The 72089-nt window shown below is 33.1% G+C and overlaps 3 protein-coding genes and 1 long non-coding RNA gene across 4 annotated transcripts; 2 read left to right on the top strand and 2 right to left on the bottom strand.

The window, feature by feature from the left end:
- Positions 1-17952: 17952 nt before the first annotated feature.
- LOC132732324 (lon protease homolog 2, peroxisomal-like) lies at positions 17953-40295 on the bottom strand. The gene is made up of 17 exons (XM_060718725.1): positions 40116-40295; positions 36687-36780; positions 35627-35822; positions 33396-33511; positions 32684-32836; positions 29526-29704; positions 28458-28556; positions 27538-27798; positions 27023-27170; positions 26614-26693; positions 25318-25430; positions 23723-23842; positions 22779-23029; positions 22194-22406; positions 21629-21820; positions 20544-20654; positions 17953-18988 (listed from the first exon to the last, which is right to left on the bottom strand). The coding sequence occupies exons 1-17, from the start codon at positions 40220-40222 to the stop codon at positions 18884-18886; spliced, it is 2538 nt and encodes an 845-aa protein (XP_060574708.1). The 5' UTR covers positions 40223-40295; the 3' UTR covers positions 17953-18883.
- Positions 40296-42798: 2503 nt separating this feature from the next.
- LOC132732323 (F-box/LRR-repeat protein 2-like) lies at positions 42799-47863 on the top strand. The gene is made up of 2 exons (XM_060718724.1): positions 42799-42939; positions 44890-47863. The coding sequence occupies exons 1-2, from the start codon at positions 42913-42915 to the stop codon at positions 46771-46773; spliced, it is 1911 nt and encodes a 636-aa protein (XP_060574707.1). The 5' UTR covers positions 42799-42912; the 3' UTR covers positions 46774-47863.
- Positions 47864-47879: 16 nt separating this feature from the next.
- LOC132732322 (uncharacterized) lies at positions 47880-50679 on the top strand. Its single transcript, XR_009626011.1, has 2 exons — positions 47880-48944; positions 49077-50679. It is a non-coding gene; the product is annotated as an uncharacterized LOC132732322 (long non-coding RNA).
- A 7128-nt stretch (positions 50680-57807) lies between these two features.
- On the bottom strand, positions 57808-59735 carry LOC132732320 (purine nucleoside phosphorylase-like). Its single transcript, XM_060718716.1, has 3 exons — positions 59524-59735; positions 58967-59157; positions 57808-58136 (listed from the first exon to the last, which is right to left on the bottom strand). Exons 1-3 carry the CDS (start codon positions 59676-59678, stop codon positions 57934-57936), a joined length of 549 nt encoding a protein of 182 aa, XP_060574699.1. The 5' UTR covers positions 59679-59735; the 3' UTR covers positions 57808-57933.
- Positions 59736-72089: the final 12354 nt, after the last annotated feature.

The raw sequence follows: 72089 nt of genomic DNA, 5'->3' as shown, positions 1-72089 counted from the left end.
ATGTACACACTCAATCAAATCGAGTCTGCAATTTTTATGTAATTTTGTTGTAAATAGTGTTTCCGAAGAATCACTCTTCTTACAGATTTTCTGTTAGGCAACTGATCTAGCGTGTTAATCACACGCTTTGTTTATATAGAATCGTGTGGCAGCTTCAGCCTAAAGGATTCACTTACTCAGCACTGTTTTCTTTGTTGCAATGCACAATTTCTTTTTATATTAAAATAAGTTAGTTTAATATATCTGGAAGAGTTTAGGGTAATTCAAATATTTCTTTTGTCTTGTATCTTGGAAGACTTTTCTTCATTTAGCGAATGAATCATTCGGATTAGCGGTATAGTATACAGTCGTTGCCATGCTGTTCCTTTTAGTAACTGTTACACTAGAGTCTTGTTATGTTTATAGCTTATGTTTATATGCTACATTCGTTTGCTTTGCACTAACAAGTTCGGTGGTTCACGGATGTATTTCTTGCTCTTTCTAGGTTATTCTATACATTATTAAGATTCGTGGCTGAAATATTTTCCCTGTAGTATCTGAATTACTGTTATATATATTTTTAATTTCATCAAGTTTATATCCATGAACAACCAAATAATCTTTTAGTCGGATAGTTGGTTAACATGAACAGGATTTCATTATTAGCTCATTCTTATTGGGTTTTATAAAGATCGTTCTGTGCTTAGATCAGCTATAAAACAAACAACAACAAGAACATATTTCTAAAAAAATATTTAACAATAACGTAATATAATCAAAACACAGAAGGCGCTGAATTTGTTTGGGTCTCAGAATGTCAGAAAGGTGAAGGTTGTGAGATTATAAACCAATTTGTTTTTGTAAAGTGCCACCAATGCTTTTCAGTGTTTTAACTGTAGTAAATTGGCTAATTGCAACACTGATAGTCTATTCAATGTTTATTTGACTTAAATTTTTTTTAAAAAAAAAATGAGTTGCCTCAACTGGGATTTGAACTCCAGAACTCTCGAATAATAAGCGAGCGGGCTAACCCCTCGGCCAGAAGTTATATGTTATCGCTCTGAAGAAAACCATATTATTCTAAATTAGAGTTTGTAACTCAAATTATTTCGACGCTAAACCTGTTAACACAGATATAAATAATCATGGAGCTTACTGTAAGCATGTATATCTATAAAGAATGAAACAATATTAGAAATATTCGACCATTCGGGAACTACTTTGCTTGGAAATTAATGCGCCTGTCATTTGACAATCTTTACGCATTGATCTCCCCTGAATTTTTCGGCGTTAGTGTACATATTAAGGGAAGTAACCGCTTCAAAAAAGTGGACTACTTTAGGCATTTGCAATTAACAGCATTAGACTCTGAAATTTCGCTACCATTATTTGTTTGGTCTGACGACCCAAACAAATAAAAATCATATAAAATTTACATAATATTCAAAGATCGTAAATAAATTGACCTTTCCCAAGGAATTAAGATTTTGCGTTTCAACCCTCATATATCCTCAGTTATTTTTTATGGTTTTTTTTCCGCAACAACCCTTACCCCTGAAATTGTGAAATTTTAATGCGATTATCTGTCAAATTGTGAAAAAATAAACAATAATAAATCATCACCTATTTATTTATTCATACATTTAATAATTATGTTCACAGTTTAAGCTTTCTTCTTTTTATTCCCTCAAATATATCAATCAAATTCTTAAGATTGTCATTTTTCAGTTCATTATTTTGTTTGGTACTGAAAAACAAGCCTGCCAATTGTGAAATTTTTACACATTTTGTGATATTTTTTTTGTTTTTTGGAATTGTGAAGAGGCTTAATTTCGGGGTCAAAATCAACCAAAAAATCACTGATCCTTGGTCAACAATGAAACATTGCACAAATATTCTAGTGAAAAAAAAATATGTTAGTAACTAGATGTTCCATTTTTTTTCATTTTAAAAATCCAAATAAATGTGAAATATATGTATAAGTAAAACACCCATATTTAAAAGGGAATATATAAGCAAATAAAAACATAATTATTGAGTTAGGAAAAAACTCTGTATGTTTTACGATTTCAACCGCCTTTATATAATTTTGTATTTACCAATTAGATGTTTACGTTTAGTTAGTTTAAACATATTTTATTTTTCAGAATATATATACATGTTACAATTTACAATATACTACGGAAGAGTATACTGACCCCCCTTATATATTTTATATGCCTGTTTAAAATACGACGATACATATGGAAGCCTTGGAGGGTCACTTTTGAGTTTCGACTTATATATTTATTTTACTATTTTCTTATGACTTTTGATTTATGACTTTTGATTTATGACTTTTGATTTATGACTTATGGATTTTGTTCTTTCCCACGTGCTTGCCATTAAAATATAGTAGAATATGACAACGATTCCGACGAGGTAAGTTCATTGACCTAAGTTTCCTGGAGACTTATTTAAAAAACAAAATATGTGGGCTCATATGCAAGAACAGAATGTTATTCTTATATAAGCCTTTTAAATTGATTAAGAAAAGAAAATACTTTGCTTGCATTGCATTGCATTGGGTATCCATTTTTTATTTTGATTTCCGGAACAGGGATATATAATCTCAAATTGACATACAGCGAATGAATCAAACGCTTTATTTTTTATATGGGTTCCTGTTTTAAATCCAAACCAGTCTCACATTGTTGTTTGCTGCAGTTACAAGCGGTTTTCACCCGTAGTTCATTCTTTGTCCATCTAATATTGAATATAGACCAAATTATAGACCTTATTTTGACAAAGAAAGTTGTGGTTAAGAAGTTTCATGAAACATGGTATTTAAAAAACAATAAATCATACAGCTTTGAAACTTCACACACTTGCTCTGAGTTATAAATCTCTGAATTGCATTGTTATCAAATTATGCCTCTTTTTCGATTTTGAATTCATGGTTTAGAATTTTCATGAAAAATGGTTTCTCAAACACTATTTTAGCGATTCCTTTGAAACTTAGAACACATATTATGTGTTGACATCTAAGATCAATGACCAAGTTTCGTATGAGTGGCGCACAATTTGACATATCTATGCCCATTTTTAAAGCTAAAATGTTTTGTCAGATGGTTTATGAAATATGGTCCTATAAACCAGTTATGATATAATATTAAAACTTTATTCACTTGTTCAGTATCAATAACTTAGGTCACATACCAAGTGCATTGTATATAAACTTTTGTATACAGTTATGTATTAAGGGATTTTTTGTATTACATTTTGTATATATATGTATTTCATTTCAATTGAGATAACACATACTTTTAATATTTTCAGTTTAAATTCTAGTTAAGCTACCTGTAGAAATTAAGGACGTGCTGTCGAATGGTTTCAACTAAAAAGCAGTTGCAAGAGCATCAGCAATACATATTTGTCAAGTTTTCGGAGCCAGTTTAGAAGACTAAGAGGTTTCATGGCAAAACAGCGTTCGGTCCGAGTGGAAAGTAGTACAGTTTAGCAAATGCAAAATGTCCAAACACTAGTGATTTGGTTTTCTTCGTTATTGTCTATAGAAATATTCAGACATTTTGGAATACGAGCGTTACCTTTTCACACTTGTTTCAGACGCTCGATAATTTTCAAGTTTTAACCCCACCACTTATTGTGGACGCTTTATTGGAAACACGCAATGCCACGTTCCGCTAATTTAATTTATACTGTCCATACCTCCAATATGGTACAAAACTTCGGTGAGACAGAGAAAAGTGTGAAAAATCATGAATTCATAATTCTGGCTTTCATAATTTTCAGTATTTGCCCATTGTAAATTTTAAAACTTAAAAGAAAGGTATCGAAATCAAACTTTGCATGTTCATATAGCTTGGCGAGGCAGAAAGAAACATACTTCTTGCCATCATAGCTACATTTTAGAAAGGCCCCTTTTGTTGTTGATTTTTTTCTTCTTGTTTTTCATACTTAGATTTTGTTAAACTCATAATTATCTCAAAAACTGTTGGAGGCATCAACTTTACTGGCAGATATATCTCGGCGAGACAGAGTGCATTGTGTTGTTAACAAAACTTTTGATTATAATATTTAATCGTTCTTCTAAGTTAAACATTCCCTTTTTCGACATGCTGTGTGTGGGGGTTATGCTAATTACGAAAGACTATGATATTTCCATTACATATAAAGTCGGTTATTCTTCGAAAAAAAAACCGAACTTGTGGACGTTATTTAATATATATACATTATAGTACAATGTATACAGTTTCTTAAAGTTAACTAGGAATTTTTTAGCTAGAGACTGTGTTTGTTTTTTCTTTCTTTTGAACATTTAGAAATGAAGAAATAACGCTTTGACAATAATTTTTAAAATCTTGACTTCAATAATAATACAGTCACTCTAGCGGCGCTAGTTTACCTAAATTATATTATGTTTTTAAAAGCTTCGTTAGATAACTCATGATTTTCTTAGTTTTTCATCAGTAACGTATCAACGATGTGTTGTTTTGTAGAAATATTGCATGTATATATGTCTTCTGTGACGTAAATACTTGATGTTTTTGTTGATGGCAGTGTTTATTTTTAGCTGTTCCTTAGTGTTAGCTTATAAGTAAGGCATGTGTGCTATTTTAGAAAAAAAATGCTTACCTCTGTATTTCTTATCTCTGTTTTTAAATTAAATATAATGAAGCTCAAATTCAGTTTGTTTTGCCTATCTAATACATTTTGTTTTCTTATAAGACAACAATTTTGTTAAACAAATAAAGCACGGTTGTAGAATAAAAAATGTTTGTTGTTATCTGTTTAAACGCATTTATTCCAAACAATTATTGATAGCTCTGCCAACCTGTCACGGTCAAGACCGTGAGGTAAAAACCTTTGGTAGTGTGGTCTCTCGGTAGAGGTATATTTAGGTAGTCTGTTGAGGGAGTTGGCTGGTTCCACACAGTTTACTTCTATAGTGATTGCTATTCTATTTCTACTTTGCTCATTTCAACCTCTTACTTATAATTTTAATGGAACACTATCTCTACATAGATAAATAAATTGTCAACAAATGAGGAAAATGTCTTTTTATCATTCAGGACCAGATTTACAATGATAATGTAAATAAGTACAAGTTTGAAGTAGAAATCATCAAGAGTTTTCAAGTCATATTTGTGTCAAAACCGTTTTCTAAATTTAATTTTATACCTATAAATTTTCTTCCAACGGATAGAAAATTCCGTATTATGTTAGTGACAAATACGGAACCATATATGGAAATGCCGGATTATTTTTGACATTGGTTCCGATCTTAGCTGTGTCTTACGTAGCATTAGGAAACGGGAACCAAAATTATAAGAGGCGTCGCCGGTTTTGCATAAATTACGTATTCATCCGTCAGTCATAAATTTATTTTTTATTTTCTGAAATTTCTTATAGAAGTGTAGTTTAATGAAAATTATTTTTACTAATAACGAAAAGGTATATAATAAAAGTAAAATTATGTTGTAGTAGCTTTCTGAGGCTATGCATTTTTCTACTTGCAACATTGGAAAAATTGATATCTCACTCGACCTTCTGTCTCGCGAGATATCAATTTTCCACCGCTGCTTGTAGCAAAATACAAAGCCTTAAAAAGCTACTACTACAAAATATTCCGTACATATATCTCCTTTATTTTAATGTATTATAATGCGTAACGCTTGTACCCTCTTTAATAGTCAACACGGAAAAATAGCGTACCAGTCAACCGTGACTAAAATCAACAAGGAATTAAATAATCTATTTAAAGATGTAAAATGTTAATAAAAATTTGTAATAAAGCTACACATCCAGAAAATAGCTAAGAACTGTTTAATCTGAATAAAAAAATTCGTTATTTACCAAGAATAGTTTATTTACTTTAATACTTAATGCTGCAGACGGCACTTATAAATGAATGTTCCGAATTAAAACTTCTATACATATGATTTCACATTAACAATTGATGTTGATAATTCACGTAAAAACGATCAACTATGATAAAAACATATGAATGCAATAATTCTAATGCAAAAATGAGGCTGGTGGCTAAATGTACTTGTAAACATCATATGACTTCAACACCACTCTCGGCTGATGTGCTCCCTTGCGTTTGGTGATTGTATCACAAATTTGCTTATTTTGCATTAATCTAAAATCAAGTAAAATTAATGTTTATACCAAGGCAAAGAGTAACAGCAAATGGCAAAAGTTATAAGTCAAAAGATAAAAGTCATAAGTAAAAAGTGATAAATTATAAGTGAAAAGTCATAAGGCAAAACCTAAAAAAAAACACGAGAAAATAAGTCAGCATTTATTACAAAGATCAATTACTATTTTTGAAATAACAATCATATATATTCATTTTAGATACCATAATACATCCTATAAAGTATGGTTGCTATTTGTTGCGAATGAATAAGACGTTTGAATCTAATTACACATACTTGAAATTTCACGTATAACTTATATGTCACGGTACGAATCTATTCAGTAGATGATGTGCAATCTCGGTCGGGACAGAGCTAGCCCTGTAAGGGGTTCCGGGTTCGAATCCCGGTATGGCTGCATATCTTTCTCCCCCTGTGACATTTGGCACAGTGGAAAGTGTCCCTGCCAGTCACGCGGGAGACCGAGGTTCTATTCCTAGTCGGACAGCCGTTTTGTAACCAGGGCTTGATAGAAGAGATACAACCAGAAGTCGATTCATATAGTGCAGTTAATCTCGTAATACGTATGCCAAAAACAAAAAAGAAACACTGCAAGTATTTTACGTAAAAAGTTACAAAATTGCACATACATATATTGTGATGCAAAAACTTTACAAATTAATATTTACAGGCTGCTGAGTAAGGACCATTAACTTGTACAATAAATGTGTTTAGATTTGATTTTTTAAATAACTTTAGGAAGATTCCCACTACACGTACGCTTTTCGTAAAAAAATACATGCAAATACTGTTTAAGAAATGACCCGTTAAGGTATGACCATCCTAATGCATTACGTACCTCCATTTCAAGAGTATTTACATTAGTTGCATGAAATCAGAGGGTTGTGGGTTCGAATCCCATAGGAGCCAACTTTTTTTTCTTCATTTTTTCTTTTGACAGTATTTTTGTATTTTTCTAGCTATATTAAGATGGAAAAATATGCTCGTTTTCTATTATCATATTTTTTTACAGATATTAATTGCCTAATTAATGCTAAAAAAATCTAAGAGCAAATTACAATTATAACATTTTCAATGCTTTATATATTACAAACTAGCCGGTAAAAGCCGTCCATATTTCACAGAATGAATCAATATACTTCTAGAAAGATTTTAGCAAACTTTGATACAAGCCCTTTGACTAAATGTAATTTTAGTGATTTTTTAAATTTTGAATGATATGATAAAAATGTTCAAATTGGTGGGGTAGAGAAACATTTCCATGCATATTTCTATCGTGTCGAGAATAGTCATGCATTTAACATGCATAGTTTATTACTAGAATGTTATTATTTGCATCTAAACAAACAACACTTGCAAAACATGTTTAAATGAGATTACACGGATATTTTTTTAGACTTTCAATACATGTATTTCATTTTAAAAGCCTTTTTAATGTATATGTTCTGACTCATAATAATGCCAACAACTCCAAATCCGTACGGTAAATTTTGCTTAAATTTTGCATACAGGCGTCCTTTAGGTATACCATTACACAAAGTTGTCAATTTTACAATGCCTTATAGTGCAAATTAGAGTGGTTATAACTTAAACGATAATTTACAAATATATTGTAATTTGCTCAATATTTACAAACCAATATCTTAAAACAACCATATAATGAAGTGAAATCGTAGACTATCGTCTTTATGATTTTAAAACATCATTTTTTGAAACTTAGTATTAGTCGTTTCAAAGCGTATTTATATTAAATCTATTCTCAAAATTAAATCTTTCAAATCGGTACACAGTTGTAGTGCTGAATCAGCGTCTAATGGCATCTGTAGATATGGCTTCAGAAGGGGTGCTTATTCTATGAATTCCTCACATTGTCTTCTTTGGCGTGAAAACATGTTCTTTGCAAATATATACGTCTCTCAAGTTAACTGCATTGCCGAAGTCGTGAGTTTCATACAGACCAGGTACAAAAAACAGTGTATCAGGTTTACCACAAATAACAGAAGAACTTTTTTGTTGCCTTATTTCATGTGCAATCCGGTCTAACTCGGTTTGTATGAGGTCCATGAAGCAAAATTTTAAGTTCTCACATTGTATCGGATACAGATAATTAAATACACAAGTATCGCGTAAGTCTTTGGAAAAAAAATCCACCAATTGATTCCATTTTTTCTCGTAATGTACACCTCCACTTCTCAATGCGTTGGTTAGATGTGCTTTTTCCAGCTACAAGGCTTCGAGTACCAACTATCGGATCTGTAGAATCGTGTCTGAAGTATTGTTACAATAGTAAAGCAATGCAGTTTTCCGTACCAACATCACAACCTAGTAATTGGGTGAGGGGGACTTGATAATGTTCATTAAAGGTGTCTAAAAGTATCTTGCAATAAGGTGTGGGTCGTTATTTGAGTCCAAAACCTCTAACCATGTTATTTTTCTACTATACCCATTCACAGCACCATGGATATAAAATCCTTATGGTTTAAGTTTGTCTTAACCGTCCATATGTCATGGCGTAGTATACGCGTCGGCATAAGCGATGAGCTTTCCGCATCTCAATACCATCCGGATCAAGCGCTCTCATTATTTCCATGACGTCGTCTCCCTTGACGTACATGTGGTAATCCTGCATTAACCTACGCCATATTGTACGGTATTCTATGCGTTGTCCATTTGTTTGTATTTCTCTGTTTATAACATCAGACACAGTCTCAAAAGGAGTATATATTCCATTACGCCGTTTTAAATTTAAGCGTTTTAAAAAAAGTCTATTCACTGTACTAAATGACGTCGTAATGCCATGCTGTACCAGAAAGTACTCTATTATCAGCAGAGTTTTGTTTGTTATAGATGTTGAGGGTAGGTATCTTGGCACGGTAGCTTTGGTAATGCTGAACAGTATAATGATGAAGACACAGATCAACATCAAGGTTTTCATCCTCGTTACCTTTTGTCCAGTAGTTGTGTCTGAAATAAGAGTTTATCTTTTATCTAAATCTTTATACATTCATATTATATAAAATGGGTAAATCTCTAAGCTCCGTTTTTAAAGATAGATAGGTGCGAAAAAAATATTTTAAATGCTAGTAGGATATTTTGCTCTAACTGGTTCTATACCTACGTTTATTCTTAAGTGTTCTTTTCTATATATATATATTCTTTACCTGAGTTTTTAGCTTAGATGATGTTTTATATGTTTCCTAAAATAAGTTGATCGTTATGATAACACGCTTGCGGTACACGAGTATTATATAAAATATCATAATTTATCTGATATATATTATAATTATATAAATGGTATTGAAACTTTGAGTAACTTATACTATAAATATTTCTTACATCTTTTTCAATGATTATACATGTTTTTTTTTATATCAAAACGTGAAAAGGGCCATTTAATATTATAATAATAGATGCGACTTATTATACCAAGATAATCTTATTTAATTTATAAATTCATACATCTTTTTCCATGAGATTCATATGATAAAGGCTAAAGTGTACAACCACTGTATGTTAAGAAGAACATTCTGTTCTCTTAAATTTCCAAATATCATCGAAGAAACAATGCATATTTGTGATTTATGGTGTACAATAACAGATAAAACTCTGCAAGATCTATTTTAGATATCATATAACTTGTCAATTTTTTAAAGATATGTATTATACAAAGGTTTTTTTTCTTGAAGGCATAAAAAATATATAAGGGGGTCAGTATACACTTCCGTAGATATGTATTTAAATGCTTCAAGTAACATAGTATATGTTTCATCGAATACATTTAGAATGAATATATTATTGGTCCGAATTAACATGTATATAATTTATATATATGTATTAATATAAGCATACAATATAGAATAGTATTTGAAAAGAACACAGAAATATGAAAATGAAGTGGAGAAGGGGAAAAATTAATAAAGAGGTATCTCAAGTATAGAAATATAATGATTAAGTGTTTGGGTGTTAAATGAATCTTTGTTTACGTTTACAACATAATTATATGATACAACTTTACAAAAAGCCAGTTGAAATGGTAAAAATTATGGAAGAGTATACTGACCCCCCTTATATATTTTTTATGCCTTCAAGAAAAAAACCTTTGTATAATACATATCTTTAAAAAAGTGACAAGTTATATGATATCTAAAATAAATCTTGCACAGTTTTATCTGTTATAATACACCATTAATCACAAATATGCATTGTTTCTTCGATGATATTTGGAAATTTAAGAGAACAGAATGTTCTTCTTAATATACAGTAGTTGTACACTTAAGCCTTTATCATATGATCTCATGAAAAAAGATGTATGAATTTATAAATTAAATTAGTTTCCTTTGGTATAATAAGTCGCATCTATTATTATAATATTAAATGGCCATTTTTTCGTTTTGATATTAAAAAAAAAACATGTATAATCATTGAAAAAGATGTAAGAAATATTTATAGTATAAGTTACTCAAAGTTTCAATACCATTTATATAATAATAATATATATAAGTTAAATTATAATATTTTATATAATACTGGCAAGATACTCGTGTACGCAAGCGTGTTATCATAACGATCAACTTATGTTAGGAAACATATAAAACATCATCTAAGCTAAAAACTCAGGTAAAGAATATATATATTATATATGATTATATCATCTCTATATCTGTCAAACAAATAGTGCCTCAAAAACATACTGTTTTCAAATAAATAAAAGCGTTTACATCAAGAAAACGTCTGCTTCTTGAGGTAGAATTTCAATGAAAAGAAGAAAAAACATAATTCTTATAAATAAAAGTAAGGTCTTCAGAAAGACTTAAGTTTATAATACGTATCTTTAACAGTATAGTGGCCACAGAAGAGAAAGTATCAATATAAAATATATTGATAACGTTTAAAAAACATTACGAACTATGTTGTTATCATGTATGTCTTATTTTAAACAGGCATATAAAATATATAAGAGGGGTCAGTATACTCTTCCGTAAAAAATAGAAAATACACGTTTCAAATTAAATAGTCTTTTAATATGTTGGTAAAAACAATAGCACAATATACATGGAGAAAATACATAATATTACATTAGAAATTGAAAATTATACAGTTCATATAAACTTGTTTCTCAATTTATTCTTTGTCACAAGGTGCGGACTAAAATACCATTCACAATGCATTAATTAGATACCAAGTTTTCGTCCTATCGTCATTTGAAATGTTGATTGCACTTTTAACGAAATCAATTTGTTCAAGGAAGTCAATATTTTATAAAGTCATTATTTTCCTTGTTGTTCGCTGTTTATGTAATAATAGCGCCAAGAAATAAATGAGTATTCTCGGAAAACATGGGAAAGTCAAAGCGAATGATATGCGATTATGATTAATACTTTCTTAAAATAATTCTCAAAATAAACAAGCTGAAGGGCATAATTAATTGGAAATCTAAACTTAAAATAGGAATTTAAGGGCACATAGGGAAGTACTTTGCCGTTTTTGAACTTATATTTCCCGACATTCCTGCTGATAAAGATGTCTGGTAAGTTGGTAAGTTTGTTTATGTGTGTTTTATTGTAATATATAGAAAATAATTCTTATTTATCAACAATTAATTTATTAACACTAGTTATTCACTAGTGTTTACATGATGCGAATATACCATTTATGAATTGCTAGATATTATATATATTTTACATGTTCCGTGCTAATAAGGTAAGTGTGTCTTTAGTAGTTAAAACAAATAGAAAAGCGGTCAATTTGAGGAATAAATAAAGTTAAAACTAGTTTGATCAGGTGTCTATAATATTCTTTCTGCACTTATTCATCATTGCTTGGATTTTATCTGTCAGCATTCCTGCTATATCAAACTCCGTGTCTCAAGACATGTGTAAAAAATTAAAATATGCATGTATGTGATTAAGTTAATTAAAATAAATTGAAATGACCTTTAACGTTTTGAAAACGCAACACATACCAATTTGAATTGAATTGAATTTTGAAAAGTGAAAAAGGACGAAAAAATAAATAACATTGAAAATGGATGAATACATTGCTTTGATTCAATTCAACATCAACAGTCTATTTTTGACTTATTGTGTATATTCAACAGTCTATTTTTGACTTATTGTGTAGGCACTGAGACAATGGACAGTGTGACAAATAATAAATGTATAAAGTTCATCTTTAGGATATACAAACGTGGCAATTAATATTTTCATTATTTTCCTGTCTGGATTTATCTCTTGTATAAAGGCTATTTCGAAAATAATATGATCTTTCTCGTGTCTGGCAATTCCTTAACTATATTCCAAGTATATGGTAGTGTTCATCCGTGCTGTTGAAACTTTGACCGGAGCGAAAGCGACAGGAGAATGTTTTTAATTTCTGTAGAACAGCTACGGCCCGGATGAATACTAACATACTTAGTGTCCAGCTTTATTTGACCTCATCATTATTCACTTAATTATGTCACTATGCGGTTCCGTGAAATACAGTTGAATCCCTACTCAAGACTACCCCGGAATTAAGACCAACCCATTATTCAGACCATTTTTGTAAGAACGGAATTTTCTGTGCTTTGCGTCAATGAAAACATGATCGAGAATTAAGACCACATCGCTTATCCACTTTTTAAGACCATCAGATTCAGTCCCAATTCTTTGAAATGTTCTTTATTTGACCCCACTATTGAGACCACTGATTTAAAGGCAAAACCTGCCTAGATCTTAAACTTAAGCGATATTAACATTGTTAGTTTATTTTGACGGGTTTTGTTTTATAAAATCCCTATTCATTCTTCTGTTTCTTGGGAAGTAAAAGCCTTCAATTTCTCATTAGCTTTTAATAGTTTACAAATAAATAAATGATTATTTTCTCACAGAGATTACCAGCAATATAATTTAAATATTCCCTAATCATAAAAGATTTTTCCATACACTATCATGGATTCGTCAACAACTCACTGAATGATACATCTGCATGAAGACGCAGGTGAGGTGACTTTTAATTTCAACTGTTGCTTAATTTTTGACAGTACAAACTAATTGAGAACTCCAACTAATATGTAATGTACTGTAGTCTAGTATTACAAACAACATCATGCGGACGGACTGGCATTAACAAAGATCTCAGTGCAATAAAGTTCAATATACAATTTTGACCGCGAGTCATTCCAATATTAATAATGTGATTATTCTTATAATATTCCAGGCATCATGCCACACCTCCGGTCATTTGTCATGTACCAGAATAAAACTTGTTATATCAGGCATAAATCAGTTGTTGCACGGCTATTAAGCCTATCACTTCCACACAGCAACACAAAATGTGGCAGGTATTTTCTATGGTTAGAATACATAAACAACCTCATAATTAACAATATGAACTTCTCCTGTACCTGTAAACAATGATTCAGATTGTAAATATCTTAGTGGCATTAAGAAGTTGACTGACACAGCTAGAAAGACTATGTAGCATTAGTTGAAAAAGACTAAGAACTAAGAATAAATGAGTAAATTCAACAATGTGTAACGCCCATTCTCAATAAAATAAAGCATTTGAGGTTGACAAATATTAAAAATTTGATGTTGTCATTGTGCCATTTTTTATCGCTGAAGTAAATGTTTAGGGTATTTTGCAAGTTTGCCAGAAATATTTTGAACAAGAAACTATGATATAACAGGATGGCATTTATTTCGGTAATGACACTGTATTTCTTCGGTAACGTAGATTTCAGATCTAATGATGTAACATAATGGCTGCATATTAATAACAAATGTCTGTAAAATATATCAAAATCTGTAAATTCTCTATCTAGAGGGACTTTCTAACCCAGGAAAATTCAAAGAAGTTTGGTACCTTGCTAATTTTCAGTTAATTTCTTCAAAGTTAAATATTCGTAGAAAGCAAAAATAGTCAATTTTGAAAATGATTATTTTATGTCTTCATTCAAAGGATTTATATCATATATAATATATGAGAGGTCGAATGCATACACAATTTTTGTATTAGCAATTTTTTTCCTCAAAATATTCAACTTTCCACTTTCTTAATATTTGGAAAATTTAGTACTAAACAGTTCGATATTTATCCCCATATAGGATGTCACGTATGTTTCATTTTATTCAAATGCAAGTAAAGGTTGAGAAAACAATTTTATTTTTTGTAAAATAATTTATTTTTATGGATATTATTTTAACATTATTATATATAGAATGAAATACGGCCAGTAAGCTCTTTGCAGAAACGAATTAGTTGTTGCTGAGAACATCAATATCTTGTAATATATTTTTAACATTTCTGCTGGTACATCAACATATTATTAACATATCTTTCCTTTGTAAAAACAATTTTGTGTCTTCTTACATCTAATACAAGGTAACCGTTACTAACAGGCATGCTTATCCCAACTTTATCTTTAATTTTCAAAAATAGTTGAATTGTAAGTTGGAGTAACGTATGTTTCACACTCGCTTATTTATGAACTTTATCACGGAATTTAAACTTACATGTAAACTCGACTTTTTTTAGTTAGGAATCAAATGCACATCATTCTATTGTCATAAAAATGCGACTTTATGTTTTTATATATGCATGTGTAAACAATATAAAGTCTGTTTGATAAAAGTAACGTTTGTTTCACTGTGGTTACTTAAACAAGTAAAAACACGACCAAAGTTAACAAAATTTACTTACTAATGTCAAATAGAAGTTAATGTTGATGTTATACGTGCTTTCTGACTTCAATTACTCTTTTGATAAACTTACTTTAAAAAGTTGATAACGTATGTTTCTATAACGTATGTTTCATTTTTACATTGAAAGTGGGTTAAAAATGACGCAAGACCGTTTAAGCCGCCATAATTTGTGGTTAATATATCAGAATTACACACATGTTAATATTCTTTCTTGTTTGGATTCTTCTTTGAATGGATTGGCTCTTAAATAATGGTAACGTATGTTTCTTTTTAAAGTGCTGTTGAAAAGATTTGAATAAAAAATGAAAATTTCCGAAAGTAGAATAATATTTGAGAGGCTGCAAGCTTATTTTTACTTATAATTATATATATGCTGTATTATTAAGCATGCATCGATTCAATTATGTAATTTGGGTTTCACTTCTTATTGTTTTAGGTTTGTCACTATTTATTTATATGCATTTGGCGACATTTGATCATTCATTATACCAATGAGATTTTAACAGTCAAATATAATTTTTACAAATAATCAAAGTGCATATACACACAGCAATGACATATTGCACATGTTTCGTTTATTCTGGAACTTATTTTTCTGAAACACAATTTCAAAGTTGAAAATTCTAGGTGGCGACAGTAACGTATGTTACATTTTAAGGCATTAATGGTACTTGTTAAAGAAAAATAACAGATAGAAATGTAAAACTGAGAGTGTCCCTATTAGACAAAGTGGCAGCCACCTTTCTTACGACATTTTGACCTCAAGAAAAACCTTCGTATAAGAGCTACCCAGTGGAACATCAAATGCTGTGTTTTATTGAGAATGAGCGGTTAATGCCCACTCAACCATAATAGTTGTTTACCCAAGGCTGTGGTACTAATACAGGCAAAATTAAGAAAATATATTTGTATAAATGAACGGTCTGTCAGAATACCGTTTTTAACACAGCATGTTATAAAAGAATGGGAACCAGTTTACAACCGTAACAAGTGTTATTGTCCTTCCTCCATTAGATATGCATGGGTGAAAGTTGAAAATATCAGAAAACCTGAAAACTCTGAATTTACCATTATTATTATTGGTTTTATATAGTAAAAGAGTGCTTTCAGGGTTATAAAAAACCTGAACTTCAGGCACATGCCTGAAAACTTGCACCCATGGATATGTGTTTAATACGTGTTCTATTTGCAGACCATACAAAGAACTATACCAGTCTGATGATTAATTTATAGCTTACAATGTATAAATATCCGTTAACAATTATTAACTTCAGCATGTTTGACATACTGGAACAAAGGTATTTAAGAAGGTAAAGAAACACATTTTATTTGTCAGAACGTGTGTGACAAGATAATAAAAATCAATATAAAACTACACACCAATGTGATACATACATATACCCCCTTCACCATTTAGTACAATGATACAAGTTTTTTTTTATTTGTTACTGGATGCATTTCTTTTGCGTCAGAACTTTGTATATCTCAGAAAAAATCTTTTGTATGTTAATTTTTAACTTGAAAAAAATTACATCTCCCTTCTTTCAGTGTCAAATCTGCCAACTTGGTAACATTGACAGTTCACATGTAATATAAAGTGTGTCTAAGAATACCATTTGTAAATCAACTCATAGCCCCTCTGGTAAGACTAACAAGAGCCATATTACACACGCTTAATTTCCGACGGGAAGAAGTTACCTAAAGGTTATAGGAGCACTTTCGTACATTTTATTTGGTGAGAGGAAATCGTTAAAAGCTTTGTAGTTATGATGATGCTAAGTACAGTTTCAAGTAAGTGGAAAAGAAGCAATCAACGAAGACAAGGTAAGCATAACAAATAACGCCAATGCAATATATTTTTTTGTTTATATCAGCGTATTTAGTTTGAAGAAAATCACTGAAGAAAGTTTGGAGTTATGCTCCGAACAAACTTTTTCAAGTAAATCTGATAAAAGGAAATAACACTAAAATAAGCACGGTTGGGTTATTGTATTTGCACACTGCACTTTCTTTCAATATTCTCAGTGTTTGAATTTTGAAGTATATCCCTCACACATTTTTGGAGTTGTACTCAGGACAAAATTTGGACAGTTTGAATTTTGAAGATTATCCCTCAAATATTTTTGGAATTGTACTCAGGACAAAATTGGGACAGATCTATGCACAGAAATCATTTCTAATATCCCTTCTAAGGTTTAAGGTAGTACTATTTCAATATTATCCTGTAACAGAGAAACAATGTATCTTGCAAGATATTCTATGAACATTCTTACTAGTTATCTTGGTAAGTCAGCCAAACAACTTAATGAAAAAATACCAGAGATACTGATCAGAAACAATTTTTAAAATCATGTATTGTCCGCCCTTAAATCGATCAGCCAGCATTGTGATTGAGGCAGGTTATCAGTATGAATTTTGACATATTGACCAAAAAAACAATAGGGATATACTGGTCATGACTAGTAACAAGTCAGTTGTGCACTGACATCTTCCTGCCCCAAAAATCCATTGAGGTCATCTTCTGACCAAATGCATTTGTGAAGTTCGAAGGTCAAGGGTCTATGAATTGTCGAGTTATTGATAGGAAACTGTTTTGACATACTTAACCTTTGACCCCCTGAACCAAAAATCAATAGGAGTCATATACTGGCCAACCCAAAGCACCTATGTATTTTGAGAGCCAAGGGCCTATAGGTTGTCAAGTTGATCAGAAACCCCTTTTACCTACAAGGTCAATATGACCTTGACCTTTGACCCCTTAACCCCAAAATTAATAGGGGTCATCTACAGGCCATGACCAATTTACCAAAGTCTCATGAGTTTTTGAGTTATTAATTGGAAACCATTTTGACATTCAAGGTCTATTTGACCTTGACCTTTGACCTAAAGACCCCAAAAACGATACTGGTCATCCTCTGATCATGAACAATCCCCACACCAAAATTGAAGTTCCCAGGCCTAAGCATTCTTTAGATATTGATCAAAATTCATTTGGTATATGAACTGATTTACCAACGGACAGACAAATGCAAAGCAATATACCCCCACTTCTTTGAATGCAGGCATAATAAAAATATGTAAAAACATCTAACATTTAAAGTAATATATATCAAAACAATAGAAAATCGTTTTTTACATTTATTAACAGTTAATTATTATCATTTATAATCAAAATCTTCTAAGTACTGCTCCATTGTAAGAACTTAGAAATATCAAATTTAAAAAAAATGAATCAAAAATCAATGAAGCTACAATGATTATACTTTTTTGTAATGATATCCTTTCATTTAAAACAGAAAAAAACACAATTTACATTTTTATTCTCAACAGCCATTCAGTCTTAGAGTACAAATTTCCAATTTAACAAACATAATTAGACAAAGTATAAATCATAGACTCTTTAATTGTTTACACATTGAATATTTACATACCAAATACAAATACATAGTAATAAAAAATTGCACAATCAACAAATTTTAAATCAGTATTTCTCACTGATTGTTCATGCATAGTGCAAATCAAAACCTTAAACTGATTAGTGATAGTGACTACACATCGAGTAACTTAATATTCTTAATTAATTAAATACATAATTTATATAAAATGAAAATTTTAATGTTTTAATTTGATTACAAAATGCATAAATCAATTACCTCAATCAATCTACACAGAGCAGAAGTATAAAAAATACATATTTTGTCATCAATGCAATTGATGGTAATATTTAAAGTAAATTACTTTTATATTGTAAATATTGTAAACACAAACACACTTATCTTATCACAAATAATATATCTGCGTAATTTAAGGTATACTTTCATGTTTTATATACATGTAGTTTATCATGTTCGAGCTAATGAACACTCTACCTTGCAACTGTATCAGTATCATTTATTAACACAAAGATTTTGATAATTCAAGTTGGAAAATACACAAAATGAAAATGTATTTTATTAGCACTGATTGTGTTAAATTAAGTTTTCCAGATAAATTTTTTATCCTTTTGGTATAAATGATCACAGATGTGGCTTGAAATAATGACTGGTTCCCATGGACTCATAATTTGCTTGAAACAGCTGGTTCCAGGGATGGAAGGGTTTCTTCAAATGCGGCTCTCAACACGTCTTCTAGTTCCACAGCAAATATAAATGACAACTCACCCTGGAATATATAAAAATAATCTATAACCTGGTTTGAACTTTTCTTTAATTTTTACTGATAATATAAATATTATATAGATGAAACTAAAGGCAATTATTGTGCAAAAAATGATCAAATAATATGCACCAGAGCACCCTGTGGCAACTGTTCTTGGCAAAATGGTTGAAATACCTTCAGAAATTGTATTCACCTTCCTGCCCAGACAAGCCAATATTCACCAAAGTTTTCTATGGAAACTTTGATATTTTTCTTTGGAAAACTTGTAAAAGGTTTGTATTTAGTTGTTTTGAGTAACTCTGCATTTATCTTATTACAGATTTTTTTCTTATAAAACATTAGCAAAAGAATGTAGAACAAGAGCTGTCAGTAGGACAGCAACGCTCGACTATTCTTAGTGCTTGATAGTAAAAAAAATGCTTGATACAGTTACCTCCTCCTGTTTACAGGTTGGGGTCATGATGGTGAACAAGTGTGCAAAGTTTCAAAGCCATATGTCAATGGACTTTGAAAATATTTGAACTATTACAAAAACTTTAACGTAAATTCTAAGTCGAAAAAGGGGCATAATTCTGTCAAAATGCTTGATAGAGTTACCTCCTCCTGTTTACAGGTTGGGGTCATGATGTTATACAAATGTGCAAAGTTTCAAAGCCATATGTCAATGGACTTTGAAAATATTTGAACTATTGCAAAAACTTGGGTCATGATGGGGAACAAGTGTGCAAAGTTTCAAAGCCATATGTCTATGGACTTTGAAAATATTTGAACTATTACAAAAACTTTAACATAAATTCTAAGTCGAAAAAGGGGCATTATTCTGTCAAAATGCTTGATAGAGTTACCTTCTCCTGTCTACAGGTTGGGGTCATGATGGTGAACAAGTGTGCAAAGTTTCAAAGCCATATGTCAATGGACTTTGAAAATATTTGAACTATTACAAAAACTTTAACATAAGTGGTTACGCCGACGCCGACGCTCGGGTGACTGCAATAGCTCTACTTATTCTTATCGAATAGTCGAGCTAAAAAGTTAAACAAACAAATTAAACTTAAAATATAACTCATTCCAATTTAATGAAAAACTTAACTGTTTTTGTTTGTTGTCTGAAATATTGTTACAACAATGATATGCAGGTATACAGAATACTGAATGAATGTGCATTTAATACTAAATTTATTGGACGAGTAAAATAAAATCATATTATGCGAGTCTCTGGCTAGTTCAATAAATTTAGTATTGAATCTACATGATTATAATATTTTAATTATCACATACCAAAAATAAGAAACTGTTTATAGTTAAAAAAGAATCATTTTTTCATGGATGCGCATATATTGTAATGCTAACATTTAGCACATCTTTACGCTATGTTTGTGTTACGCAAATGACGTCACATCAAATATATATGCATGGCCTTGTAACAACATTTTTACAAAGTGGTGTGTGATAAAGTTATACAAAATATGTATCTAAAAGGTATGCAAATCAGGCCATCTATGATTAATTTAATTAGCATTAAGAAAGTTACAATGTTTGGAAAGGGAAAATAATTTACCTTAACATTGTTGGGAATTTCTTGTAAATCTTTCTCATTCCTCTTGGGTAGGATAATTCTCCTGATACCTGCTCTATGTGCAGCAAGCACTTTCTCTTTTATACCTCCAACCTGAACAATAAAAATATAAAACAAAGTCTGGCATGAACATTTCCAATCTTGTTTTAGTTAACATTTACCCTGCTGAAGGGGAAAGTGATTAGTCTTTGCCACCAGTATAGAGCCAGGCCAGCCTGCACATCCGTGCAGTCTGACCAGGCTCAAACTGTTGGCTGGGCAAATTCAAATTCTCACCTTGATATCCCCTAAAATTGATAATGGACTGTTCCAAAATGGAAACTGAATAAGTCCATTTAAGAAATTTAGCAGGTTAAGAGTTAAACGAGTTATTTAACAAATAATATCATTTATTTGTCAGGTGAATATGAATGAATAATAGTAATATTTAGAAGTAAGGTTAAAGATTTCACTAAACAAGGGTCTTTAAATTTGAGAAATGTAGCATCAACTTCATACAATCAAATCCTTTTAATAATCCTTCAAAATTTAACAGAACACATGACATATGTATTTGTTAAACTCCTTAGAGCATGCCCCTGAACAAGTTAACTTGTAACTAACATAAACATCACTTTAAGGTCAGCTATATCTCTGATATCAAACAAATCTCAAGAAATATTACTTTAAAATAACAGATCATTGGCTCACTTATTTTAACTGTGAAAGATGACCCCAAAATGAAAAGTGTTTCAACTCTTTAAATCAGGCAAACAGCATGAAAATATGATTTTCAATTTAATTCCTCTTATATTTCTTTTGAATGTTTTTTACGTTTAAATTGCCAAAGTTGATAAATGTAAAACAATTCAAATCTATGTTTTAAAGCTTTTGGACCTCAGTGGAGTCCCTTTACATTAGAGACCAAACATAAATATCCCGAGATCTAATGGTCTTTCCATCCATAAAGAATATATTCTTAATATTGCTTTAAACAAATTAACCCAAATCTTTTGAAAGGCCAAGTCTAAAATTCTTTTAGTCAAAATATCTTAAACTTATTCAAAGAAAAATAACTCTGCACTTACAGGCAGGACAATTCCTCTGAGAGTAATCTCCCCTGTCATAGCTGTATCTGAACGTACACAATGTTTGGTAAAGAGGGAAACCAGCACTGTTGCTATGGTAACACCAGCAGACGGTCCATCCTTGCCAACAGCCCCAGCTGGGAAATGTATATGTACGTCCATCTTAGATATCTCCTTCTCATCAAAGTGAAACTGTTAAAAAATGAAAAGATATACACAATTCTTTAAAATAATTCATCAATTTTTTTTAAAGTTCTGTTGCTTCTACATCTTGAAATAGTCAAATTAACATCAATACAATCAAGAGTAAGGCAATCAAGAGTAAGGGGAAACATGTCCTAATAAATGCAGAGAAAGACAAGCTGGTCGGAATTAATATTGGAATCTGACAAATGAAATGCCCCATACTGGACATATTCATATCCTTCATTATTAAAATTTAACATGAAAATACCAGATTGCATCTATATTTTATTAGTTATCACAGAAAATATATTTTTATAAATAAAAGAATCATTTAAATATAAAACTCTTTAGCAAAAATAATATAATGAAGTATAGATACCATTCTAGCGTGTGTTTTCACCCAGTTCATGGCAAGATTGGCAGACTCCTTCATAACATCTCCCAGCTGTCCGGTCAAAGTCAGCGTCCCCTCCCCCTTCATGCATGAAGCCTCTACAAACATTATTTCTCCACCCATTGGTGTCCAGGCCAGGCCTACAGCAACTCCTGGGTGAATCAGTCGTTGAGCAACTTCACTTTCATACATTGCTTGCTGAAATCAAGACCCATATATATACATACATGTACAACAATACATGCAGTTTGAAAACTGTTTTACAACAACCTCAGAGCTAATCCTCATGTGTTTTTTAAAGATTTCTATAAATTAATTTGTTCATTGGTAAGTTTTACAATATTCTCAGTATTCATAGACAGACTGTTACTTACTAGGTTTATATGTATGTGGATCCTGCATTAGTACTTAAAAGTTTTCATTAGGTAAACGCCAACATTTCAACATAAATCATTTTGAGAAAACAAGAGTCCAGGATAAATGGCTTTAGACATACAACAAATCAGATTTATTGTTATATCAACTGAAAAATGCACTGAAAATTGCTTAACAATAGATAAGATGTCTTACACCAAGTATGTCCTCTATTGCACTTTCATCAATTACAATCGGCATTTCCGGAGGATGAGCTAGAGCTGATGCATCGTGGGTAATGTCCTTTAGCTTATCATTCTTTATATCCTTCTCTGAGTATTGACTGTCCAGTTTGTCACGTTTTGTCTGGTACGAACTTTCAGCAACTCTTACTGCTACTGCTCGACACAACCCTGCAATCTTCCTCTCGAGGGTTCTTACTCCAGACTCCCTTGTGTATCTAGAAACTGATTGCAAATATTACTGTGAGAGAAAATACAATTGACACTGAATACACCAAACTTGAAAATGTTACAAAAAATGACACTCAATTAAAGCATGTACATGTATAAGGTTTCACTAAAGAACGATATCATTGTTACAAAAATTAAGGTTTTAGTTTTGGAACATTTGCCCCTACAGCTGACAAGTTTGAATCACATAAAAGTATTACAGTTTATATTATTGGAACAGCTTTTAATTGTACAGGTTACAGTTAAGAATATAATGATCAAACAAATCAAAGAAGATAGTGTACATAGTAAACAGATCATTCTGATCTCCTAATAAGTTACTTAAAGCTCATTTAAGCCTTGTTTGATTGGGTTTTTTTGTTGTTGTTTCTTTTTTGTTATATGCATATATTGACACACTTTTCATCATATCTCGACAGTTCATCAAACAAACAGGATAACTAACCAGCAGTTACAAATTTCCCAGCAAGCGACCAACAACTAATTCCTCATTTCTGAATCAGCAGTATGAGACAAATGACCATTAGACTCAATGTCAAGGTCAATTGCCATTAACTAATTTCCGTTGCCACAAGATCTTATCTGCCACCCCTTGATTACAAATCTAATGCTTGAACTTTTGAACTAGCACACAGACAGGTCAATATAAATAAATGGAACACTATGGTAAGCAAAATGAAGACTTACTTATGATTTTAATACTGTCATCAGGAATCTGGAGCTGTTCTAGTGTTAGTCCATGATCCTTTAACTGTTTGGGTATAAGATGTTGAACAGCAATGTTCACTTTCTCTTCCTGTGTGTAACCTGTCATTCATAAATCAAATAACTATAAATATTAGTTTATATAAATTTATTTTAGTTTGATTGTGTTAGAAGCAATAAGCTTATTAAAACATTTCAAATCCGTTCTTGGAACCAACCAGTACTAAGCAATCAATGTAGTTTCTTGCTCAAGAAAAACAACGGCTTGCCCCTGACAGGGTTTGAACCCACACGGTCAGTAATTCTTAGATAACTTAACAGACGTGTTACCTCTCGGCCATGCCGCTACTTCACTGTAAATATTGATGATTCATAATATACCAATTATCAAACCTGTAAATTTTAAATGTTCAATATCAAAGAAAGTGAATGTAAACTTCTATACGCAAAATAGTAAAGGATGTAAATTAAACATGGTAGCAATCAGTTTGGCTGAATGACCAACTTACAAAATTAGGACATCATTTCACTTTTGGTGTATAGCAAACAGTTTGAAGTGGGCTGATTAAAATACTGTAACCCAACAAATATTCGCGACCAATTAATATTCGCTTTATTCGCGGATGGCCACGAAGCGCGAATATTTGTTTGCGCGAATAAGTCAGCATGATTTCGCGAATAAATTGGAGAGAATTTTTTATTTTAGACGTTGTTCATGCAAAGCTACTCGACCGGATATATTCGAATTTTACGGGCACCTGTTAGGAAGTAATGAATTGTTATGAATATTGCCATAAAGCAATAAAAACACAAACTAGGTAAACTACTACTATTTTATAAATATCAAAAGAACTCTATGTCAATATAGCAATTAAAATAAACATCCACATTTTAATACAGTTTATGAAATACTAGTAGGCCTATTGTCAATCACGTTCCGTATAGGGTACTATACGGAGCATGTGTCAGTTTTAAGTTTCTTCATATTTACACTTCTATACTAAGTTTACAGTATGCATACAAAGTACTCGCACTTTTTTTTAGAAGTCCAGCTTTTTTCTAGAAATGAAGACGAACGATGCGTACATGTACATATATAGAGAAAATGTTTTGCTGAAGTGTGGTCACAATTCACTTACCAATACAATATAAGGCTAGCGTATTGTTAATTCCATTTAAGACACCAATAATGACCTTAATTATTGAAGATTAATAGTCGGCTAATGGATTTTACGGCCCCATTGGACTTTCAAATCCGCGAATATTTTTTTCGGAAATCAAGAAAACGCGCAAATTAATATTTGCGAATATGTACGACCTCGGCAAAACGCGAAAATTTGTATTCGGGAATATAAATTGGGTTACAGTAGTTGTTTAGTTGGAACTGGAAGATCTTATTTAAAACAGAATAATAGATTAATAAAACATTAGATATCAAGTACAAGTACATGTATTAAAATATTTTAATGTGGAATAGCTACATGAAGTATATAAGTAATACATCTAATGTTCATTAGGTGAAACCTATTTCAATCACACATTTACACAAACAAATATCCTCTATATACATGTACTACCTGGAACATGAATAACTTCCATCCTGTCTAGAAGGGCTGGTGGAATTGTGTTCATGTTGTTTGCTGTAGCTATAAATAGAACTTGGGAAAGGTCAAAGGGCACGTTTAGATAACTGAGACAAATAGTTAAGGAAAAATAAAACCAGACAAAGATAGGTATCTTTGACTCTTACATTTTTAAAACTGGAAATGTGTCCCCAGGACACAGATACCCCAACCATATGACCTTTTCTGTTCAGAAGCAGTAGTGTAGAATGTAAATTTACACTCATGTTGCTAAGATACTCAATTTATGTACTTCAAAAGCTGGTACCTTTATTCACCAAGACTAGTACATGTATAGCCTAATACAGTCGAACTTCATTCCCTTTAACTCGGAGGGCCTGTGCAAATTTGTTCGAGAGATATTGGTAGTTCGAGCCAATCGGGGTTGAACTATTATCACATAGGACATAGGCATAAATGTTTTCCAGCTTGCATCCGTCGAATGATAAATACCTCAATATAATTGTTTGTTGTTACATCAGTTCCTCGAAACGTCATTACTTTTAAATATTAAGAATTATTATCCCAGTGTTTTCAAATCAGTATTGATGGTACACTATGTAAATCTATATTCATGCATATTGTAAATGGTTGAGTACGATTGGGCAACCATTTTCCAAACTTGATGAACAATGTTTAAAATATATTTATATGTTTATTATTTTGGCTTTTGCACATTTCACTTATCTCACGAGTTATTTTCTTTTTATAGTTACTAAAGACGGCAAATAAACAATATTATCATAACAAACAAATTGGTTTCAACACCTCTAGTTTTGTATCAATAAACCTTAATTGCCTTTATCACAATCACGAGGTTTTAAAAGCATGTGTCGCCGTCTGTCACTTATTTAGAACATGTCGACCCTTAACTTTTGTTGTCTTTTTGTGTTTGACCGAAAAGTTGTGATTTTAACTATATTTCTGCTAAAGGGACCAGAGATCAGGTACGAGAGTTTGAGCGATCCCAGGTAGAACAATATATATTATATAGGAATTTTGACGGAACTGGTCAATGAGTTCAAGCAAAGGGAGGTATTTAAGCGATCTGAGTTCGAGCGAACAAAGTTCAACTGTATATGCAAATTAAGGACTTGTTTATTTATGCCTTTTCTACGTTAGTTTACTCAAGTAGGTTAGTTTCTATTGTATTTTATCCATATTTCACAGATTTCCATACTGACATACAAACAACATTTGTTTCAATAATTACCATTGGTATATAGTTATGTTACAATATAACAAGGATACTGATCAGTGAAAGTATTATTCTGTTCTGGATCTAGGACCTCAAGTAGGGCGGCTGCCGGATCACCATGTAAGCTTTTACCCTGTCAATCATAGTTCAAATATAAATATACTAATCAAATAATTACCTGTATACATATAAAAAATTAGTGAAATTATATATGTGGAAGAGCACGAATCAAATTAGCATTTTAACACTGATAAACATATCAATATAAAAGAGGACATCAAAGAAGCATGGCTGCCTGTCAAAAATCTTTATTACTTATAGAATAAACAGTTTAAGTTATATAATGCCAAGCTAACAACTCAGGTACTTAAACTGCAACTGATGATACTATGCCATATTGCAGTCAAAAGTTTTCTAGAAGTGTTGAATATGTAGAATTTTAGAATATGCAAGGGAGATTACCAGTTTGTCAACTTCATCCAAGAGGAAGACAGGGTTATTTGTCCCACTCACTTTAAGCCCCTGTATAATTCTACCAGGCATTGAACCAATATAAGTTCTCCTGTGACCTCGGATATCTGACTGGTCACATACACCTCCGAGGGAAATCCTAGAAACAGTATGAAAATAATACATTTACATCATAATAAAATAAACGAAATTTAATGTATGAACCATTTGCACTTAAATTAAGATAAGTGGCATGGCCAAGTGGTTAACCTGTAGGACTAGTAATCTAAGGATTGCTGATGGCATGGGTGAAAATCCTGTTGGGGCAAGCCATTGTTTCTTTGAACAAGAAACTTAACATTCATTCCTTAGAACTGGTTGGTTTTCCAGGAATGGATTCAAGAGTGTTTCAATAAGCTTATAGCTTCCAATACAATCAAACTAAAATAAATTTGTATAAACTAAATTACTTTCAAATCTGACTTAATCACAGAATGAAATAATGAAGTAACTACAAAATTAAATACCTGTGAAATTCCCTGCCAAGTGTATGAGCTATAGATTTTCCAACGCTTGTCTTCCCTACACCCGGTGGTCCAATGAAGCAAAGGATAGGACCTTTTAGCGACTTCCTAAGTTGTCGGACAGCTAAATATTCAAGCACTCTTTTCTTTAATTTCTCTAGTCCAAAATGGTCAGCATCCATGTCTTTTCTAGCCTGTTTCAAGTCAAGTGAATCCTTGGTGCTCTTAGACCATGGTAACTCAACCATTAGTTCCAAATAATTCCTGCATAACATAAATAAAATTTACATATACATATGAGCTGGGCAATGACAAAACCAACAGTGTGTTTGCAACCAGCATGGATCCAGACCAGCCTGCACATCCGCCCAGTCTGATCAGGATCCGTGATGTTCGCTATCAGTTTCTCTACTTGTAAAAGAGTTTGTAAGCCAACAGCAAGGATCCTGGTCAGACTGTGCGGATGTTGCTTTTGTCATGGCGCGGCTCAATTATTGTTTTAAGTAAGTAACAGTATTGTAATAAAGAAACAGTAACAGTAACTACTCATAGTAGTATAGTAACAGAAAAACTAGAGCTATGACTAGAGGTGATTCATACCTCACCCAACAACTTAAATATGTGAAATATGAGTAGTCTGAAACCAAACTTAAACTTTGCATGTGTTATTTGTGTGTTATTTGTGTACCAATGATTATTACAATCTGTTGCTTTGTAAAAGAGTTATCGTCTAGAAACAATAATTGTTTTTAAAAAAAAGAAGGGGCATAACTATGTAAAAATAATAGTAGTAAAAAGTACTTGTCTGAAGCCTTAGAAATTTACATTGCCAATCTCTAGTACATTCTACTTGTTTTGACAGAAAATAATGAATACATTTAATACAAATCAAATAGATTTAATTTTATTAAAATTCTAGTAACCTAATCATAGCTTGTTCAGGCATATGTTGAGGCATCTTTTTCAATCTTTTCAGCTCCTTTATTGCTGCCTTATGTGCATGGTCAGGCATTTCTGCTTGCCTGAAATATAAAATCATACTCCTTTGTAATAATAGCACTCATGAGTCCTTAAAATATTTATATACTTAAGTATTCTTCATAAAAGGCAAGTGTAATATTGATAAATAAAATATATGAGCCGCATCATGACAAAACCAACATAGTGTGTTTGCGACCAGCATGGATCCAGACCAGCCTGCGCTTCTGCGCAGTCTGATCAGGATCGATGCTGTTTGCTTAAAAACCCTATTACAAGTAGAGAAACTGATAGCGAACAGCATGGATCCTGATCAGACTGCGCAGGCTGGTCTGGATCCATGCTGGTCGCAAACCCACTATGTTGGTTTTGTCATGACACGGCTCATAATTATATATTTATATGTTTCACAAACTTATGACAGAAGAAACTCTAGTTATTAATTAGACAAGGACTTTGAATATCACTGTGACCTTGATTGAGTGACCTCAAGGTCACGAGGGGTCCTCTTCTGGTCATGGACAATGTAACTTCTTAGTTGTTTTGTGCATGACCTCAAGATCCAAAGGGGTCTTCCACTGGCCATATGCCTCCTGAATTAAAAACTTAGGCTCATCCCTTCTCAAGAAATTGATCAAACATTGATTTTATGAAAAGGGTCACTGCGACCTTTGACCTGATGACCTCAAAATCAATAGAGGTCCTCTACTGATCATGGGCAATGCACAAACTTAGTTACATATTCAATAGATTATTCATTTACAATTTATCTATAAGACAAGGACATACAGGCTATCCCATCACAGAATGCTTCCCAGTTTGTCAGAGGTGGCATAAAAAAAACTCTGAACTTTGAGAAAAAATCTTGAAAATGATAAGATTTAATCCATGTCATTTTCTGTGTGAAAAAATGGATTGTGAAATTAGAGATTATCTTTATAACAATGTGAGCTATCTGTCAATTATCTATATGTATACTAGTATATACTTTTTTAATTACAGAAGTGACCTACTTTATTTTAGCTTCAAGGTCATGTAGTTCATCATTATCCTCATTATCATCATCATCAATGTCCATCTTCATCTTACCACGGAATATACGTCTCATATTTCCTGGCCGCCCACCTTCCTTACGAGAGTCCTTGATTACCAATGCTCGATCCTTTTTAGCTTTCTGTAACAACTTCAGCCCCTGCAAAATATGCATACATTTTTTCATGTAGTTGTGCCCGGCAAATATAGCATTTTCCCATCTAATTTGGGTGTGCAAAAAAAGATTATACCATAGTAACTTCACAGTGCCTGTCATTCACAAAAGTGTAATCATTAAATTTTAAAAAAAGAAGAAAATTTTTTTAATTTGTATGAAAACATCCGCTATTTAATGCTAAAATATACTGTTAAATTTGGACTGCTACTTAAAGCAATGTTTGTCCCAAAGGCAGAGTTTCTCATGTAAACCGAAACTGTACTTTCGATGTCGCCACAATGAGGTTGCAGACATGTACACTAATAAAGCTCATTTTGATTGTCTGGACACCCAAGATAAAAACAGGATTCGATATATAACCCATTTATTAATGAAATGTAGCTATGTGACTATGTCTGTTTTTATGAAATTTATAAAATGCAGCTTTAAACATAGTTTCAATTCAATCATGAAATATACCCAAGGCATTTCATTATTTCACAATTCACATCTATATATAGAGGCTTATTTACCATAGACTAAACTCAGTGGCCTTGAACTTGAGTGTAGAGTATAGAACAAGATTTGTTTGTAAAAATTTCATGCATGCAAAAAAGCTTTTTTAAGGATTAAAACTCAATTACAGTAAATAATGTAATAAGAATGTATTGCAAGATAATGACACATTTCGTTTACTTTTATACCATAACTTGACTGGTTTCCTGTAAAAAAGATAACAACAATTTTCATGGTTTCATAAACTTTGCTAAATATGACCAGCATCATGACAAAACAAACTTAATGGGTTGGCGACCAGCATGGATCCAGACCAGCCTGCGCATCTGTGCAGTCTGATCAGGATCCATGCTGTTCGCTATCAGTTTCACTACTTGCTATAGGGTTTGTAAGCGAACAGCATGGATCCTGATCAGACTGCGTGGATGCGCAGGCTGGTCTGGATCCATGCTGGTCGCAAACCCATTATGTTGGTTTTGTCGTGACGTGGCTCATATCTTAAATGGACTGATCAATCTTTCAATCTGAACAATACCATACATCATCATTCTTAGGGAAAATTAAACAAGAGGGCCATGATGGCCCTGAGGTCGCTCACCTGTATATAGGCCCCCCCAACCCCCACCCCCCCAACATGCAGGGCCAATTTAACCCAAGGGCTTTTATTTGCACAAACTTGGTAGACACCCATAAGAAGATGTTTCATGCTAAACATCTAAGCTCTAGCTCATTGGGCTTTTTAAAAGAAGATTTTTTTTCAGTTTTTACTATACACATATAGTTAAAAACAATGACACCCCTGGGGCCGGGCCAGTTTTGACCCCAGGGCTTTTATTTGAACAAACTTTGTAGACACTTACTAGAAGTAATCATGTTTAATATCTAAACTCTAGCTATTTGGGTTTTTTCAAAGAAGATTTAAAGTTTTTGCTAAACACATATAAAGAAAATCAATGACCCCCGGGGCGGGGCCAATTTTGATCCCAGGTCTTTTATTTGAACAAACTTTGTAGACACTCACTAAAAGATGTTTCATGCTTAATATCTTAACTCTAGCTATTTGGGTTTTTTCAAAGAAGATTTTTTAAGTTTTTGCTTATTTACACATATAAGGAAAATCAATGACCCCCCGGGCAGTGCCAATTTTGACCCCAGGGCTTTTATTTGAACTTGGTAGACACTTATTAGAACATGTTTGATGCTCAATATCTTAGCCATAGCTCTTTGAGTTCTTTAAAAGAAGATTTTTTAAGTTTTTACCATATGCATATAGGGAAAATCAATGACCCCCGGGGCGGGGCCAATTTTGACCCCAGGGCTTTTATTTGAACAAACTTGGTAGACACCCATTAGAACATGTTTCATGCTAAATATCTTAGCTCTAGCTCTTTGGGTTCTTTAAAAGAAGATTTTTTAAGTTTTTACTATATGCATATAGGGAAAATCAATGACCCCCCGGGGCGGGGCCAATTTTTACCCCAGGGCTTTTATTTGAACAAACTTGGTAGACACTCGCTAGAAGATGTTTCATGCCAAATATCTAAGCTCTAGCTCTTTGAGTTCTTTAAAAGAAGATTTTTTAAGTTTTTACTATATACATATAGGGAAAATCAATGACCCCCCAGGGCGGGGCCAATTTTGACCCCAGGGCTTTTATTTGAACAAACTTGGTAGACACCCATTAGAACATGTTTCATGCTAAAAATCTTAGCTCTAGCTCTTTGGGTTCTTTAAAAGAAGATTTTTTAAGTTTTTACTATATGCATATAGGGAAAATCAATGACCCCCCGGGGCGGGGCCAATTTTTACCCCAGGGCTTTTATTTGAACAAACTTGGTAGACACCCATTAGAACATGTTTCATGCTAAATATCTTAGCTCTAGCTCTTTGGGTTCTTTAAAAGAAGATTTTTTAAGTTTTTACTATATGCATATAGGGAAAATCAATGACCCCCCGGGGCGGGGCCAATTTTGACCCCAGGGCTTTTATTTGAACAAACTTGGTAGACACTCACTAGAAGATGTTTCATGCCAAATATCTAAGCTCTAGCTCTTATGGTTTTTTAAAAGAAGATATTTAAAGTTTTTTCTTTCGGTTGCCATGGCAACCAGAGTTCTGCATGGAATTAAATTCTTTGAACAATTTTTAAAGGTGACCACCAAAGGAACATTCCTGTGAAGTTTGGATGAAATTGGCTTAGTGGTTTATGAGGAGATGTCATTTAAAGTAAAAGTTTACGGACGGACGGACGGACGGACGATGGACGGACGACGGACGGACGGACGCCGGACGAAAAGTGATCACAAAAGCTCACCCTGTCACTTTGTGACAGGTGAGCTAAAAATATACACTGACTGAATAATAAACAGTGCAGACGGCACAAATTGTGACTGATCTTGGTCTGCATTGGTCACATGTGTAAATACAGTTGCCCAAAGCAGGTTAAAGGTTAAGATTCAAACTTACTTCAATCTGCCTCATCAGTAAAGGTAGGGCTTTCTTAAATCTGTCGAGAAGATCTACAGCATCTAGCACTTGTATTTTCTCTGTGTACGAAGCTTTAACCATAGCTGCACAGATATCAGGCAGATGTTGGCTAGGTACACTCTCTAGCATTCTCTGTAATACAAAAAAAATTACATGTATCTACATAAATGTTGTTGAACATGTACAGCACTAGTCTGAAGTTCCTTCCCCTTATACTAGTCTGGAGTTCCTTCCCCTTATACTAGTCTGGAGTTCCTTCCCCTTATACTATGTTATAGTAAATGTAGGCAGGGAACCAGACTAGTACAGCACTAGCAACAATTATGGCAGACCAAAATAACCACAAATTTTGCATTTAGGCTAATACTGGACCTTTCACAATTTTTACCTCAAAAGAAATTTCTTACATATTTAATCCCTTCAATTATAATTCAATTTAAATTAAATCCTGCAGTTATTATCAAACACTTGAGTATTCTCAAACACTCATGTATTCTATCAAAAAAATGAATCACTTTAAGCAAATTTGACCAGTTTCAGCATCAGATATCTATAAGAAAATCATTGAGTAAATTGAGTTAACTAAAGACAAGATCTTTTCAAATAGTTTTGAATATATAAATGTATATTTTATATTTATAAATATGAAAGAAAGTGGAGAAATAGTTAATGAAGATTATACATGTACTACCTTTAGTTTAGATACGACTGGTATAGAGACATCAAGCATGTCAACTAGTTTGGATGCCTGCTCTCTAAAATTCTCAGCCAGATTTCCCAGCTCTCTATTACTGTTTAGATCATCTTCTACAACAATAACATAACCAGAATTACCATAAACATTTAACATAATCCTATTGTTTTTTGTTCTTTCGCTTTTTTATCTCTTTTTGGATTTAAGTCAAACTGCCCTGTGCATTTTTTCAGGTTTTATGTAATTAAGTAGAACCACTGAAATTCCACAAACAATACAGGCAATACAACCCTGACATGAAAGTTTCCAAAGCTTAAAAGTTCCAGGAGGGATTCGGGCCCATATCAGTCAGTAAGTGAATCTAACCACTCTGTAGCAGAGGTGCCAAAGCTCTTCATTCAATACAGACATAATAGATTAGAATGATAATGTTTGGGAATCATCACTAATATAATCTGTGTCTAATAAAACAACAAGAGCTGTCACAGACAATGCAGCAGTCCTGAGATTACTGGTATAATGGTGTTTGATTCCCAACTTCTAACCCAAATGTGGAAATTTACACTTTAAAGAAGCTGTGTAATTTTAAAGAAATTGACCTGATTTTGAAATAAATTTAAATTTAATAAATATATCACTGCACACAAGATCCATATTGAAATTGAAAGTTTTTGTTACAGACAGGGAGAAATTGACCATTTTCAATGTTTACTTAAAACTTGTATAACATTCTTGATTTATCAGTGGTAGTTAACTTTCCCTTAGTTGAATAATCAGTTTAAAGTCAAGGTCACAGGTAACAAAGCAGATTTTGTTTCATTTAGTAATGATGCTGTACTAATACATGTATTAACCGTATTTCATCTACATTCTGTGTTTCTGGATGCTTTACTAATGAAAATAACTTTTTTATCAGCAAGTATAAATGTCAACTTCACTGCACTAATCATTTGTAACAGCATTGCAAGATCATTTTGTATACATAATATATCAACAATATATACATCATCACCTTAGTGCAGTAACAAAATAAAACCTTCTAAATTCAATAGGAGTTAATCAGTTATTGCACTAAGGTGATGACATGAAGTTGTACATCTCATTTGGTACAAATGTACCACATCAAAACAGATACTATTTTTAGAAAATTGACCTAGATTTGATATTTAATTATAGAGATTAAAATCTAGGACTCTGTCTTAAAATTCAGAACAAGAAAGAAAATTTCATAAACGCAACTTTTGAACCTTTTCTTACAATTTAACATAATCTGGTACATGTATAATTTTTAACATCTGTACTCTTAAGCCATGTAAAGTAAAAATAAAAAATTGTTCCTTTTGTAATTACTTTTAAAAATACAAAATGTAATTATAAAACAGTAAATAAATTTTTTCTGATAAAATTATATGATGATTTTATTTTTTTACTTTTCCTCCAGACTAAACGAAATATAAGATTGATATATGGGACAGAAAAGTAAATGAACATGAACAGAAAAAGCTGTCAGAAGTGTCAGTGTGCTCATTTGTCTTGATAATGAATTATAGTAAACAAAGGCATAACATAAATTAAAAGACATAATAATGAACATCTTAACAATAAAATATAAATTTCCAAATTCTATAAATCACAGTTAGATATTTACAGAAAGAAGTTCTAATGAAAAAGCTCCATGAAAAATAACAAATTTTTCATGAAATTCAGAGTTCAAAAAGAAAATAATTATTGAAATACAGTTGCCTTGTTATGTATCATGAGGGAGATCATTGTTTGAAGTAAATCCCTTGAGTAATAGTCTAATGGATACGATTGAGTGAAAAGGTAACAACTCTTTTAATGGAATTTAAAGGGTGAATAATTTAAGAAACATAAATCCAGTAAATCCTTAAGTAATAAAGAAGACAGGATATAAAATATGTAACTGCTTAAAAACTTAAATCTACACTGTGGATGGTGAGGAGACTAGCTAAATATATACTTTCAAGAGCTAAAAAGGTACCTTTCGAAACCTATACACAATCAGTCACTGATACTCAAGCAATCCTAAGCTTTAGATCATAGAAGAAGAAGTTTTGTCATAACTTAAGTTATATCTTTAGTGATTTATGTTACTGAAACTAAAACAAATGAAGTATTATGTAAAAACAGCAAAAATGCCTATAGATATACATGTACCAACCATAGCAAATAATATAGCATGTAAACAGTAAACTAAATTATCTTACCAGCATCATCTGAAAGTTTGTCAAGTTGTGTCACTGTTGCTATTGGAAATGGTGATTCTTGCAGCAATTGTTCCCGTCTAAATCTACACAAGCCAGTAACCAGCAAGGTGTATGATGGCCTGGGCCAGTTTGTTCCTGTTACCTGCACAACAACAGCTGCTGTTCCAATAGAATGTAGGCCTGACAGTTCATCTGTCTGTTATGGAAATAATAATGTTACTTTATTTACTATTCAGCTACATTAATAAAAATATACATGTATTTACACATACTTTAATACCATGGGGTTCATTAACAGACTGATTCTCTACAACTCAACTAATTTTTAAAATTAATGACAAGAACTCAAATCAATGTCGCACAATGGTCCATTCTGTATATTCACTTAAAGATCCAAATTTCTAAATCTTGGGATGTGTATCACTCCTTGTTCCACTAAAAACATCAAATAACTAATCATAAATAGGATTTGAGAAGTTGTCTTGGTGTTTTATTAACAGTTTATCAGCCAATTTATGTTTGCTTACATAAATTTTCATGTTTTGCCAAGGTTCCACTGATCATCAAATATGTATCTTTATGTTTTTCAGATTCAGATTTTTTTTTGCAAATTTGCAAGTCCAAGGGGTTGCCCAAATAACGTTTTTTAAGTATTAAAAGACCATCACTGTGCATCTACACTTTGATTATCATAATCACCATGCTTTTGATATTTAGAGAATTTATCTATTTAGAAATTTAGTTTTTCACTGACAATAATAATGATGATTCATTGTCAATATATGAATATTCAGATACATACCTAGGCATCAACAACTTCCAGACAAAATGTGTGAAGAAAATTTTGTGCCATCTACTAATACAGCAATGATCAATCATTGGGAATTTATTTATTGGGTTACGCTCACTAAGACTAAGCTTTTACAGAAGAGTATTATATGAGTACAAAAATAAAAGAAGGAAAGCTATTAAGTCAAAGAATGGAATGGTTTGTGTAATCATTAAGAAATAAGACTATTGCTTTTTGTCTGATTGATAAGTTATACTGACAGAGATTTACCTGTGAATCATCAACTGGCTCTCTAGGTATAACTCCTACAATAGTACTGCTCAAAGTATTCCTGCTCAGTAAGTGGCTCTTTACCATGTTCATACTGTAACACAATATACATAGAAATTACATTTAAAGTAAGTTAATACAGCACCTTTGATAAGAACAATGCATGTGCTACTTACCTTTATCAACCAAATTCAAGACTGTTTATTGTATTATTTGGTATTATTGCACTTACCTTCTCAGTAAGATGAATAACTTTGTGATATTTGTATTTTTTAACTAGTTAAATTATTTACAAATAGTTTAATTATTTACAAGTGACAGCTGATCAATTGTTAAGTGTACTATCTTACTATCTAAATTATTTAATGCTTATGTTATCATAAAAAAATTGAAGGATAAAGTTTCAAAAAATTAAGTTATGACCAAATAGTCAAAATCTTTTTAATCTCTTTAATGTACACTGTTTACTATGTACAAAAATATACCCTTTCATGGTGAACAGTAAGAAACAAGAGCCGGTTGAACCGGGTGATGCTCCCCTAATAGGTTTTGGACACAGGTATACCTCTTGTAGTGTCAGAGATATGTCACAGACAAAGTTCAAAGTGTAAAAACAACCAAAATGTTGCACACGACACATCGTCTCAATATGGTGATCATTTCTGTGAAATAATTTTAAAAATCCGACTTCAAATAATGAAGTTATGGACCGGACACAATTTTGCTGCAACGTTATGCTGTGACCTTGACCTTCAAGGTAGCTACCCAAATGTTGAATGTGGCACTTCGATTCAATATGGTGATCATCTCTGTGAAATAGTTGTTATATCCAACTTCAAGTAATGAAGTTATTGGCTTGACACGATTTTGCTGCAAGGTCATGCTGTGACCTTGACCTTCAAGGTAGTGACCCAATTGCTGTGCCCAACACGTTGTCTCAATATGGTGATCATTTCTGTGAAATAGTTTTGAAATCTGACTTCAAATAACAAAGTTATGGGCCGGACACGATTTTGTTGCAAGGTCATGCTGTGACCTTGACCTTCAAGGTAGCGACCTAAATAACAGGGCTCAAGCTAGGTTCAAAATTTAGGGAGAAGTCACTTCTCCCTCCAGCTGCTTTAGGGAGAAGTGGGGAGACTTTAGGGAGAAGTGAGGAGATTCATTTATCGATGTTTGTTGTATGTTATCGCAATTATGTTGACTCATTGTACATATATTATTAAATGAATTGGATTTGTGTTACAACAGAATATTCAATTTTAATTTAAAAGTAGTTTGAAACAAGTAATAAGAATGAGTATCATGTAATGCAACCATGCATTAAATGAAGATAAAAAAGCCATAGTTGATTCCTATCATGGATCATATCATGGGTGGATTAACAGTTATTCCCTTCTGATTTACTATTAAAAACCTTGCGCCGGACATTATATTCATATTCACTTATGTTTGTAAAGAAAATGAAAGTAGATAACAAAAGAAACGATCTTTAATTTAACTTCATTTGTAATAAATACAGTGTAATACGCCGTCAATTTTATCAAATTTAACTCGTCTACAAAAAAGGTTATCATAACTTTCATTTAAAATTACCGTTACAGTTATATGTCGAGCGGTCCTCTTAATTCTGACAATCATTTGATAGTGAAAGTTTAATTGACGTTTGATCCGTCCATCATAAATAATTGTTACGGGTAGTTGTATGTTAGCGATTTAATGACTGGTTTAATAATGTCGCCTCGATTAAAACGTGAATTACGATTGGTTTCTCGCACGTATCGGTAATCTCGCCGTGGGCGGAGTCTAATTGTTCCTCGAGCGTCTGTTAATAAGACTTTTATGACATGTTGGTAAACAAACGGATTAATGACATTTCGCGTTGATTGAGATGCATGACAGTCCCTTTTTCCGGCGGCGAGGGTAAACAAAGCAAACACACACAACAAGTTATTCTTGTCGGTAATTTTCAATAATGGATCAATAAAATCGGGCGACTTCATCTTCGCTTTCATGTAGGATGTCGGCGAAGTCAAACGGAATTCGGCGACTATTTCGCCCGAATCGCCCACAAGCTCGAGCCCTGTAATAATGTGCGCGACACGTTGTCAAAATGTGGTGATCATTTCTGTGAAATAGTTTTAAAATCTGACTTCAAATAACAAATTTATTGGCCGGACACGATTTTGTTGCAAGGTCATGCTGTAACCTTGACCTGCAAGGTAGCGACCCAAATGTTGCTCGCGACACATTGTCTCAATATGGTGATCATTTCTGAGAAATAGTTTTAAAATCCGACCATAAATAACTAAGTTATGGGCCGGACACGATTTTGTCGCAAGGTCATGCTGTGACCTTGACCTTCAAGGTAGCAACCCAAATGTTGCTCGCGACACGTCGTCTCAATATGGTCATCAGTTCTGAGAAATAGTTTTAAAATCCGACTTCAAATAATGAAGTTATGGGCCGGACATGATTTTGCTGCAAGGTCATGCTGTGACCTTGACCTTCAAAGTAGCGACCGAAATGTTGGGCGCGATACGTCGTCTCAATATGGTGATCATTTCTGTGAAATAGTTTTAAAATCCGACTTCAAATAATGAAGTTATGGGCCGGACACAATTCGGGACGAACATACGGACCGACTGACGGACGGACAACCCGACGACTATATGCTCCCCCGAAATTTTTTCGGGGAGCATAAAAAGGTGAGTGTGTCTTATTGGACTAAAAGATAATGCAGCACTTAACCCCAGTTTCTTGTCTCATTATAGCGAGCTCGAAGAGCAGGCCCAAAGGGCCTGCTTGTAAAGCAAGCTTTACTGTAACGTGAGTACCTGCTAGAAAGTGATGCTTTTAAAAACTTCTCTAGAAGTGGGAAATTGACACATCACAACTTTTCGAATTATAGGATATCAACAAAAGCCCAGGAATTCTGTTTGAAAACGGATGCATATACTGGTCTCCTGCCACTTCTACAAGGCCCAATCCATAATAGGACAGAGAACCAGAATAAATGGAAACAGTTTATAAAATACCAAATGAGTTTAAAAACAGAAAATGTAAAATAAAATGAACGATTTTTTTATACTATTTCACAGTAAAAGTAAATCGAGCTCGCTTTGACGCTTTGCCATTTTCATATTATTATGTCCTAGCTTAAAAACTGTCAGGACTGCAATGTTCTATAAAATTCTTATTTTTGACCCTTGTAATTGCAAGAAGTACTATAAAATTCCAGCCTAAACTTATATCAAATGCATTATCTTCAGTCAAAAATATGTAAAACATAGCAATATGGATATTTTTGATCACAGAAATTACAAACAGTTTCATGTTAAAAACATAAATCTCATTTTTTTTTATATCCGAACGGCGTATTCACCCGAAATAGCTACACTTTTAAATTTTACTTTTATCAATACTTACTTAATCATGTTGCGAACGGGAATCCGCATTGATGATCCAGGTAGGAGGACATTATCTTCGACCAACAAAAGTGGAAGCTTTCGCGGAATCGATATTGAATTTGACATTTTGCTAGTTTGTTTACCTTTTTTCTAGAAGTTTAGGGAAAAATCAAAGGTTATCCGTGCATAATTACAAGGCTAAATTCCGGGCTCCAATTTTACGGCATAATCTGCCAATCAAAAATGTAACTTACTTTTAAAATTGCTCTGCGTATAATAAGATTTCATTTTAATATTTTATCCTCAAATCATTAAATCATATATAGTTATAATTTATTTTCTAAAAAAACAAATGAAATAAAATGTAAGTTTAATGTTTCATGTCTTTAGTGTGACGATACCACGTGACGTTTAGGATACGTAACACGTGTTGCCCGATTCATGCATGTTTTTTATCGAAAATATATGGGTTTTTTTACAAAAATAAACGGCACAGATCAACTGAAATTGTACAAGATATCCACGGAATATCAAAATTAAGATGGTTCCTGAAAACATTCGACATTGCAATTTGTACCGAACTAGTGATTTTTTGTTTTGACTTAAAGTCATATAAATCCGTGAGTCATATTAAGGTGGTAATTAATACCGAACACACTGTTTTTACTCTGTTCAAAAATCATATTTCAACGTCTATAATTATACACATTATAAGTAATTAAAGCACTTTTTCCAAGATAAAATTACTGAAATACTAAGTTTGAAAAACATAGAATTGTTTCTCAGAAAAAAATATAACTTAAGGTCGCTGTTAAATATCTCGTACTTAACTAAAAATCATCTCTAGAGATATCTATCTTCCATATAGTCAAACCCCTGCTGGGGACCTAAACTTGACGCGCATCAACTGACAAGAATGTTAGTAAAAGAGCTGAAATAAAAGAATATAAAGTAATGGAAATGAGTATATTGTTAAAAACAGAATAGATATTTTAGGGAGACGTATGTTCAATCCGGCTTACAGCCAGACTGAACTCGGGGCCAGACAAGTTTATGATATCAGGTGGTAAAGCATTCCAGTAGACTATTGTTCTTGGGAAAAATGAATATTTATAGTAATCAGTTTTAGTTTGGACTTGTTGGAACGCATGGAGATGGGATGTTCTAGATGATCTTGTAAGAGGGATGATATACTTTGGGAAAGGGATATAGCCACCTGGTCATGCAAGATGTTGTGAAACATGACCAGGCGTTAATCAATACGCCGAAGGTCAAGGCGCCTCCATTGAAGGGAAGACAACATGTCAGTGACACTTTACATACGGCCGAAGTCATGTTTGACCCACCTAGCAGCCCTTATCTGGACGGATTCTATCTGGTCAATGAGAGTTCCTGTGTAGAGGGACCAGACCGTGGAGCTGTACTCAAGCTGGGGCCTGACAAGTGTCTTGTACGCGGTCATGTTGCAGTAATCTAGAATGAGAAGCGACAGTCAGAGATAGATAGATGGCCGTGTCATCAGCAAATAGGCGGACTTTAGAGGATTGGACATATTCAGGAAGGTCATTGATGTATATAAGAAATAAGAGAGGACCGAGGACCGAGCCCTGGGGAACACCGGAGGAGACTGGTATGGAGCTGTATGTTGAGCCATTTACCACCACGGACTGTGACCTGTTATCAAGAAAACCTTTGATCCATTTAAGAGTTTGACCCCTAATACCGTAGAAATGCAGCTTATACAGAAGTTTTTCATGGTTGGCCATATCAAAGGCCTTAGAGAAGTCAAGAAGGATTAAGTCTACTTAATATAGAGATATTGATAGACCCTGGTCTCTGTTATCTCTTACAAAATTACTTGTAAAATTTACAGATACATTTTAAGAAAAAAAAGTAAATCACTAAAAAAGAATAATACGCAAAATAACCTCATATCGTTTTCCTTGTCTTTTATGATTGTATAATTAGAGATTAAACATGTATACTACATAGCCACAAGCAAGTAGAACCATGAGAGTACCAAAGCTATGAAAAAATAACTGTTCTCGAATGTCCCAAAAACGAAACCGTGAGTAGCTTAAATTTTTTATTCATGCATTCACGGGTACCCTGCACCTTACCTCGTCGAAATCAGTTGGGTAACCACAGCGATGTTGATAAACACACACGCACGCACGCGACAACAACAACGACAAAAACGCAATACATGAATCGGGCAAAAATGCACGCGTTCCGTATCCGAAAGGTCACGTGGTATCGCCACGCGGACATTAAACCTCTTTAAGCCACAGTTATAATTGGTCACAGTTAACTCCGATTCATATAAAAATGTTCATGATGTAATATGGAGATGATTATGGGCAGGTCTATTCATTTTATCTGAAATTATTAATTTAATCTAAATGTAAACAGCAAAAAACAATAAGACTATTACTGGACAGTCTCTAGTGCACGTGCCAAGATACTTGATCACGTGACTGTAACTTTAACCCGCCAAGTCGTAACAATTATAAAGACCGGATGAATTGCTCACACGTACATACATGTACTCAGATTGCTTGTTCAGGTCGCCTATCTATATTTTCATGATGTGCCCCCTGTAACCAGACAAGATTCAAATTTAACTTGGATAGCTTTGACAAATTAATGCGCCACTTGTCGGTACATGGACGGAACATGATTTTCTTTAGTCTATCTGTGGCGAGCAGTTTGCAAAGTTATGTAAATAAATAAATGGCCTTGACTTTTTCATTTATTGTATCACAAGATCATGAGATAATGAAAAACTAATTTGTTGTGAAAGGAAAACGGAAGTCATGGCTTCAGCACGGCTTCCCGTGGAGGTATAATTTTATTTTCTGCTATATTCTACACGTAAATTAATGTCACTTTGTCAGCTCTTTTTCCCCTAAAAAAACATTGAACGCTTGGCTAGATCTATAGATAAGACTCCAGGATCTAAAATGAATGCTCATCATGTAATACTGTGATGAACATACCTATAGGGTGATAAACAGATAAACTTAGGCGATCTCTTCCAGGTGATTATAAATATGATAAGTTTAAGAATGGGATCAACAAATAACCCATTCACGAATTCGAAAACCTAGGTAAACGCCGTTTTCCGGTACTTTCTGTACATAGCTCTGGGGAATTCACCTAATGGAGTGTAATAGCGAACTCGTTGTTTTCGGCCTTTTTTCAATTTAAATTGAAATAAAACAGTTATTTCTTTATAAGAAAATAATTAAATATCATTGTATGAATAATTCCATACAAAAAATAAAGTAAATACACATGTTTATGCAAAAAATAACCTTATTTATTATGGAAGATTCCACTACGTCTGTTTGAATTTTATTGATTTTCATTATAAATATTTTTTTTTTAATACTTTGCATTAGATATGAAAGGAATATTGATAATTTTCAAAAACATCAATTTTTTTCACCTTAAACGGTTAAATAATGATAGAAAAATAGAAATATCACGTAACTGTGTTATGTACTTCATTTGGTGTAATTCCCCAGAGCTAAAACGGTAACATACCGGAAAACGGTGTTTAGCTAGGTTTTCGAAAAGGTCAATTACCAGATATAGGCCTACACACCTTTTAACGCCTTTTCCACCCCCATCCCCTTTTTGTTGTCTCAAATGGAGAAAAATGCCTTGTTTTTGTTTGAGAAATGTTGTTGAAAAAAGTGACCACTTTTTCGGCGCGCCCCCCCCCCCCAACCAAAAGATAGCCTACATCAGCCTGATCAGGGGGTTGTTAGAAGGGGGATGTGCCCCCTTCTGTTTGGGGGGTTTGAGAAGAAAATTTTGGACTTGCGAGAGGCTAAAAATGACCCCAGATCAATCATAAGGTAACCTGTAACCAATGCTGAAAAGCATTTGACTCTATCTCAATCCATTGAGAAGTTGCAGCACTTTGAAATCAATTTTGATGGAAAAAATCAACGCAAAATAGTGATTTTTGGCAATTTTGAGATATCCCCTCGATGCCATGGTAACAGGAAATTTAAGCATGGGCATGTTGTTACAAAGGCAATGGTCCAGTCAACATTTGTGCCAAGTTTGGTTAGTATTGAAGCAGTTTTTTATAGTTTTATAGCAATTTGAACTTGTAACAGGAGACTTTTAAATGAAAACAGCCATTTTTCACAAAATGCTCATGAAGTAATGCCATTACGGGATAATGAAATGTACAATTAATCTTGATTTTTAGGCATTTGAAGCGCCAATCATTAATACCAATCATTTCAAAAAGACGGTATTCCTAAATTGTTACTAACCAGTTAAAAATTATTTTGTGTCCTAAACAACTATATACATGTAAATTAATTTGAAAAAGATAGTCTCATCATAGAGTCCATATTAGAAGAATCTTACAACGGCTACCAGCATATTACCGGTACAGACCGAAATATCTAGCTGGATGGTAACTGTTTACAGTGGTAACAAGACTGTTGAGTTTCTAGATATTCCCATCTGTGACTACAGCCAGTGTGTGATTCTTTTCTTGCATTCTTGCTTGCGTAATTATGACTGCCCTTTGTGTCACACTTTAGTCACAAATTTTGCATGCAAATTGGTATGTTCAAAACTACTTAAGGAAATGGGTTGAAATTTCACATTGAATTTGAATATTGACTTTCAATGTCTTTTTGGATTTAATTGCCAAACAATATCAACATTTATAAAGTTGCCAGACGACAATTATTAAGGCTTCATGTATATACTGAGGGGCTGTCATGATAGCGTTAAAGGATTATTATTTTTCTATTTTGCAGGTTGTGAGTCATATCATGCGTTTTCTGTCTGTATCAGACAGGAAAGATGCAGCCTTAGTTTGTCGCAGTTGGTACGAGGCTTCACTAGATCCTATTCTTCAGCGTGACATCATTATCCATTTCTATGCTTCTTCCTCCGAGCAGACAACAAGAGCAATACCTAGCCTGTCACGCAGAAGGCTTCCTCATCTGGTTTTAAACAATTTTGATTCATCTCTTGATGCAAAGGCTGTGCTTCTAAAATCCTGTGAGCATCTGTCAGCCAACCTGAGAAGTTTATCTCTTAGAGGAAGCAATATAACAGAGAGGACATTTGTTGAACTGTTGTCAAAATGTACGAATCTGGTAACACTAGATCTGAGTTGCTGTAATTCTTTGTTTATGTCAGGATCGTTGTTGGAGAAAAACACAGATATGCAGCTTTTAAAGGCGTCATTGATCAATGTCTTAGATGTAAATTTGTCTTCCATTAGATACATGTCTGATGCAACATTTAACAGGATAATGACTGTGTGTGAAAATGTTGAGAAGCTAGCACTTGCAGGTACTCAAATGGCATTTAGTAGTGATGTTTACTATCCAAATAAGTCAAGTCGTATTGCCAGTAGTTCTGTGCTGACGTTTAAAAACTTTCTAGACTTTATCGTCACTCAACAGTGTCTAACGTCATTGAACTTGTCCAAAACACAAATTGAAGATGAGCATTTAGAAGAGATTGTAGCGGTGTCTGGTCTAGAGTTGCAGGAGCTCATTCTGACTGGCTGTAGAAATATAAGTGATGAGGGCATCGCCAGCATTTGTAAACATCAGGCACAGTTGAAGAGTCTTGATGTTCGTGAATGTGCTGATCTTACCAACTCGTCTCTTATGACGGTTTCTACAAGGTTAAAGCAGCTCCAAAATCTTTATGTAAACAAATGTAAGCAGATAACCGACAAATCTGTGACAAGTATGAGTCAGCTAAACCAGCTTGAAGTGTTAGATATTTCTGAATGTTTCCAAATCACCTCCGTAGGGCTTATTAAGGGGATTTGTCGGGAAGGTGAAACAACGGTTTTGACACATTTGAACTTGAACTGTTGCTCACTTGTCGGAGATTCATTCGTTGAAAAGGCGTGTGAATGTTTACCACTGTTGACACACCTTGACCTTGGCTCTTGCTTCAAGATTACCGACCACAGTGTCCACTCAATATCCTCTAGTCTGAAATACCTGAGATTCTTGCGTCTGGCTTGGTGTAAAGAAGTTACAGATTTAGGGTTGCTAGGTCTTCTTACAGAGGGAAACCAGCATAAGCATGATGAGACTGATGGAGAATGTAGATGTACCAGAAAATTCCCATCAACAGTCATCTTCAAAAAACCTACTGATAAAAAGAAAGAATCAAGCGTTGATGAAATACGTAAAAATTCGTTGAATTCCCAAAAGAATCCTGTTGCCATCAGCAACCTTGTTGGGTTGAAATATTTGGATCTTACAGCTTGTAAGAAATTAACTGACACAAGTTTAATGCAAGCAGTGAAATTCCCAGAGATCCGAGTTCTCTCTCTAGGAATATTGCCGGACTTGACCCCCGAGGGTGTTGCACAGATTGTCCGAAACAACCCAAGTATTGAGGAGTTAAATTTGTCACAGTGTGGGTCTTTGACAGACAGTGCCATGGCAACCATAACAACTCGCCTTCCGAGACTTCAGATGTTGAATGTATTTGGATGTGATAAGCTCACTGATAAGAGTGTCGATTACATGAAAGATAACTGTAAGAGATTGAAAGTTTTAGATGTGTCATTCTGTGGAGGACTTTCACATGAAGCTATTGAAAACCTAGAGAACAAGTGTAAAACACTTCAAACTGTTCAAAAAAGAATGATTGGTGCATCCTAAAGTTTAAACTTTCACCAAAAATTTAACATTTTTGTAGTGGGACGACATGTTTTGGCTTTGCTTTGGTTAATTTATTTCATTTGTGCTGTAAGGCCTATTTGATTTATTTAATTTGCAAAGAAGTCATTAGCTGGATCAAAACTATTTATCAGATGATTGACCAGTTGAACATTGAAATAATGTTTAAACAGAACTAGGTTTGAACTTTTACTATATTATAATCAAGATCTTTTGAAAGTAACAAAAGTGTGATAAAAAAAAAGAAAATGTACATCAAGAGATATTTGTTTTAAATTTGATATACAGGTAATACCACATTTTAATAATCTGAATACAGAAATATTTGTATCCTAGCGATTTTCATGATATTCATGTTGTGCATGTATTTGGGCATTTGATCAAAATTTAAGTTTGTTCATTCTTGAAAATTTTCGTTTAGTTCTTTATTGTCTACCTCATAGATCTGTATTGTGTTTATATTTAGCTCTCATATATCACTGAAAGATAGTGGGAGGGGGGGGAATATATGGAAGGTATAATTAACAAAGATAAAGAATTTACTTTGTATGATTCTATAGATCTATACAATAATTATACATTGCTAAATGAAATATAAGTCATAAAGGGTAGTGAAAATAAGTAAAAATTGGAAACCTTTTGGTCAACCCACACTAGTAAATTTCAAATGCCCATCTCATAATTATTTTTTTGAGCAACAATCATTTCAGACCAATTTATTATTACTTGGTTGATTTTTAACAGTTGATAGCTGGTGGCTGGATCATCAATGTAGAGATAGAAAACCTTTTGCATCTATGCAAGGAAATTTCACGCTGTTTTGTGCTCATTTTTAGAATTTTGATAATGAAATCCTTTATCAAACTTATCATTATTTAAACAGAGGGTAAATTGTAAATTCACAATTTATTAAAGTGAATAAAGAAACCATATGTCTTGTAACCAAATTATCTGCATTTCTTGAAGTTTCACAGCAATGGCTTTGAAACCTGTGTATGATATAAAAAAAACTAAGAGAGGTAACTCATTCTGTTTTGTTCCTTGACAAAATTATATGTGAAGGTTAACTTTGTAATCAAGTAACCAAGTTTGTTCAAATAAAAGCCCTGGGGTCAAAATTGGCCCCGCCCTGGGGGGTAATTGATTTTCCCTATATGCATATAGTTTAAACTTAAAAAATCTTCTTTTAAAGAACCGTAAGAGCTAGATCTTAGATATTTGGCATAAAACATCTTCTAGTAAATGTCTACCAAGTTTGTTCAAATAAAAGCCCTGGGGTCAAAATTGGCCCCGCCCCAGGGGGTCATTGATTTTCCCTATATGCATATAGTAAAAACTTAAAAAATCTTCTTTTAAAGAACTGTAAGAGCTAAAGCTTATATATTTGGCATGAAACATCTTCTAGTGAATGTCTACCAAGTTTGTTCAAATAAAACCCCTGGGGTCCAAATTGGCCCCTCCCCAGGGGTCATTGATTTTCCTTATATGCATATAGTAAAAACTTATAAAATCTTCTTTTAAAGAACTCAAAGAGCTAGAGCTAAGATATTCAGCATGAGACATGTTCTAATGGGTGTCTACCAAGTATGTTCAAATAAAAGCCCTGGGGTCAAAACTGGCCCCGCCACGGGGGTCATTGATTTTCCTTATATACATAGCAAAAACTTAAAAATCTTCTTTGAAAAAACCCAAATAACTAGAGTTTAGATATTAAGCATGAAACATCTTTAAGTAAATATCTACAAAGTTTGTTCAAATAAAAGCCCAGGGGTCAAAACTGGCCCTGCCCGAGGGGTGTCATTGTTTTTTACTCTATGTGTATAGTAAAAACTTAAAAAATCTTCTTTTAAAAAACCCAATGAGCTAGAACTTAGATGTTTTGCATGAAACATCTTCTTATGGGTGTCTACCAAGTCTGTTCAAATAAACAAATAAAAGCCCTTGGGTAAAAATTGGGCCGGGGGGGGGGGGCTATATACAGGTGAGCGACCTCAGGGCCATCATGGCCCTCTTGTTTTTTTGTGGTCATTTTCATGTTATGAACTTTTCATTGCTATTTATGCCCTCTTTGCATATGTACTTTTCTGATTCCTGAAATAATGCCAGTTTCAATCAATCTTCCACTTGAGTGGCCCGATCTCCCTACTTTCTGTGTTGGATCTAGACCAGCCTGCGCATCCATGCAGTCTGATCAGGATCCATGCTGTTCGCTATCAGTTTCTCTACTTGCTACAGGGTTTGTAAGCAAACAGCATGGATCCTGATCAGACTGTGCGGCTGTGCAGGCTGGTCTGGATCCATGCTGGTCGCAAAACCATATTTTGGTTTTGTCGTGACACAGCTCATATATTATAAGGATTTTGTATTTATATGCTTATATAGACAGGGTACGTATATTTGCTATATGGAGAATATTATAAGATTGTATGCAAGCCAGGTTTTCTGATACCAAGATCAATGCCTTATATACCTAAAAGGTGATTAATTGCCATCTTTTATGGTTATTAACATTTTTACATGGATGTATAAATGCTGTATTGAAATGAATTAAAAGCCATTTTTCCATATATACCTGTTACAGTCAGGTTACAAATTTCCACATGTTGTACAAGTATAATTAGTTACTAACAAAAGCCTGTATTTATCACTCACCTTTAGGTAACAGCTTGAAAAGTGGTTATAACTCATAAATGATATCACAGGAATAGTCGAGTATAAACCTGATTTGGTTTGTTTTTCAAATTTCAGGAATTTCTAATCCAAAGTCCCATGACAATGTTTTTTTATAATAGAAACGACTCAAAATATTTTTGTACCCTGTATTTTTGACAATTATATGCTGATAGTCATTTCTTCATTTAAAATTTGATTATACATTTTCTGTACGATGTCAATTTTAAATGTTTTATATGATGTTACGTAACATTCCACAGAATTTCCATCATTCAGATTTTATAATAAAAGCAAACAAGATCATTATCTAATGTCACATTCCATTGGTCTTCCATATCATGGCATCACAATGAATGCATGAGAAAATCTGATAAAATTGAATGTTAATTGAATTCTTCCATCTTACATAATTTTTCATTTTGACATAAAATTTAAAAATTATTGAGACTTTGAGCTGATACAATGAACTTTTATTTGAATGAAAATTTATTTCATATAGCAATTGTGTTATTTTGTGATTGAATTAATGAAAGCACTGTTGCATTGTTTATGGTATTTTAAATATAGTTTGTTAAACATTTTAAAAGGATTAACAAATTCATTATAACATCTGACTCTTTTTCAATGAAAATTTAATGTTTTGTTGATTGAAGTAAAAGAATGATAGTTTGGGTTTATTTTTGGTCAAAGTTGTTTGTGTGGTTTTACGGCGGACCAAAACAATTCAGGTGATATGGCACCAAAACAGGAAAGATGATTTTGGCCTCGGGTGTGACAAACTTTTAGTAACACCAGGTGTCAAAACCATCCCACCTGCTGGAGCTAAGAGATACATAGACTCAGGTAATTTGAACCCGGTAGCTGCAATTCCAATGCTTCTACCCTTAAAGGCAACCCTTCAGCTACAAGGGGTCAAAGGCATGGTAAAGATGTAATTCAATTATTTATTATAAAACTGACAAATAATACTATAGTATGTATGTTGACAGCAGTCAACAATTATGTTATTAGAGTTGTTTCTTAATTATACATGTATTATATTCAGATTTTATTGGTAGATCTTCAGATATGATATCTTATAACATATGATATGTTACTTTGTTATTATTATTTTATTGATGTTGTTATTAATGATTCTGTTGTTATATTTTAATTACTGTTACAAGTTTCATCATCTGTGATACACTGATTTCCAATAAATCATTCTCAAAGGTGTTAGCATTGTTCATTTTACATGAATTCCCAGAGGGAGATGTTAGAGTCACTAACTTTCTGTCTGTCAGTCTCTTGTCTGGAGAATAAATTGTAAATAATTGCAGGAATTTGATTTTAACTACAGGAAAGTAAAAGAGACCAGTGAGGGGAAGTGCAGTGTCCAAGAACATTCACTTTACCTTGCTTAATTTTGGATCTGCCTTCAGTTACTTTTAATGCTCGTCTGGGGTATAACTTCAACAGTTAAACTATCTACAACATCTCATTGAACATGTAACTAGGGACTGTCAGGGCCAAGTAGAGGAACCATGACCTTGACTTGCATCAAATGCATGGTTACTATAAAAAAAAGTGTTACTAGAATATAGAAACATTAACAAATACCTTCTCATATTCTCAATGAGTCCAATTATTTTAAAAGTATCTGTGGATGTATGACAAAAATATGACTAGACTCAAACATCAATGAAATATTTTGACATTATAGCCATTATATTTTAAACTGTTGACCTAGCCTTTGAATGTGACAAGTTTTCCTAATGTGAAACGCAGAAGTATGCCAATGCATTAATGTACTTTTATGTATAGACTGCAATTAATTAATTTGTATATAATTCTAACCCAAACAAAGGTTACATTTTATTTACTGAACAGGTAGAACAGCCTTACATGTATAATTTGCTGGTGTTAGAACAAAGACTGATGATGAATTCTTTCAAGATTTACCCTCCGAGGGAGATAATAATATTCATTAACACAGTAACTGAAACACAATGTTCAGCTCCTGAAGAAAAGGTACAGACAGTTTTTCTGGCTCAGCTGTACTGGTCATTTTGCAGGCCAACATATTGTGGGCTAGGGCATTTGCTATATTCTATGGCCACCCTTCATAAAGGTATAGACAGACATCTATGTAATATCAGTTTTTATCACATACTCATGCTGATTTCGACTGTAAAAACGGTATTGCACGGCTGTGCATATATTTTGAAGTGACATCATTTGCATTAAACAAGCATAGTTTGACGTGCTAAATGTTAGCGTTACAGTATAGGTGTGTTATTGAAAAATGATTCTTTTTCACTTTAAACACTTTTTATGTTGGATATGATTGTGATAAATAGAATATTATAATTGTGTAATTTCAATACTGAATTTACTGAACTCGTCGAATAAAGTAATATGCTCGCCAGAGGCTCCCATAATTTAATTTTATTCAACTCGGTCAATAAATTCAGTATTGTATTTTCAAAATTCAGTATTGAATTTACACTCATTCAATATCCTCTATGTAAAAAATAAGTCGGTCTTGCTGTCCAACTATTAAGACTAGTCATTTTGTAGAAATTAAGCTATGTTGCGGGTAAGCACCATTCTTACTTCAGCTGATTATTTGTTAGCATTTATTTAAACATGAACAGGCACTTTTTTTTTAAGCATTGAACTGTTGCCAGCCCTTCTAATTTAATTGTGCGAAAAGGACTCTTCGTATATATAGATACTGTACTGTTTATGCCTTCCCATTTTTATATTGATTTTTTTTTTTTTTTTTTTGAAGGGGGGGGGGGGGGGGGGGAACATAAAAAAACAGTATTTCAACAAAGCATGCTAAATACAATAGAATATTTATTGACATATATATATTGCTCAATGACATCATTTCAACAAGTAGTGGTTATGTTAAGATTTTAATCCTGTATGATGCAATATGAAGTAACAATTTTCAAAAACAAATTTTCAGCACATTACAAATTAACCTTTTATAGAGGAATATCCACCAGTAAGTCATAAAACACTAGGGGAAAAATGGTTAAAATGTGAGCACTGAGCACTTTTAAAAAATTATTAAAACAAAAGTTTTTTAGCATATTTCTTGGGAAGTGTTTTCTGCAGAAAATCTTGACAGGTAATGGATAAACGCCATAATTTTGGTTAACTCTTTCAATTAAGGAATTTTCTAATGACATTAAAAACTTGAGCTAAATAAAGACTAAAGGACACATTACATAAGAAAAATTGTCTATGAACTAAATTCTATAACAAATATTGATAAAAAAAATAAATTAAAATGACTAAAACTATTTTTGTTAAAGTGCAATACAGACTTCCAACATAAAATTTTTAACATCTGGGGTAATAAAACAATGACATAAATGATCTTTCACTCAATAACACTAGACTTTTAAAAAAAAGAACAAAAGTATAAGGTGTCCAGAGTATAAATGAGTAAAATCTGAAAATTCCTGTTGAAATGTACACATGATAAAAGCTGAAACACCTGATGATACATTGTATAAACTAAATAAAATTCTCTTGGCCTACATGTAGTTGGTTGGGTTAAACACCCGTTTTCATATCACATAATTTAGGACAATTACCTATTGAATGTTCCAGGATAAAGTACCAGTACTAACCATTTTTTTCTGTGTTTATTTTGCAAGTGCCAAATTAAACTACATAGATCAGTCAATCTGTAACAGTGTAGAAATTGAAATTTAAGGACAAATATCATCAGATAATCTGTCTTCAACCCAATCATCACCAGAAAACATGTGCTGCAGTATGAATACAGACTTGCAGATCTGGAGACTAGCAAAGACCTTTAAACTTCATAAAGAGTGATTGAGATTCTTGTAATAAAATAAAAGCATTTAGCCAATGTACAGCTAGTTTAAGCAGAAAAAAATACTTCTGTGAGCATTGAAAATAAAACAAAGAAATGAAAACAAAAAACATCAAATGATATGAAAATGTTATCTAAAGCTGATGAGCTGCCTCCATATATAAAATATCTTCTCTTTTTTTTACCAATTCTTCTCAACAACCATGGCAGAAACACATGCAAGATGTCAATTAAGTTTTTCACAAAATAACTAAATAATTCTTAGAAATGAAACTAAAACAATGATTAAAATAAATTTACATCTTTAGTCTTTTCTCCAATTTTCAAAAATCTAAAATGCATATACTTTTTAAAAGTTTTCAATAAAATAACTCGACTATTGTATTTGAAACTAAATCTTCAAAGGAATTACATGTATGGGTCTTTTCTCTGTAATTCTTTAATAATGGAATAAAAATACTTTTTTATGTTTATATATCAAGATTTTAAATAACTTATCAGCTCTGGAAAATCTGCTCTGATTGAATTCAAACTAATCACAAGCTGGAGGAAAAGACTGTTGATACACAATCATAAAACAGATATGTGAAAATATAAAAGTCCAAACTAGCATGCAGTACCACTAAAATAAAGAATAAGTTCAGTAACAAACAAAAATAAAAAATAAAGACATAAACACACGAACTTTCAACAAACAAAGTATGCACATTCATGAAACCAATGTAATTTACCACTTTTTGTCCTAAACACAAACACACAGCACACTCTTAAAAGTACAAATCTTTATTACATAAAACACATTCCAGAAAACATACAAAGTACAACGCTCAAGTTGTCACAATGACACTTTAATGGCATTCTATCCTTAGCTATTATTGGCTGCAAACCTTTCTTGGCTATAAACACAAGCAATGATATCCCAATAGAAAAACTTTTTCTATCAGTCAAATTCTTAATGTTCCATTAGTTCACTTCAGCATCAAAAATAATCTGATACTTTGAATTGTTTCATACTTTAGAAGCTTAAGCTATTTTTCAAACAAAATATCTTGTTTGAAGCCCTTTATTTCTTAAGTTAACATTACCACATAAACAAAATCGATTCCTAACATAACACTAGGTTTTTATCCCATTATATCCAAAACACCCAAACATTCAAAAGTAAAAGTTCAGCAATCAATGCTATGAATATCATCCTATACAAAGACCCAGCATTCTGTTTACAGACAAAAAAGTTTAGAAATTAAAATCTAATTATATAACATACAAATGTAAATTTTTATTTCCAACAGAACAGATATGATCAAAATTTAACAATACATAGAGATAGAGAAAAGTAATATAAAATTTAACAATAACTGTATTTGAGACGTGTCACAACAAAACCAACAAAGTGCGTTTGCGACCAGCATGGATCCAGACCAGCTTGGGCATCCACGCAGACTGATCAGGAGCTGTTCGCTATCTGTCTCTACTTGTAATAGAGTTGGTAAGCGAACAGCATGGATCCTGATCAGACCTTGAGGATGCGCAGGCTGGTCTGGATCAATGCTGGTCGCAAACGCATTACATTGGTTTTATCATGACGTGGCTCATTTAACAATAACTGTATTTCTCCTGAGAATTCACCAATTGTGTATTGCTTATTGATAAAGTAGATTTAACATATATTTATAAAGGTAAATAAGGTCGTAAAATTGCTTTTTTATTTAAGTGAATGTTCCTTACATAGCCTACCAGAACAAATGTTACATTACTTCGGAAGATGACATTGTTCAATTGCTCGTCTAGTTTAAGCAATGATTGGTCTCTAATATGGCCCCAGAGAAAATAAAATCTTCTTAAATGTTCAAATGACATTTATAAATCTGACAGAGGTGTCTCAAAATAAAATCACTGTTCACAATGTAAGATACAGACATATTGCAAGTAATAATTCACACCAACAATTTCCCCCCTGAGTAATAGCAAAAAAATCCCACCAGGTAGGTGTGGAGATATAATAAATTATAGTGGAGATAAGTAGATATTAAACATTGAGTAAGAATGTACCTAACAATGAGTTTTAAGTATGTTACTTATAATGGAGAATAAGGACTTGCTATTGAATAAAAGAAGTATTTAACATTGAGTAAGAAATATTTAACATTGGGTGAAGAAGGACTTAACATTGAGTAAGGAAGTATTCAACAGTGAGTAAGGAAGAAGTAAAGAAATATTTAACATTGAGTAAGGAAGTATTTAACATTGGGTGAAGGAGGATTAAACATTTTGAGTAACATTGAGTAAAGAATTATTTAACACTGAGTAAGGAAGTTACTTAACATTGGGTGAGGATATTAAAATTATTTGACTTTGTGTGTATGTTGATTACAGACATTGTCATATCTCAGTGGATAGTCCATCTAACAGGATTTCCAGAATAACTAACCAGAAATGGCCAACTTCAAACAACTGACTAACAATACCAATCCCTGGGAAATATTTTCTGAATCAGCTGTTAGAGACAAATGATCATTTGACACTGTCATGACAAATTCCACTGAGAGATTTGCACTGCAGGATAACCCAAACCCAATGGACAATAAGGGAAAACATGACTATGCGAATTCAAAAAGGGAAAAATTCCTGAGAGGAAAACTGTGAAGGCTGGTCTGGATCCTTGCTGGTCGCAAACCCATTATGTTGGTTTTGTCATAACGCGGCTCATTTGACACATGTCCTAGATCAATTCCCACTGAGAGATTTAACCTTGCAAGAGAATCGAACCAGAGACCCAATGGTTACATATCCAATGCTGGCCCTTCTGAGCTAACCACATGTACCTCAAAAATGGTTGAGAAAGTATTACACATAAAGTGATGAAATATTTTACATTGAGAGAGAAATATTTTACACTTAGTGAAGAAGTAAATATCATTGGGCAAGGAAGTACAGTATTTGGTGTGGAAGTACGGTATTTGGCGTTGAGTATATAAGTGTTTTACATTGAGTGAGGAAGTATTCAACATTAAGTAATTATTTAAAATTGAGTGATTAACTTTCATTTCTTTACAGTGAAAGGAAGATATACCAATTTTGTTAAAGTTTAAGAAACAAGTAGAAACATTTTAGGATCTTTAGTATAACAGTTTTTAAAGAACAATAAATACAGATAAAATGTAATTTTAAATATGAATTTATAGTATATCATTCTTTACAATGAAATACTTCTATTCAACTGTAATAAAGAAAAGAAAAAAAACAAAAAACTTTTCAATTAAAACCGCAAAAAAGAAATCTTGAAAAAAATTTAGAACTAAGTTTAACTTTTTTCTTTTCAAAAATAAGATATTCAACTTTACAAACATATTTTATGTTAATAAATAATGACATTTATCCATAAATCAAATCCTTTACTTTCCTACAAGTAACAATTATTAATAAATAGATCAATCAAAACGAAAACATGCATACATAGAACACAATAACAACACATCTACCGGGTAAGCTTTACGACTAAAATGCATAATGTAAAACCATTGTATCTTCTCTATATAATTAAATTAATTTCCTTGAAAATTGTAAAACAGTAATTTCTCTGGAAAGCTTATTTCTTACAGGATAAAAATACACCATGACAAACTGACACAAAAATGATTCATTCCATACAATACATAATAATTGTACATAAAACCTGGAAACAATTTCATGCAATATTATGTGACTGATGCAATAGTAATTAATATATGTAACATTACTTCAAATAAAAAATCTGTTGTAGTCTAATGAATAGGAATGTTGTTAAGATATGCTGTTTAAATTGAGGAATAATACATGCAGTAACTTTTACTATGTTGATTTACATTCTGATGTATAAACATGGCTAGACTGGCTCCAAAAAAAGTATAAAAGTTTATAGAAAACCAGTCTTTTATATGAAATACTATCATTGGTTAGGATGTGCATACAAGTTAAATTAGAAAATCAGATGCCTTTAAGGCTGATTACATTTTTTTACTTCCTTTTGATGATATTGCAATATCAAAGTAGTTGTAGTCAAATATTAACAATGACATGTGCATGTTACTTGTAAATAATAAAGGAGCTCCATTGAGGTCCAAAAGTCTAAAAATATTCAATCTGAAAATCCTAAAGAAATCAAATGGCGCATTTAAAATGTAAAATGTGGAATAGAAAATGTAAAAAATATACTCTGAATTAACTTGAAAGTACTTTTTTTGTGAGTTCTTCCTGAAATTTGAGTTAAAAGCATTTAAATTCTTCTTTATTTTAATTCATTTTGCACAATAAATATGATTTTCTGTGAAATCTGAGATAGCAAATGACCTACATCCATCGGAACACAAATCTTGAAAGAAAAAAAAAATCTGTCACTTCATGTAAAAAAAACCCTTCAGTTGAGTTCCTTAAATAATTAAAGATATTCTATAACAAATTTTGAACACATTTCTGCTACTGAAATTTACAAGATTGATTATCTCTTTGATGAGGTGTTTACAGTCATTAACAAATCTATCAATAGTTAAAAATTATTTCCAAACAAAATAAGTAACTTAGTAACAGTCAGATCTTCAAATTACAGATCCTTAAATTTTACATAATGTAGACTGTCCGTGTTTAACGATAATCTAGTCCCCGATCTCAGCAACTATTGCACCGATCAATTTCTGCATATCTTTGGCACGTTTTTGACCAGTTTCCAAGACTTCCTCGTGATTGGCCACCTGTGATGAGTCATACTCCATCACACATTTGTTAGTAATCAGTGTGATACCACAAACTTCCATTCCACAGTGGTTAGCAACCAATACTTCCGGTACTGTGCTCATTCCTGAAGAATAATCGCTAATGTAAAGATTTAGTTTCCTGACTGCAGACTGGTAAATAGCAACTCAAAATGGTCACTATAACACAAACTGTATACTTACCATTTATAAAAGTAGGCATAAGTCACATCCAAGTAAAAGTCTCACTTATAAATCTCGTCTTTTAAAATTCTAGTCTTTTAAAGTGTAGAAAATTTATTTCCTACATTTTAATAATGATAGATTTGTTTGTTTGGGTTTTACGTCACAATATCACATTATAGGTCATATGGTGATGTTCCTGCTTTAATATTGAAGAAGGCCACAAGTGCCCTTCCAGGCATTATTTCAGGCATGAACGGGCACCCGAGTAGAACCACCAACATTCTGTAAGCAAGCTGGATACCTTCCTCACATGAAAGAATCAAAAATCACTGTCGGGATTTGAACCCACAGTGGAGATGGACAAGTGGTTTGATAATAATGATAGAACAAAATGACTTTGTTTTATAAAACAAAACAAAATTTTCAAGGACACATTCATAATATATACTGGTATACTGGTATATATATATATCTTTTGAAAAACATTAAAAAATTTCTTGACATCATAAGGTTTATGACAGTCTGCGCCAAGTATGTAAAGGTAGCATTCATCAAATTTCGATAACTTGGTATTTTTAACTCCGGAGGTATTTGGTTTTTTTTTCGCATAGACACGCATAGTGTATTGACTTCCTTAGCTGGATTATTCTATAGTTGATTGAGTAACAGACTTTGTCAAAAATATTTTGGGACAACCCTCGTATTAATGGGCCATCATAAGTTGCTATGCTGTGAAACACTAGATTAATACCTGTAGCATCAACACCGGCAACTTTTAGGAACCTGCATTCAGTGACTGTCTCAAAAGATGGTCCGCCAAGGAAACAATAGACTCCATCTCGTAAAAAGTCATTCATTCCTAGTCTGCCTGCTACAGTTTTGGCCAGCTTACGTAGACGAAAACTGTAACACTGTGAAGCTGGAGGGAATCTTGGTCCAAATCTACAATAAAAAATATTGTTTTGCTTAGTTACAGAAGAAAGGGTAAAAGTGACAAATTGTTGGCTAAGTATTTGATTTTTTATTGGGATTTACATATAGTTCACATTCTCCCATGCTAGGGATTCAAAGTATCACAGACTAGTTCACCTTGACTTCAAATATATTGTTAATCTTTCATTTAAAAGTTTCAAGTGACAAAAACGAAATGTTACTGCCTATAATGCATGTGGAAAAAAAAAAATAAATAGCAGGTCAACTAAATTACCAAGGAAAAAAGATGTGCCACACCACGGATTTTAATGTCACTTTAATTAATGAATTTCAGGTATTTAGAACTAATGTTCCCTAACTTCATGGCTTCATTACCTATCATCATTAGGTCCAACTAGAGGGTTTACAGCTGCGAAGCCTGGCATATTGAAATGGTCCTTTATTATCATTATATCTCCAACCTCAAAATCCTGGTTAATTCCTCCTGCAGCGTTAGTCACAAACAATATCTTCACTTCCATTAACTTCATTACTCTAACTGGCAGGATAATCTGAAAAATTGTATATAATTTGACATTATGCAAAATCAACAATCATATGAATACAAATATAAAATGTATAAAGGAAACTTGTCAACTTCATTTTCACACTATCTTATTATTTTGTTTTTTTTGTTTTGTTTAAAGTTATACCAACACCACATGTATAAAATATCATATAGTATCTTTCTAGCTTTACTTGTGAAGTCAGTGTCAGATGTCTATTCATCTATTATCACTGCGGTATACCGTACCCCGGATATTGCTCGATATTATGAGGACTTTCATCCCATTTCACGACTTTGAACGGGGAACGAAGGTAAGTTCAGCGACGATATTTTCCAAACTAATGGCTATTGCATTTATCTCAACGGGTTTTATATATCTAGAGGTATTTTTGTAGCTCTAAAAGACGTAAAAGTAATTTACAGGTATTTGTAAAATTGATTAAACTTAACCCCTAAACGATCCACTGCTCACTAGAAAATAGTGATCGCGATACTGTAGAATTGTTAGAAATTATTATTTACCAATATAAAAAGAAAATTGAATCGAGCAATTTTTTTTTTTTTCACAAGTATGCTTTGTCCAAATTTCAGGCAAAAAATGTGAAAGTACAAAAAGATACAGGCCAAAAAAGAAACAAGAAAGTGTACCGAGTATTGATTTTAAGTGTACAGCCTATTGCAAAATAGCCCAACAGAATGAGCACATTTGTATGGAAAATCAATATTTTTGTCTAATTTTCACGTTTGTTTATCAAATCCATTTCATTTTGCTGATAATGTACTGTTTATATGATATTTTTTCAAATATTTCAGATTTAACAATGCATTTTCAGTGTTATTACTGTTCTTTTCCTACGGGCAAATACAGAGATTTAATTTCCCATTTGATTGAAAATCACACTATGGATGAAATAAAGTGTGTGCAGGGTCGGAAGCAGGGTCGGGAGCAGGGTAGAACCATCAAAATTGACGATAAAAATCTTTAAATACATGTCTCAAGAAACTGTGATCAAGGAGACCTATCTCTGAAAAGAAGAAGAATAAAAACTAGAACTGCCACTATCATGGCGTGAATACCCCCGCATACCACTTTGTCAGAATCCAGAATCAACAGTGGCCAATTAGAGCTCAAGGACAATTAACCTCCCTGCCAAATCTGAGGTTACTAAGCCAGTGCATTGCTAAGTTATGTATTTTACATGCTTCAAATGTGAAAATGTCAAAATCAATACACTGCGGACAGGCATTTTTAAGCAATTGAGGGGAAAAGCTTTTTTTGTCAAGGTCCCTGTGACCTTGACCTTGACCCAGTGACCTCAAAATCAATAGGGGTCACCTTATGGTCATGATCAACATCCATGCCAAATACGAAGACTGTGGGTCAAAGGAATCTTAAGTTAATGGGTGGACAAACTTATTTAGTCAAGGCCCCTGTGACCTTGACCTTTGACCCAGTGTCCTAAAAATCAATAGGGGTCACCTATTAATCCTGAAACCTCCATGCCAAATATGAAGACTGTGGGTCAAAGGAATCTTAAGTTATTGGGCAGACAAATTTTTTAAGTCAAAGTCCCTGTGACCTTGACCTTTGATCCAGTGACCTCAAAATCAATAGGGTCACTACTAATCATGACTAACCTCCATGCTAAATATGAAGACTCTAGGTCAAAGGAATCTTAAGTTATTGGGCGGACAAGCTTTTTGAAGTCAAGGCCCCTGTGACCTTGACCTTTGACCTCAAAATCAATAGGGGTCATCTACTAATCATGACTAACCTCCATGCCAAATATGAAGACTGTGGGTCAAAGGAATCTTAAGTTATTGGGCGGACCAGAAAAAACCGACGGACAGCCGGACGGCTGGACGGACAAGCTGATTCCAGTATACCCCCCTTACAACTTTGTTATGCAGGGGTATAAAAACATATTTAGATGACATTAATAATAGGTTTTTACAGGGCAAGTTTGCCTTAAGAAACATATCGACACACTTAGTTAAATATTGGCCAGAGGGCTTATGCCGTCCAAGCATGCCCGTATCATCCTAACCTTTTACTGCATGAGCATATTGCGAAAAATGGCTGTTTTCATTTTATTAAGCCTCTTGTTACAAGTTAAAACTGCTATGAACCTATAAACAAGAGGGCCATGACGGCCCTGAGGTCCCTCACCTGTATAGAGGCCCCCGGAGCGTGGCCAGTTTAAACCCCAGGGCTTTTATTTGAACAAACTTGGAAGACACCCATTAGAAGATGTTTCATGATGTTTAGTTTTTACTACACACACATAATGAAAAACAATAACCTGCCCCCACCCCCCCCCCCTCCGGCAGGGCCAATTTTAACCCAAGGGCTTTTATTTTAACAAACTTGGTAGACCCTACTAGAAGATGTTTCATGCTAAATATCTAAGCTCTAGCTTTTGGGGTTTTTAAAAGAAGATTTTTTTTTGTTTTTACTATACAAATATAGTTAAAAACAATGACACCCCAGGGGCAGGGCCAGTTTTGACCCCAGGGCTTATATTTGAACAAATTTTGTAGACACTTCCCTTGCAGAAATATATACTGGTATTCAAAAAGTCCCAGTATTTCACAGTTATTATCCTAGAAAATTCCAGAATGTTAAAACCAGTCTTGGCTATTCTAGTATGGCCTAGGAAGTATCAGTTACTGAGAACTAGGCATTTCTAATAATTTTCAAAACACTCATCAATTTCTAAGTTGTACTAGGAATTGTAATTTATTTTCTGAGATTTCTAAGACTTAAGATTTTGCAAAAAAATTCCTAGTCTTTAGGAATTACTTAGAATTTATCTTGTAGAACAAAATCCTTAACATCTTTGCTAAATTCCTTGAATCTTACATAAATTCCTAAAGACTAGGAATTCTCTTTGTTGAAAGTAAACAAGTAAATAAAGAAGAAAGGCAATAAAATTGAAAATATTTTTTTTTCTTCTTTTTTTTAAATAAAACAACATACTGATCTAGATCTATTTATTAATATTTTTCTAGGATTACTATTATTATTATTATTTAATTAAAATTAAATAATCAATTGACCTTAGTGGTCAACCTGCATTTATGACAATTTTTATCATTGGCCATTTAATTAATAGATAATAACCAAAATGTATTAGGAATATATAATCTAAAAAAGAAATAACAAATGTACAGGTACTCCAAGTAAAATCAAAGACGTATTATAAACCTTAAAAAAAATCAATAATTGACATCTGTAGTATGTAATTCTTATCAGTTTGTGTAGAGCTATTTTAGCGCTGTCAAATTGCATCCACTGATGTCATGCTTCAGTGCACAGGCTGTGTGTATAAACCACTTTATACACGGCTATATACTGCCCTGTTGACATTTTTATTGAGTGTGATTTGAACATATAGACATGTAATTAGGGGTGGATTTAAGGTGATTATTATTGGATAGTTTGAAAAAATCCCATGTGGCAAATTGACTCTTGTGCACTCTTTTTTCACGTGTCAAAATTTGTGCATTTCCAAATTTTTCACGAGTCAAAACCGAATCCCCGCGTCAATCTTAAAGTAGGTCTATATTTATGCTGACGGAAATTAACGATGATAAACTTAGTCTTTTACTATTAACCAGCGAACCTTTTACGATTATACTCGAGCAATATCCGTATATTTACGCTAACCAAGACGAGCATAATTTCATGACGTATTGGACACGTATACTGATGACGTAGCAACACAATTGTTTTGGAAACTTCTGTAGCTTTGTGTGAAATTCAAGCGCTTGTTGGGCTTAAAATAATAAATAAGTGAAATAAAATTCAACGATACAGGCTTTCTACTGGTCCCTACTTTTCCTACTTTTTCCTACTTTTTTCTTTTGATCCCTACTTTGCCCTACTTTTTTCTGAAATAGCCCTATTATCCCTACTTTTTCATTTTGAAATGAAATGAAAAAAAAAGAAGATATTTAAAAATGGTATTTCAGTTGCAATTTTCAGTTGCAATTGATGAGTAGTTCAGGTGTTGTGTGTGTGTCTCCTTGTGATGTCCATCCTTGAAGACTCATGGTCAGAGCTGCATTACTGGTACTGGTACCTCAGTATGTAAACTGCAGCGATTTGCAAGTACTGGTACTGATACTGAATTACTCTTTACAAAATTTTGCTACTACACAGGTACTGGTACTGCATTACTGTCTTAAAAAAGGTGGTACTGCTACTGCATTACAAGGCAGAATTTTTGGTTTTGATGAAAATGTCATTATTTTTACTCATAAAGTAAAGCTGTAAATTCCATGTATTATTTTATTTTTGTGAAAAAGTAAGTTATCAAATCTATGAATAATTTTGCTGCAATATTCCTTCAAATGTTAACTTAGTATTTATCATAAAAAAAGCACCAAAAGACTTAAAGTAAAATTAAATTGAGATAAACAGAGTCAATAAATCTTTACTGATAAATATCCTTATTGCAATCTTATTACTTTGTATTTACTAGTAAAAAAAAAAGCAAAAATAAACACTAATTAATTACTTCTATTCTAAATAATCCTATTTCAAGTGATATTGTTAGCACCATAAAAAGTTGTTATTTACTTTGGTATAAATTGAACAGAGGTGTTGAAAATGTGAAAGGGCAACAAAAGACTGGTGGGTTTAAAATGTAAGATTATTGCATTGTATTACAGTTGACTGGTTACTAAACAATAACATATGACAATGAATATATGTTGTAATTATTGTTTGTAAAAAGTATGTTCGTTCATTCAAAGTTGTAAAAATGTTTAATGTCAACTTTAAAGTAAATGATTTTATTTCTTTGTTGAATAATGTTTTGCAATTATTTAGAATGACACTGTGTATTTATTCAAACTTTGATGAATATATAAAAGTATTAGTAGTCTACTGGTACTTAATTACTTCCCCCCAAAAAGTACTGGTACTGCAGTACCAAGCTAAAATCAAGTACTGGTACTGCAAATCTTGGCAAGTACTGGTACTGCAAATCTTGGCAAGTACTGGTACTGGTACTTAAGTACTACACCCTTAGTACTGATGCAGCTCTGCTCATGGTGCCTTGGCAAAACATTAAGCAACATTTTGGCTATGAGTTGCTTGTCTTTCAAGCATGGACTGAACTGAAGTTACACACAGCCTGATGTGGTCTTGGTGATGGTATGTTTTGCTAATTCTTAAATAAAACAGTAAGAAATTCCTACTTTATCCCTACTTTTTAACATCAGAAATCCCTACTTTGCCCTACTTTTTGGTAAAAAAATGCCCTACTTTTTCCCTAGTTTTTTTGGTAGAGGCAGTAGAAAGCCTGACGATATTATTGAAACTATTCAGTCATTGTATTGACGCACGGAATATAAATCCGTGATTGACGGCAAAAACAACTGAATTACACGAAAGTATGCGAATCAAGCACATGTTACTGACGTAGTACACAGGTTTATTACGTAGAACACAGGTTTATTGTGCGCGCAATATTCAAAGATGGCAGACACTTCGTCTCATATCAACAGTGAACTGATATCGTCTCCCCAATAAAGACATACAACGAGGAAGGTGAAATTGCTCAAGCAAATTATCAGGAGAAGACCTTCAAAGCTGCAATCGGTGATATTCACTGTGAGTAATATGAAATTAGGCAAAGCCTATGGACGGGGAAGTCGTTAAACATTCCTTTCATTCTTTCCGTTTTAAAGGTGTCATTCGGTATTACATGTAACCGCTTCCGGTTTCATTCGGAACACTCGGCGATTATCATTTATCCGAAAAGTGGAGATTTGTTCCGTTATCGGAATACCCCGCCATTTATCATTGAGTTACATTGTAAATGGCGGCGCCCGACTAGAACTGACACTGAAAATTTCTTTGATAGGTATAGAATTTTATATATTTTTTAATTGTTTTTTATGTGATTTTCTTTTAAATATACACGTGTAGTCTATAGCCGGGCAAGCCAAAGCCCGGACCCGCTTCGCGGGCCCGGTCTTTGACTTCCCCGTATTATCATAAATGCACTGATTTTTTCCCAAACAGAGCCGGCGTGTTTATGACCCCTAGAAAAAAATGAACAGTCTACAGATGAAGAGTCTAGATATTATTTTAATGACCTTTCTTCACTTCTAAAAGCATTATTTTGTAACAATTTGGCGACTGTAACAATAGAAATAATTTATTGTATTTCCAGCTTATTCCTAGTTACAGTTAAGATACTTAAACCTTACTGGATATTGCGTAAACGAACATTTGTCCTGGGATGTACTATATCGTATCGTATGTTCCAGCCTGAATACATTGCCTTATTCTCAGTCATTGAATTTAACATTTTTGAATATACTCCCCCAAAAATTCCAGTTTTGAATTTATTCTACTATATATTTAATTAAATTCTCCAAAAATTTACACTGGTCATGGGCCACCGGGCCAGTGCTAAATTTGATGACTGTAATCTGTTATTGTATTAGTAAGGGGGCAGGACGTTGAAGTGGTTGACCACCCTTGAAACAAGATATTTTTGGGGCCCCAAGTTTAGGGCAGGCATTTAGATTTACCCTTGTATGCCGTTCTCTTTTGTGTCGGATGTAACTCAAAAAGTGTTTTGACCTAGAGTCATGAAACTTTACAGGAATGTTGATCAGCATGTAGGATGTCCGTTGACCCTTGAAATGACTCTTTGACCCTTCAAATTTCCAAAAGGCCTGATTTGACCCTCAGGATTTTAACTGGAGGGTCAAATTTTGTTAAAATCATGGGGATTTGACCTAGTAGTCGATAAAACTTAGTCAAAGTGACCCACAGGATTTTATGGCTAGTGAACACCCTGCATGATGTGCAGTTGTGCACCTGGGTATTTTCGTGTGGATTTATCCAGTATTTTTAGAGTTATTACCCTTGACTTAGTAAAATTTTGCAATTTCAACTTGTGTCGCATGTAACTCAAAATGGATTTGACATAGAGTCATGAAACTTTGCAGGAATGTTGATCAGCATGTTTAGTTGTGCACTGGATATTTTTGGTGTGGATTTATTTAATTTTTTCAGAGTTATTGCCCTTGACTTAGAAATTTTTTGCAATTTTTTCAAACTTGTCGCATGTAACTCAAAAAGCATTTGACTTAGAGTCATTAAAACCTTACGGGAAGGTCGGTCAGCATATGTAGTTGTGCACCTTGGGTTCCGCTTGTGAATTTATCCCGTAAATGCAGAGGTATTTCCCTTGACTTCGTAAAAACCTTTTCATTATGTTGTGTTATTTGTTCTTTGAGTGCTTGAGTTAGAATTCAACCAACTTTACAGAAATAATGATCAACATCACTAAATTACAGGAAATAACAATGATAAATAAATAATTATTCATTAGTTTGCCTTTTTTGGGTGAGCTTCAAAAAACTTACATATATGTGAATAAATGAGCAATAAAAACCGCCCTGGATTTTCACTTATCAAATTTCAAAATATGTACATGACCAGTTTTAACTTCAAATAGCTTTGTATAACCAAAAGCTACAAATCTGAGACCCAGAACAGAGTGTGTCATAAACACTTCCTTTGCAATGATTTTACTTGCTTGAACCAAGTGCGCATCCACTTCACGTTCCTGCCAAGTGATTTAGTATTTATTTCGTATTCAAATATCTTGGTATATTTCCATATGTAGAGAAATGTATTTTTTTGATTTCAGATATGAAAATGGTACCACAAGGCCACAAAGGGAGGAGTTCAACTAAACTTGTGGATAATGTTCAAAGCTGAGGAGAGTGAGAGCTTAAATCTATAAAACAGGTCAAAAACTAAGCTGATGTTTAGATGTTTTGATATAGAAACTGTCATAAATTCTTCAGTTAATTGAAAAAGAGGGCAAGTTGTACAAAATGCCATGGAGCTAAATATACATGGAGAAGAAACTGTGATGTCACACAGTTAAATTCAGTATTGGCAAAATTATGTTCTTATAAGTTATCATATGTTGCGGGATTTTCAGAGATTTGATGCATCCTGGATAAAAAAAGCCAAAAAACACAGCCAAATTGAATTCCTGGAGGAAGATGAAACATTTTTTTTGCTTAAATAAGAAGCAATATTTATTTATTGTAAAAGGTACTATACACACTTCTATACAAATATTTTCTCTGATGAAAATCTATGTCGGGTATGTAAACAATAATGCATGGATATCGTCCAAGTTTAACGAGAGTGCGAAAATTGGAGACTATTGAGAACACCCAATTATCAACGAAGCCTGCAAAAGATTTTGGGTCTGAATCTGACTATTATCTATTTTTAAGAGCTTTTCTAGTATCTATTGTATATATCTGTGAAAATGCAAAAAAGTCGTTGGATTACCAAAGATCAACATTTTTCATTTGATTACCAGAGATCATCAATTCAGTGGATTACTGAGATTCTCAACACAAAAGATTTGATGACAAGAAAAATTATTAAACCGGCAAAAAATTGGATCTTACAGCAAGGATTTACTCATTTCAGAAGATGTAGGAGTTGCATGTAATACTGGAGGTTTCTTGCGTTATGTTTTTTACTGTTTAAGTGATGTTTCTTTAGACTGTTTAAGTGATGTCCCTCATTTCAGTCAAGAAAATGATGAAAGCAAATTAAAATCTAGCAGTGACCTAGTCAAGTATTATATTGTTTTAACTTTCAGTGCTAAATTCAAAGAGGTGTCACATGTTACACTGTTTTAAAAAAGGAATCTTAAGTTAAGTGTTATTGCCAAAGCTCATTGCATTCCAGTAACTACAATGATATATCTAAAGAAAGTGTGTCTAAAACAATACAAAAACAATTAAACTGTAAGGAAAAATACTTTGTTTCATAATTATGCAATCATGCTTTTTATTAAATTAATAGTTTGCTCATGACTGATGTTGAACTGCTTGTCATTTAACTGGATTTAAAAGTGCACATTTTAGTTCACATCAGTACAATGTGCTTATGTGAAGTAATGTGATTGCCCTGTGTCCAATGGCATCTTGTATTGTCAGCAATTTCTTGTAATGATATCTTCTACAAAAACCGATTATTTGATTTTAATTCGTAATGATCCTTTGGTGGCCCTAGTAACAGTATTTCAGCTGTGGTCAAGTCATACCCAGTTGCTGGGAATTTCCAGTACAGTGCAATCCTAGGCTATTCCAGCCATTCCTAAGATCATGGAAAGACCAAAACTTCTGGATATCCAATTCTTTTGAAATGCCAAGGAATTACTAGAAAAAATGTTCAAATACCGTGGGCAGGTCATTCTCAGTCATTCCTAAGATTATAAAAATACCAGGAGTTACTGGTATTATTCATAGGTCTTTTGAAATGCCTTGAAATGCCTGGAGGTGACTAGAAAAATGTTCCAAATACCGTGGGCAGGTCATTCTCAGTAATTAAGATTTTCCAGACAAGTCGATCTAAGACATTCCTGGTTTCACTTTTTTTTTTTCTAGTTATTTACCAGTAGTTTTCAGTCGTTCCAATTACCGCCAGCCAGTAACTGGAAATTCCTCAGATTTCCTTGCATTTCCTAGGAATTATCCCTGTAAATATTCCTGGGATTTCCCATTAAAATCCTAGTAAAATCCTGGTAAATTACCAGTAATTTCTGCAAGGGTTACTAGAAGATGTTTCATGCTTAATATCTAAACTCTAGCTATTTGGGTTTTTTCAAAGAAGATTTTTAAGTTTTTGCTATACACATATAAGGAAAATCAATGACCCCGGGTCGGGGCCAATTTTGACCCCAGGGCTTTTATTTGAACAAACTTTGTAGACACTCACTAGAAGATGTTTCATGCTTAATATCTAAACTCTAGCTATTTGGGTTTTTTCATAGAAGATTATTGAAGTTTTTGCTATACACATATAAGAAAAATCAATGACCCCCGGGGCGGGGCCAATTTTGACCCCAGGGCATTTATTTGAACAAACTTGGTAGACACCCATTAGAACATGTTTCATGCTAAATATCTTAGCTCTAGCTCTTTGAGTTCTTTAATAGAAGATTTTTTAAGTTTTACCTATATATGCATATAGGGAAAATCAATGACCCCCTGGGGCGGGGCCAATTTTGACCCCAGGGCTTTTATTTGAACAAACTTGGTAGACACTCACTAGAAGATGCTTCATGCCAAATATCTTAGCTCTAGCTCTTTGAGTTCTTTAAAAGAAGATATTTAAAGTTTTTTCTTTCGGTTGCCATGGCAACCAGAGTTCTGCATGGAATTAAATTCTTTGAACAATTTTTAAAGGTGACCACCAAAGGAACATTCCTGTGAAGTTTGGATGAAATTGGCTTAGTGGTTTATGAGGAGATGTCATTTAAAGTAAAAGTTTACGGACGGACGGACGACGGACGAAAATCGATCACAAAAGCTCACCCTGTCACAAAACCCTGTCACTTTGTGACAGGTGAGCTAAAAATGCTTCAATACTGATCAAACTGGGCACAAATGTTGGCTGGACTATAGCCTGTGGAATAGCATGCTCAATTTTAAATTTCCAGTTACCATGGCAACAGGGGGACCTCTAAAATTGCCAAAAATTTCTATTTTGCATTGTTTTTTCCCATCAAAACTGATTTTAAGGTGCAGCAACTTCTCAAATGATTGAGATAAAGTCTAAGGTTTTGGGCGTTGATTACACGGTACCTTTAAATCGACCTGAGGCCATTTTAGCCCCCCCCCCTCCCCCACAAGTCCCAAATCTTCTCGGCGATTAGAGGGGCTTCTGCCCCACTTCAAATTCCCAAACAGAGAAGGGGGCAAAAAATATAACCTTTTTATTGCATCTGCTGCCCTTTATCATAATCTTATCAAAATGCATTATTCGTTTTTTTTTAGCTGTACCCGCATGGCAGTCATATGGTAACTCATTGCTAATGACGTAACAAATTTCACGTGCAGACGGTCTGCCATTGCTAGAGTGCAGGTGCAAAATGACCGAAAGTTACCTTTATATGGATTTTTGGCATAGTAGGAAGTCGGTTGATATTAGATATTGGCACACTTGCTCAATACTGTCTACAATCTTGAGGCAGCATTAACGCACTTTGGATGCATTTTTTTACTATTTAACCTTTTCCCTTATATAAGCGTGTTTCGACGGCTTTTTGCCCCCCCCCCCCTTTTTGAGGCCTCAAACAGTGAAAAAATGCCCTATTTAGGCCCAAAACACTGTCTTTCGTTTGAGAAATGTTGTTAAAAAAAGTGACCATTTTTTCGGCGCCGACCCCCATGCAAATGTTACATCAGGGGGTTGCCAGAAGGGGGATGTGCCCCCTTCTGTTTGGGGGTTTGAAGGGGGCGGAGTCCCCCTCATCGCCAAAGAAAATTTTGGACTTGTGAGAGGCTTAAAATGACCCCAGGTCGATCATAAGGTAACGTTAACCAACGCTGAAAAGCCTTTGACTCTATCTCAATCCCTTGAGAAGTGGCAGCACTTTGAAATAAATTTTGATGGAAAAAATCGAGGCAAAAAAGTGATTTTTTGGCAATTTTGAGATGTCCCCTCGTTGCCAATGGTAACAGGAAATTTAAGACTGAGCATGTCGTTACAAAGGCAATGGTCCAGTCAACATTTGTGCCAAGTTTTTGATTAGTATTGAAGATTTTTTCATAGTTTCATAGCAGTTTTTGAACTTGTAACAGGAGGCTTTTCAGTGAAAATGGCCATTTTTCACAATATGCTCATGGGGGAAAGGGTTAAAGTAAGATATGCAATAATTATTAACAAATTCTGGAAAGGTTGATCCTTCGATAGCAACGAGAACTTTTTAAACACAGAAAATTGCTGAGTTCGTTCGACTAAGATTTTTCATGAGCAGGAATAAAAATCTGGATTATTTCGCAGATGTTTCCAAGTAAAGAACCTCCGAACTTCTGCATATTCTGCACATTATAGTGTAAATAATGTATACACAATAAGAAATATCTAAGATTAAGTGTTAGTAAATACTATTTGTTTACTACTTGCATTTACTCTATATTGATAACAATACTCGTTACACTAAAAAGCATTACTCGCTGACACCGGCGGGCAACTCCAAAGCAATACCTACGGTACACTGACATGTGTATTTATTCTCAAATGCACTGTCATTTGCAGGTCATATTGTTGATTGAACATTTACAACATAAACATTATCATCATTATCACATTTCACTTCGATTCAAGTTTTCTTTTAAGGAAGTATATGCACAAAAACACCAAAAATGACTGATTCCGAGCTCGTTAATCACGTGAGCAAGGAGAACAAATTTTACCTCCTAATTACATTTCAAAGCTATTAACTCACATTTTTGGGGTTTTCAGTAACTAGAGAAATTATCAAAGTATTTGTTTTTCTATAAAATTTATATCAAACCAATTCAAAATGACTAAATATCGTCA

Source organism: Ruditapes philippinarum, unplaced genomic scaffold (genome assembly GCF_026571515.1).
Source record: "Ruditapes philippinarum isolate M1 unplaced genomic scaffold, ASM2657151v2 ctg864_1_1_1_1, whole genome shotgun sequence".
Classification (NCBI taxonomy): Eukaryota; Metazoa; Mollusca; class Bivalvia; order Venerida; family Veneridae; genus Ruditapes; species Ruditapes philippinarum.
This window is presented reverse-complemented; position numbering and strand designations above follow the sequence as displayed.

Excerpts from the sequence above, each read along its gene's own strand:
- LOC132732323 (XM_060718724.1), top strand. The coding sequence starts at position 42,913 with ATGGCTTCAGCACGGCTTCCCGTGGAG. Across the intron at positions 42,940-44,889 it reads CAGCACGGCTTCCCGTGGAG|GTTGTGAGTCATATCATGCG; the intron begins GTATAATTTTAT and ends TCTATTTTGCAG.
- LOC132732320 (XM_060718716.1), bottom strand. The coding sequence starts at position 59,678 with ATGAAGTTAATGGAAGTGAAGATATTGTTTGTGACTAACGCTGCAGGA. Across the intron at positions 59,158-59,523 it reads GTTGGACCTAATGATGATAG|ATTTGGACCAAGATTCCCTC; the intron begins GTAATGAAGCCA and ends TTTTTATTGTAG. Across the intron at positions 58,137-58,966 it reads TGCCGGTGTTGATGCTACAG|GAATGAGCACAGTACCGGAA; the intron begins GTATTAATCTAG and ends ATTATTCTTCAG.
- LOC132732324 (XM_060718725.1), bottom strand. The coding sequence starts at position 40,222 with ATGTCAAATTCAATATCGATTCCGCGAAAGCTTCCACTTTTGTTGGTC. Across the intron at positions 26,694-27,022 it reads TGGATGAAGTTGACAAACTG|GGTAAAAGCTTACATGGTGA; the intron begins GTAATCTCCCTT and ends TATGATTGACAG. Across the intron at positions 23,030-23,722 it reads TGACAGTATTAAAATCATAA|TTTCTAGATACACAAGGGAG; the intron begins GTAAGTCTTCAT and ends ATTTGCAATCAG.